The 72,089-nt window shown below is 35.3% G+C and overlaps 7 protein-coding genes across 9 annotated transcripts in view; 4 read left to right on the top strand and 3 right to left on the bottom strand.

The window, feature by feature from the left end:
• The window catches only part of LOC138306717 (F-box/LRR-repeat protein 12-like), a 9,230-nt gene extending 6,192 nt beyond the window's left edge, over positions 1 to 3,038 (bottom strand). The window contains exon 1 of the mRNA XM_069247178.1: positions 2,936 to 3,038. Coding sequence (XP_069103279.1) covers positions 2,936 to 3,036 — 101 coding nt within the window. The 5' untranslated portion in view covers positions 3,037 to 3,038. The remainder of the gene's footprint in view (positions 1 to 2,935) is intronic.
• Positions 3,039 to 3,157: 119 nt separating this feature from the next.
• LOC138306704 (serine beta-lactamase-like protein LACTB, mitochondrial) lies at positions 3,158 to 14,436 on the top strand. The gene is made up of 7 exons (XM_069247164.1): positions 3,158 to 3,757; positions 4,166 to 4,232; positions 5,427 to 5,617; positions 10,232 to 10,318; positions 11,117 to 11,300; positions 11,762 to 11,927; positions 12,577 to 14,436. The coding sequence occupies exons 1-7, from the start codon at positions 3,257 to 3,259 to the stop codon at positions 13,151 to 13,153; spliced, it is 1,773 nt and encodes a 590-aa protein (XP_069103265.1). The 5' UTR covers positions 3,158 to 3,256; the 3' UTR covers positions 13,154 to 14,436.
• An 8,976-nt stretch (positions 14,437 to 23,412) lies between these two features.
• LOC138306734 (serine beta-lactamase-like protein LACTB, mitochondrial) lies at positions 23,413 to 31,028 on the top strand. Its single transcript, XM_069247200.1, has 7 exons — positions 23,413 to 23,600; positions 25,127 to 25,193; positions 26,055 to 26,245; positions 27,747 to 27,827; positions 29,260 to 29,443; positions 29,684 to 29,849; positions 30,028 to 31,028. The coding sequence occupies exons 1-7, from the start codon at positions 23,427 to 23,429 to the stop codon at positions 30,605 to 30,607; spliced, it is 1,443 nt and encodes a 480-aa protein (XP_069103301.1). The 5' UTR covers positions 23,413 to 23,426; the 3' UTR covers positions 30,608 to 31,028.
• A 4,315-nt stretch (positions 31,029 to 35,343) lies between these two features.
• LOC138306697 (uncharacterized) lies at positions 35,344 to 45,582 on the top strand. 2 transcript variants are annotated; one of them, XM_069247158.1, is made up of 15 exons: positions 35,344 to 35,826; positions 36,232 to 36,399; positions 36,875 to 37,045; positions 37,973 to 38,125; positions 38,475 to 38,630; positions 39,072 to 39,227; positions 39,412 to 39,552; positions 39,950 to 40,063; positions 40,827 to 40,934; positions 41,417 to 41,704; positions 42,466 to 42,609; positions 43,239 to 43,388; positions 43,792 to 43,950; positions 44,593 to 44,736; positions 45,183 to 45,582. In XM_069247158.1, the coding sequence occupies exons 1-15, from the start codon at positions 35,781 to 35,783 to the stop codon at positions 45,524 to 45,526; spliced, it is 2,442 nt and encodes an 813-aa protein (XP_069103259.1). In that variant the 5' UTR covers positions 35,344 to 35,780; the 3' UTR covers positions 45,527 to 45,582. The 2 variants fall into 2 exon arrangements, with proteins under 2 accessions (XP_069103259.1, XP_069103258.1); XM_069247157.1 differs by having other exon boundaries at positions 38,472 to 38,630.
• A 2,654-nt stretch (positions 45,583 to 48,236) lies between these two features.
• LOC138306718 (uncharacterized) lies at positions 48,237 to 67,144 on the top strand. The gene is made up of 6 exons (XM_069247179.1): positions 48,237 to 48,345; positions 52,005 to 52,274; positions 52,666 to 52,800; positions 53,977 to 54,234; positions 63,941 to 64,021; positions 66,946 to 67,144. Exons 1-6 carry the CDS (start codon positions 48,297 to 48,299, stop codon positions 67,065 to 67,067), a joined length of 915 nt encoding a protein of 304 aa, XP_069103280.1. The 5' UTR covers positions 48,237 to 48,296; the 3' UTR covers positions 67,068 to 67,144.
• Positions 56,826 to 62,615, bottom strand: LOC138306712 (uncharacterized). 2 transcript variants are annotated; one of them, XM_069247174.1, is made up of 4 exons: positions 61,867 to 62,615; positions 58,501 to 58,822; positions 57,478 to 58,007; positions 56,826 to 57,021 (listed from the first exon to the last, which is right to left on the bottom strand). In XM_069247174.1, exons 1-4 carry the CDS (start codon positions 61,954 to 61,956, stop codon positions 56,974 to 56,976), a joined length of 990 nt encoding a protein of 329 aa, XP_069103275.1. In that variant the 5' UTR covers positions 61,957 to 62,615; the 3' UTR covers positions 56,826 to 56,973. The 2 variants fall into 2 exon arrangements, with proteins under 2 accessions (XP_069103275.1, XP_069103274.1); XM_069247173.1 differs by having other exon boundaries at positions 57,478 to 58,010; positions 61,867 to 62,611.
• Positions 67,062 to 71,749, bottom strand: LOC138306715 (uncharacterized). Its single transcript, XM_069247177.1, has 4 exons — positions 71,537 to 71,749; positions 70,773 to 71,094; positions 68,709 to 69,241; positions 67,062 to 68,506 (listed from the first exon to the last, which is right to left on the bottom strand). Exons 1-4 carry the CDS (start codon positions 71,600 to 71,602, stop codon positions 68,465 to 68,467), a joined length of 963 nt encoding a protein of 320 aa, XP_069103278.1. The 5' UTR covers positions 71,603 to 71,749; the 3' UTR covers positions 67,062 to 68,464.
• Positions 71,750 to 72,089: the final 340 nt, after the last annotated feature.

Raw genomic sequence — 72,089 nt, 5'->3', positions numbered from 1 at the left:
AATGGAGAGCTAAATCAATTAATGCATTAATTTTATATGCTTGTAAGAGTATAGGGAAAGTATTTTAAAACCCAACTGCAATTGAAGAATATATACAAAACATATTTATGGTTTTTTTTAACAAAGTGAAACCAACTTTGAAAACATTTGCTTCTTTGAAAAATACCAGAATTAATCTTAGCTTTAACAAAGTTCAGCAGCTAACAGTGCGATTTTTTATTTGTTTTAAACAGCGACGAGTTACATAGGAATTAAGTGAATGTTCATAGTAATTGAGTTTGATATATCTGAGTTTTACTGCATGCATATCAAATAACAAGAGATCCCAGAGGGATCTTGGCGCCCACCAAAGAAAGATCTATGTCTGACAATGGAAAGAGGGATCTTTTCCCTGCTTTTCAAACTTTTTCAAACACATGACATATAAAATTTGAGACAGATCGCTATAGTACTTTCTAAGAAATAGTGGTAACAAACTTCAACAATGAAATCTAAGATAGCGGCCGGTTGGCCATCTTGTTTACCGATCAGTCCCGAAAGGCATTATTCATCAGTCCTAAAAGGTACAATGCACAACTAGGATACAAGGGGAACCTACATATAAAATTTGAGAAAGATCCCTTCAGTACTTTCTGAGAAATAGCGGTAACAAACTTTAACTATCAAAATCCAATATGGCTGTCGGTCGGCCATCTTGTAGACCGATCGGTCCCAAAATGCAATATGCACAACAAGGGTCCTAGGGGAACCTGTATATGAAATTTGAGAAAGATCCCTTCAGTACTTTCTGAGAAATAGCGGTAACAAACTTTAACTATCAAAATCCAAGATGGCTGCCTGTCGGCCATCTTGTTTACTGATCGGTCTCAAAATGCAATATGCACAACTAGGGCCCTAGGGGAACCTATATATGAAATTTAAGAAAGATCCCTTCAGCACTTTTTGAGAAATAGCGGTAACAAACTTTAACTATCAAAATCCAAGATGGCCGCCTGTCGGCCATCTTGTTGACCGATCGTCCCAAAATGCAACATGCACAACAAGGGTCCTAGGGGAACCTAATTATGAAATTTGAGAAGGATCCCTTCAGTACTTTCTGAGAAATAGTGGTAACAAACTTTAACTACCAAAATCCAAGATGGCCGCCTGTCGGCCATCTTGTTTACTGATCGGTCTCAAAATGCAATATGCACAACTAGGGCCCTAGGGGAACCTATATATGAAATTTAAGAAAGATCCCTTCAGCACTTTTTGAGAAATAGCGGTAACAAACTTTAACTATCAAAATCCAAGATGGCCGCCTGTCGGCCATCTTGTTGACCGATCGTCCCAAAATGCAACATTCACAACAAGGGTCCTAGGGGAACCTAACTATGAAATTTGAGAAGGATCCCTTCAGTACTTTCTGAGAAATAGTGGTAACAAATTTTAACTATCAAAATCCAAGATGGCCGCCTGTCGGCCATCTTGTTGACCGATCGGTCCCAAAATGCAATATGCACAACTAGGTTCCTTGGGAAACCTACATATGAAATTGGAGAAAGATCCCTTCAGTACTTTCTGAGAAATAGCGGTAACAAGAATTGTTAACGGACGGACGGACGGACGGACGGACGGACGGACGGACGGACGGACGGACGGAAGGAAGGACGGACGGACGACGGACCACGGACAAAAGGCGATTTGAATAGCCCACCATCTGATGATGGTGGGCTAAAAAGTAAAGCATAATACAAAATTAGAAGTCCTACATAGAATGTGTCTATGAAGTTTCATGGAAATATCTCTGCTGGTTTTAGAGTTGTGCTCCGGAAACGATTCTTACACAAAAATCTGCCATTTTCAGCAATGTTTCCATGGTTACAGAAAAAAAGTACAAAAAGTGAAAACCTTAAAATAGCAAAAGGCACTACTAGACCATAAGACTAATGTGCCTATGGAGTTCCGTGCATATATCTCAACCGGTTTTCCATTTATGCTGCGGAAAGGAACCTGGTACAAAAATATGATATTTTCAGCAATGTTTCCATGGATACGGAAAAAATGTAAAAAATGAAAACCTAAAAATAGCAAAAGGCACTACTAGACCATAAGATCAATGTGTGTATGAAGTTTCGTGGAAATATCTCTGCTGGTTTTAGAATTATGCTCCGGAAACCATTAAAATGGACGGACGGACGGAACCCATTTGTATATCCCTCGCCAACTTCGTTGGGCAGGGGATAATTATAATTTGCACATATACAAGAACAACGCAATTAATGTACTGGTCCAATATATACTGTCCCTCAAAGACACACGAGACCCTTCCAAACACCACCACCGTGGGTTATTTAGTTGGGCGCCAATTTTGTAACAGGAGAGGAGAAAATGTAGCGGCCAGACCGGGATTCGAACCCGGGACCCTCCGAACACTAGCTGAGTGCTCTACCGACTGAGCTACCTGGTCACCGATGATCGAACCACAGGAGTTTGGCGTTCTGTCAATATATATAGTAAAGTATACATATATAAAAAATACCCCCTATACTACATAAAAACACTAAGGGTATGTATTTTTATATATGTATACTATACTATATATATTGAAAGAACGTCAAACTCCTGTGGTAAGTGCATGTCAGTGAAATATTTTATTGTTAATCTCGTAGAAAAATATAGACAATATAAAGTTATGATGTTATAATCTTTTGCAAGTAGCTGCGCTTTTCTGAGGCTTTGCCTTAAATTCATATTACAATGTAGGCTACAATGTACTGGCTCCAGAGTCCAGTACAGATCACATGGCCATGTATAGTTTCTATATGAAAAAATAGCCAGAAGTACATATAAAATGTATAGTTTCTATATGAAAAAAAATAGCCAGAAAATGAGAAAATCAAACAGCGACAGACGTCATCAGTTTATCAGTAGTCTGAATTAGGTACATAGTTACCTTCCTGCCCGACACAAATCCTTGACAGAGAGGTAGGACAGTATTTCCAGGAGAATATTTTCAGGCAGGTGTCTGATGTTTACATCCGTCATGTCAGCCATTTTGTCCGGAAATCGACGTCGTAGGAACGCTTGGATATATTTTAAGACTTTTTTAATTATTTATTTCGAGCTCCAGCTGAAAATCATTTTGACGAAATTTGATTTAAAAGAAAAGGAAAATAACAGATAAGGATTCATGACTCTGAAAGTTCGAGTTAATGTGTAAGTACATACTAGAGTTATCGCCCTTGTGTAAACAAAAAAATATTCTATCACGAAGATGTTTGCAACGAATATCTGTCGCCCAACTTTTCAAGCAAGAAGACAATCCGTGGCGGTTTTATGGCAAAGATTGTTGCCACCCAGTTATAAAATACTGAACTATCAAAGATGCATCAATGTTTTAACAAATATTCCACCAAAACATAGGAAATGTTCTACTTTCGTTTTCCGAGTACAATACACAGGTCATAGTTCAATTTCAAGAACGTATGCACAGCCGCTAGAAAATCATATAATAACTCCATTGAATTGTGTTCCAAGAAGATTTTATCAACAAAATAGCTCCGGCGTGTTGAACTCGAAAAATAAAACAAGACAATGGATATTCGCAGTAGGCCTAGGCAGTGTAGTTTGTCTATATATTGGATGGTACAAGATGAAAACAGAAATTTGCAGTTGTGATGAGCAGTGTCACGATGTCGGAGAGCAAAGCAAGGGAAAGTCCTTGACACTTCAAGAAGCCATCAATAAATCAAGAGATTTGGCTACAAGAATCAAGGTAACGATTAATATTGATATGTATACTTACATGCATGATGTCCGAAAAATGCTCTATATTATTTGTGCTGGTGCTGGGACTAGAACCAACATACAGTGGTCACCCATCCAAGCGCAGGCTGCATTCGATGTTACTTCCCTTCGTTTCATTATCACAGGACTAATAGAAGCACAATAACTCATTAACAATTAAGAGTATAATCCATGAAAAGAGGACCGGGCATTATATAGTGTTAATTGCTTGCACCATCCTATTGTTGTTTTGTTCCTTTCAGATTTGATAAATAAATATACATATATAATTATAAATTGCAGACATTTCTAGTTTGAGTTATTTGAGTAAGGTGACCTGTTTTATAACAATCAACAAACATGACATTGTAGAACATTGATTGTTTCTTGTGTTTAGGATGAAACTGGAAGCCCTGGCCTCGCCATCTCTGTCAGTGTCGATGGGAAAGAAATCTGGAGTGAAGGTTTGTATTATCATCTCATCCCTGGGGACACAATTAAATTCTTCTGATTCAAAGACTAGAACAGTTCATTATGATTTTTCAGGGGTTAATAAGTAAACATTTTTTCAATAAAAAAAAATTCTGAAAAGAACCTCTTGTAGCCACATTAATGCAAACCCCTTTACTTATTTGAAAAGCTTGATATGCTTTGAAATTGATTTGACCTTTTGAATTTGTTTAACATATTTCAAGAGTTTGCATCAATGCATCCTCGATACCTCAGGGGTTCAGATCACTTACGATCTACACTTCTGGAATATCTCTTAGTAAAACTGAAGGCAGCTCAGCAGAAAACATTTGACCAATCACAGGCCAGCAAAGATTTCCTTTGAAAATTAAAGAGAAAGCGCCTACCATCAAAGCCCTTCAGTGTACCTTTATAAGGCTCTTTTGATGTACTTCAAAGGACTAAATTACCTGTTCTGTTCTGTTGCCTCTAGTTCTACCATGATATAGTCCAGGGGTGTAGAGATCATAAGTGATTGGAACCCCTGGTATATCGAGGATGGCATCAATGATGCTACATATAACATTTAGTTTTAAAAAATTAGTTTGTGGGCAAATTTCCATTGTTGGTGAAAGAGGTGCTTTGATCATTTTTTTACGAAAGTTTAACAAAAATTGAGGTGTGTGACTAACAATCTAATAATTCAATTGTAGTTCATTTAATAATAAAGTGAACACTTGACATATTCACACGCATACAGGTATAATTATGACGTTGATTTTTTGATGGTGATATAAAAGAATTGATGATTATGTAATACAGTGTTTGTTTTTCTCAATTGTATATAAATTCAATTATAAATTGCATTTCAGTTATGGCAATAGCTACATGTATTTTTGGTAGATGATTTGAACTCATAAAAAAATCAAATGTTGTTAACAAAAAGTAAATGGTGGGACATCTGAGCAACTAAATGAAGTTTACTGAAATTTTATATTAAAAAATTGGTCATGAACAACAAAGAAATTGAAATAAGATATAATGGTGTTTTTTGGGTTCTATGAGTTTGAGATAATGAGGTTCAACTCATTCACCCCAAAGACAAATTTAGACTCTCCTAAATCAAGGACTGGAACAGTTCATTAAGGAATTTAAGGTGTGAATGAGTTAAAAATCTTCAGATGAGAAATTGTTATTCATTATTTCAGGCCTTGGTTATGCTGACGTTGAAAATCGTGTCCCTTGCTCCGCCGATACCGTCCTGAGAATAGCCAGCATCAGTAAATCTATCTCAATGGTAGCAGTTGCTAAGCAACTAGAGGCTGGCACACTGGATTTAGACAAACCAGTCCAACATTATGTACCGAACTTTCCGGAGAAAAAAGTTGATGGAAAGAAGGTAATCAACAAACAACAGCATTGTTCTTTCTTTTGGCTAATGTTTTCAGAACTTCATCCTCTCTTTAAAGGTGATAAAAACAGAACGGACATGAAAAATGAGATAATACGCTAGAAACATTTGTAATGCCTATCTAAACATATACCGGTTTGATATTTGCTTATATTTTGTCTCTAAATAGTAAAATTAATGAAAGCAATCTTCACATCTTTTCGACGACAGATTTTTTTCCATGACTTACCTCCCTTGAGTTCCGATGTGTTGTGACGTCATCTGAGACAATCAACTACCGGAAGCCGGTGTGCCGATCGCGGAACTATCAACATGCATGTGTATTTTAGCCACATGTCTTAGTACTTACGGAAATACACACGGAGAAAAATATGTTATATTTCGACTTATTGGGTAGCGTGATTTATCCCCTACATAATGACACATTATTGACGTCATAACCTATGAAATGACGTCACAACATGTAAATAATGATGTCATTAATGTCGCGGGTACATATGTCATGTGGCTTATGGTGTGTCAGGGGTTAAACCACGAATGAATAAGTAGTTCTTTCCTATTCAGTCCACCCTGGAGTAATACGACTGTGCATGTATGTAATTTATAGTTTACACATAAAATTAACCGAGGAGTTTTGATATACATAGAATCTACTGGTAATTTTATGTGCGAAATAAGATCGTAGCGAAAATGGACAATTATTGGAGCCCACCTCTTTAGACCTACGTTTTAATAGAAAAATTATCTGTTACAAACATACGGAGACATGAAAAATACATGCAGATCAAAAGAAAAAAATCAATAATTTATAAGTTGTGTCTTTTTGCCGCCCATTTTCGTCGACTGAAATGTTCTCAAAATGCGTATTAAAAATAAAAGAGGTCCTTCTGCACATTTTCCATACTTCATTTTAGGGATTTTCATATTTATTTTGGGTTACACAACAATGTACCGGCGGTGTGAAACGGTATGTTCAGATCTAGTCCGCTAAACCTGCCTATATTATCAGGTTTTTTTAATTAATTTTTTTTTGCCTAATATATAGGGGAGAAAAAAGCCTAATAATATAGGCAGGTTCAGATCGAGCAGGGTTGCATACTGATATGACGACATTCACAGTTATCATTATTTAATTGCAGGAATTTAAATTCGAAAAATTACCATGTTAAGAACGCTCTAAAGTCATCAAAATACATCGTAAAACTCATCTCAGCAATCGTAAATACATTTAGTAATATTTTTCCTTCTCGGGGGAGACCTTAGGATCCCCAAAAAACAAAAACCTCTCGCCTTAAGCCCTCGCAAAATCATCAAAATACATCGTGAAACTCATATCTCAGTCATTCTAAATTGTAATATCTTTATCAGGGTCTCCCCCGAACCCCCAAAACACCACAATGCTCGCAAATTTGGCCAATTTTAGTACTCATTAATTTCCTGTTATATTCTACATAGTACACTTGCGTATATATATGTAGAATGTGAGTTTTACCGATTTTTTTTATTTAGACCCCTAGATCGTCTCATAATGGTCAATAGGCTATCTAGTGTGCTGTGCGTATACTTCTAGTAAAATTTACTAAGGTCGACAGGTTTCTTATTTCCAAAACTCCGCACGGTTAGAAAATATAATGAAGCGGTCTTGTAAATGATTTGTGTTTTATAAGAAATATATGTTGTTTCATGGTCCTGTGTTAGTTGAACTATTACATGTGTATCTTGTCCACGAGTACATGTCATCCATATTAGGTCATTGTATCTAGTTTCTGTGTTTTGTGCCCCGTCTTTTTTATCGGCCGTGCGTGTATTGTTACTACTGTACATGTTATTTTATTTCGTACACATCCGTAAAACTCATTATAGAACTTTAAGAAAATACATAAGTCTAGCCCTTTCTGTGCGGTGTTCTGAAGGATTAAGCTTCAAATAGGAAATATAGAGGTGTACAGTACGTACATAAGGCGGGATAGGGGCACGTTTATCGCGGTATGATAGGGTTTTGGATAGGGTATGAAGGATGGCGTTTTTTTTTTTTATAAATATGCATTATATGTACATGTATGTGCATGTAGCATGTAGTTTCATTGTAATTTGGGTCCATTTTCTTGTAAAGTTATATTTCTTTTTGTTGGTTTAACTTTAAAGTCTATGTTTTGAGTTTTAAGTTACAGACAAAAGTCAAGCGCAACCCCCTTGAACCTGAGTCAGTGACACACACGTACACGGTGTCAAATGGCTTTTAAAGATGCTCCACCGCCGACAGAGCAATAATGATATTCACCATTCGTACAATAATTGGTGTTAAATCGTGTATATATATGTCTAATTAACACAAACAATAATATAGAATAATTTATTTCGCCTTTGGTGCATGCGCAATCACTACTTCATTCCATATAGGATATAGTATATTTTTTTCGGGATGCAATTAATTATATTTCATGTTTTTAACTTGAAATAAAATTAGAAGCTCACAAACTGTTCAATGGTGGTAATGGTGTAAAGTAAGTAACTTTTGTAACTGAAGAAAAATACTAAATCGTCTGCTCCTGTTTTTGATAGTTAAAATTTACCATTTGTCAGCGGTGGAGCATCTTTAACATACTGAACATAACAATTTTGTAGCCCAGAATATGACGATAAGAATGAGTAAGCTATGGTTTTTATTATATCATTGTATGTTATAGATTATATTATTATATACGGATTCATTTCCACTATTCAATATAGCAACTACACGTAGCGCGACTGTTTTAAATATCTATAATCGCCAATACCGCAACACTGCCCCATTGAGTTTCCCGGCTCTTGTCACAGCTGTTGGTCTCAGATGACGTCACGAATCTACGGCCACCTGGTGATATCAGGGGCGATAAGCGATGCGATCGTTTTAGACAAGGGTCGTTGTGGACTTCGTTTCAAGCACATTTTATGGAAATTACGTCAAATACAACCTGTATTTTTTGTTGGAAATCATAAAGTGCATCACAATAAACAAATATCAACACAAAAATAGCATATTTAAAAATCTGTTTTTATCACCTTTAATGTCAAAGCCTCGATCAGTAAAAGGCTGCATGTGCTTCTCGGACTCTTTGCCCTGTGACTCTCTGGTTAATCGAATCAACAATTTCATTATTTGTGCAAAATTACACAGGATCTCTATAAATTGAAAGTTTTTAGTAATTATTTATTGTGATGTCAAGACAGTAACAATAAAATGAGGCCAGAAAAAACAACTTGATGTCAGGATTTCGAGAACAGCGGGGTAAAATGGCAGTCCCCACTGTTTTTTTGCAATACATTTTTACGTGAGATTCTCCTTAATAGGTTTTTGTAGTTTTTTGATAAAAATTTAGGATCCTATATAATTATATGATCATTGTGTATAACAAGTTGGAGCAATGAATCCTCATTTTCAGATGCCCTAACTCCTGAAATATTGGTAAGAACCCTGTCATAGCACATAACTGATTCTGTGTAGTAGGTGTAGAAACCATATACATGTACATTATATATTATCTAGTGATGGATTAGTGTACTTTATAAAACTCTTTCATAAGTGGATATAACAGTTAGGGTTTTTCTACATGAGGGTTACAAAATGTGAAAACTGGACTTACAAAACTGGACTTATAAAACCAAATACTTATGAGAGTTTTAAAACATTTTGTGATCAAGATGGTAGCCTACATATCCACACATGATAGAGTATTATTCTCTCATTCCTCGATGTTTGATCACAATTTTACAAATATAATAGTCCACCATTTTGAGAAATAAGTCAGAAGAAAGCTGCAACTGCAAATCAAGTATCCATGCATGGAAATTGCGTGATAATTTCTAAGCAAATCACTTGTTTGCATTTTTTATAGTAAAAACAGCATAAATTCTGAATATACATCGTTAAGATTCATCGCAAAAATTGTAATTTTGTTGACACTATGACATCATGATGCTGTATTGCATACCAGATTACTGTAATACAGCCTTAGCCTGAGTGCATTATTACACACATAGGTATGAGAGAAACAATTGTAATTATAGCATAATGGGTTGGTGAAGGAAAATCTATAGACAAGATTAATATTTATATCATCTCGAGCAATTAAAATGATACACCCTACCTTAGAGGCCTAGTGAGAATAATCTGGTGGTGTTGTGGTTAAATCGTAGATCTACTATAAACAGACCTATTTTATCACATTTAATCAAATTTTAACACAAAATCGACCTTAAACAGCTAGGTGAGCACAATTTTCATGATATCTAAATGATATCTAAATGATATTGAGCCAAAAACCAGTACAAGTAATTCGTTTCTTGAAGTATACCACTTCGTTCCTAAATGACAAACAAATGTATTTCATTTGTCAGTAAATTATCCTTTTTGTTGACAACAAGACATAGTAACTAGATTTATATTCGCTGAAATTTGACTTTAATGTATTTTGTGTAATTTGAATAGCATACATGTAGTCAGTTTCATACATGTTGTAGCTGGTGGCTTCCTTACAGAAGAAGAGAAGCTGTAACCAAGGTGATTGCAATCAATCAATAAGTCTTACAGACCTAAATCTTTAACCTTAAATGTTTTTACAGGTAACCATAACAACGCGCCATCTTGTCTCCCATCTGGGAGGAATCCGACACTACCACACCAGTATAGCGTCACAAGAGGATACAAAGGTAAGCTTCTGTTAATACATTCTTTATAAAAGTAGAATTTCTGTAATATAAGGATTCATCTGAGAAATTCAAACTAAAAACATCAATTTGGTCCTTGTGATTAGATTGAAACTAGGGGAGATAATCCAGTGAAAGAATTAAATAGACAAAATGGAGGGATAGGTGGCCATCAAAATATGTGAAACATTGCATGTTCAACAAAAAAAAAGACATGTCATTTCCAATAATAATACTTAAGGATACTGAACACGATTAACGTGCATCAGTTGTGCGCAGCCAGTCAAGTAAAGCCAGCCCACAAACATTGTTACGTATTTAATAGGGTATTTATTGAACAGCATCATTAAAATTCTTTAACAAATTGATGATTATAGCAAGTTATTACTATTTGTCAAGTCACTTTTTTACTGCTAGCTGTCAATGTTACATTTTGCATTGTGTATGTTCAGACATTTGATCTGACATGGAATGGATCCATATTCGTGTGCAAATTTGGGGTATGGTTAGATATACTGCTTAGCAATCGGTCAATATATTAACTAAAGGTATATATAAAGAGAAAAAGAAAAAAAAGACATAAACAGCAGGTATTTTAATTGAATATTCATAAATATATGAGTCTTAAATTTTTCTCTGAAACAAACAACTTTTCCAATGAATAAGAACCTAACATTATGAAACTGACTTATTCACCCCTGCAGACACCTTTGAATTCTTCTACTTCAAAGGCTAGAATAGTTCATTATGAATTTTTAGGTCAGATTGATCTAAAAGTTTATAAAATTTAATTTGTTCTAGCCTACAAAGACAAACACCTCTGATAAGAAAACCAATAAGGAGACTGAAAAGAAATCCAATACAGAGTCCGTGACTGCCAGAGAACCAGAGTTAACCAAGAAGGAATACTACATATCTGATCATTACGACAGTGTCACTAAGAGCATGAACTTGTTCAAGGATGATCCTCTAGTACATGAACCAGGTGTGTTAACCTTACTTATATAATTAACTCAGTTAGCCCTGGATATGTATTTGAACTCTTCTAGTTCAAACACTGGAATAGTTCATTATAAATTTTCAGGGGTGAATAAGTTAAAAACATGCCTTCAAAATTCATGATTTATCATGTTATGTTAAAAAGGTACTTGTTGGTGTCAATGTAACAGATCACATGATTTGATAGAAACAGAATATGCACTGCCTCTTTCAGTGATCAAACTTGGAACCTCTGGATTATAAGTCTGATGCTCAATCAATCAAGCTTAAGAGGCGTTCTCCCTACCTGAGATGTATATTGCAATTAGTATTGACCAGAATTATATTAATTAATAATTGATAAATAGATGTAAATATATTATTGATAAGGCACATAACAAAAATAGCAATGTGTCATTTCCAATCTTGGAAGTTTTTGTTCTGTAAAAGATTTTGTTTTCTATTTAGGAACCAAGTATCTCTATACAAGTCACGGCTTCACATTGTTGAGTGCAGTGATTGAGGCGGTTGCCAAGACACCTTTTGACAAACTAATGAAGGAGTACTTTGTACAGATGGGAATGGAGAGTACCTTCCTGGATGAGAACACCCCACTCATCTACAATAGAGGACGGTGAGTTTAGTAAACACAACTTATTCTTCCAGCAGTAAGCCTTAACCATCAATAAGCTAACTATATATCATTTTATGAAGACGAAGGTGGCTGGTCAAACATGCAACAGCCCCCTTGCCTTTTATGAAGCATATTTGAACGAGGGTCAAACAGACATCAAGCCCCTATGCTTTTTATAAAGTGTATTTTACGTTCTGTTTGCCTGTGACTTTATTCTGAAAATACATGGAAATCACTCAGGTTTTGGATAAAATATCTTTAAACAATCACTTAACGATCATAGATTTTTTTTTATTAATTATGCAAAACATATTGCAAGAAGATACCTTTGGGGCAACCTCATATTGTATGCTATTCAAAACACGCTCTTTTTTCTTGGCTCATAGTAATTTCAGAGGTCAAAGGGTGAATAATTGAGTTTTGCATTGTTAAAGTCTTAAATTATATATTAAAGAAAGAATGATTGTAATTATGATATATTTACTTGTGTCTGCCTTCTACGTATGTGTTTGTGAATTTCAGTTCAGAAAACAGCTGCAAAATTTGAGAAGTAGGTCAAAGTGACCTAGTTAATCATTTGTTCTATTTTTGCAATATAGAAACTTTTATAATTTTCAAGTCTTCCATCTGGATCCATCTCTGGTTTCAGACATTACATGAAGGATAAGAATGGACGACTTATCAACACTCCTTATGTGGATTTGTCCTACAAATGGGCTGGTGGAGGATTCCTCTCCTCCACCCGTGACCTCATCAAGTTTGGTCATGTGATGTTATACAGCTATCAACATGATACCATAGATCAAAGTGGTCAAAGTTCAAAGGTCACAACAAAGAATTCAAAGGTCATCAAGAGGTCTAACCAAGGGGATGAAAAGGCAAATATCCCAGGGTTTCTGAAAAAAGACTCGGTACAGTTGCTATGGGAACCAGTGGACAAAACAAAATGTGACTGGGATAAATTTGGATATTATGGGATGGGATGGGCTGTCGTTCCTCAAGGTGAAAACTTTGGACAGTGTCACCATAGCGACCATATTGTTTCTCACACAGGTGGCGCTGTAGGAGGCAGTAGTGCTCTACTTATCAAGCCAAAGAAATGTGATTCAGAAAAAGGGGGACAACCCAAAGGTATTGTGGTCGCCATGATTGTCAATATGACAGGGGTCGGCTTATACAAAACAGCTGTCAAGATAGCAAAGTTATTTGAAGAAGTATCAACTTAAACACCAAAAAGTACTACAGATGTATACTGATTCAAACTAACCAGTCATGCCCTTTTAACTCCTTTTTTTGGAGGACTCGAGGTCACCTACCTCTGAAATTAGATTCAAACACAGACTGACGTTATAAGAGCCATACAGTTCCTTTAAATTATGAATTTTTCAAATTGGTTTGTGGCTTAATTGAGCAATATTTTTGTAAAATTCTGAATATAGTCCCATGAAGCACCACCCTATTTTTTAAGAACCCTGGTTTTTGATTTTGAATTTGATTGAGTACAGTATTTATTATATCAGTAACAGGCAGCAAATATAATCAGTATATCAATCTGATATAAATATAACAATGATAAATTCACAATGAAGTGTGTTTAAGTATGTTATAATATACAAAAAGACAATTAAATTCACCGAACCATAGGACCCATTCAGATACAGAGGCTGGTTATTATGAAGAAAGTCGACTCACCTGAATATTTTTAACACCCACTAACATATTGAGAGGCATTATGATGCAGTAATAGGTACAGTCATGTAGGTGATAAACCGGAACCTTATTAAAGTCATAGTGCAAAAATGTTTTGAAAATTATAAACAATTCAAATCATTTTTTACAACCATATAGTTATATTGAGTCCAATCTGTATTGTTATATTCAGCTTACACATACTAAAAGTAAGTTTTAGTCTAAACACAAATCTAAAATCAACAGCTTCATTTACACAGGTTTTGTAGATTCGAACAAAAATCAAGGATTAGAATCAAAACCGAGGTTACAGGCTGATGAACTCACCAAAATTGTTTTTATACAATAGTTACCCACCTAGAGAAATTCAGAATTTGGTCGCACCTTTCAAAATGTGATTTATTTTTATTTGCTTTTCCTGTCCAATACGTGGGGGTTTTTTTTTCAGAAAAAGCCATTAGTGGTAGGATTATGATTATTTGACCATATGACCAAACGTTTTTTATATGGACACTTATGAAATTGAGCCTCGATAGCCAAAAAATCTGGCAACACCTGGTTTAAACCATTAAAAACAAATATTTAAATTCAAATACAGATCCTTATTCTCACTTCATTTGATAAAGGCTTCTATGAAACGGAGTGATGACGAGGATTTGTAGTATTTTAATCATACTGTGTTTAAAAGTACTTGTATAAATATTCACAACATTATAATGTATATTCAAGGTCACCCCAATCCAAATTTCTGGAGGTCCCAATACTTGGGACAATGTAATTTTACTTAAGATGAATAAAAAGAAAATATGTACAAATTAGATTTAACAGTATTATAGTTACCTGATAGGTATCTGACCTATTCACTGAAGGTAGAGGGGCCGCGGTGCCGAGTGGTTAAGATGTCCCGACATATTACCACAAGCCTTCCACCTCTGGGATGCGGGTTCGAATCCAATGTGGGGCTGTTGCCAGGTACTGACCGTTGGCCGGTGGTTTTTCTCCGGGTACTCCGGCTTTCCTCCACCAACAAACCTGGCACGTCCTTACATGACCCTGGCTGTTAATAGGACGTAAAACTAAACAAAACCAAATAAACTGAAGGTAGAAAATTGCACTTGACTGTAAATTAATCAACAGCAAATCAACTTAACATTTATATATACAATAATATATTTAATATGAACTAGTCACTATACATATACAATTATAGTGTATTATAGTTCAATGAAGAGCAATTATACACAAAGGAGAAAATCAGTTCAGCATAGTATTTTAGTAAATATGAACAAGTCACTAAGATATTTTTCCTATTAGTTTAATAAAGAGGAAATACACATTATGTATACTAAGGAAACAATCAACCGAACAGTGTTATTTTCAATCTAACTATTCCATTTAAATTACTTTCTATAGTAATTGTTATTTAATCCACTATAGATAATCTAATCCCTTCGAAATCAAAATTTAATGACAGACTTGTTTTCCCTATGTATTACAGTAGCACACTTTTTCTGTGATTCGCCATTCTACTAAATTATTCTGCAATGGTTGACAAGTAGGATTTTTAACATAATATTCTTTGACTCGGACACAAGGCACATTTTTCTCATTACAAAAATCATTTACTCAACTTATTCACCCCTGACATTTCACAATGGACTGCTCTAGACTTTGATTTAGAAGTGCTTAAGTGTGTCTTTAGGGGTGAATGAATTAAAAGTAAAAGAATGCCTAGTATCCGAATTATCAGACATTCTGATCTTTGTAATTAATTATATAATTGATATATGTTATCATTCTTTTCTGATTCATGAGCTCGATTTTGTTAAACACGTCTTAAACCGTAATAAATATCAAAATATTTGTGCAATAAACATATTCAGACAGTTATCATGTTCAAGTGTTAAATATACATGTTTTAAACATGCCTTGATAGCATTTCATTGCTTTGCCATGTTCTTGTGCTAAGTTTAGGGAGTGGAACGACTGGTTCGTCCGTTGTCAGGATAATGTGACCGGGTGGAGTGTGTTGCTTGGTGCCTTCGGCGGCATGCTTCAGTGATATAGCACTATAAAAAGGGCAACAGTACCACTATACAAGAAGACGCAACATGAATATACCGCAGTCTCCTAAAACACGCACCTCGCACAACATACACGCAACACACCCACCGCATACATTGGTGGCTGTCCTTAAATGACTATGGCTGTTAATAGGACGTTAACTAATCAAACAAACAAACTGATTAACTAAACGCACCGAATGCCTAATTTGGCGGCAATGTAACGGCTTAGTAGCGAGCAGATACCACAGCAGATGTTTGGCGATGTAACGAAGCATCAGTAGTAGCGACATGTGTGTACTTCGGTAAACACATGCATTAGTAAGTTTGGGGATTGTTTGACGTTATAAACAAGCAGTTAACCATGTTAAAGAGGTAGAACGTCAGCAAAGATGACGAAAAGAGAAAAAAAATTCATGGCTAAGGGATTGGGACATCGAAAAGAATATATATTAGCAGTGGGTTGGGAAGCCATTGAGGTGATTCCAGATAGATATCGATGGTGTTAACTTGTTTATAGATTTATTAAGATAATTTATTGAACATCTTGTATTGAAGGAAGTGTCCATGGTTGAAAAAACAAAAACAAATGGACTGTGTTGCTGACATGAAGACGCACTGGAGAAAGAAGCTGGTTTACACCGAATTTTGTCAACGATTTATAATGCACCTCACTAAACACAGCAACACGGGACATAACTGAGATTGCCCTAGAGGATGTCGAGTCTGCATGTTCCTATAAATAGTGGGTAGGTGGTTTTACCTGTAATTATGCAAACATCATGGAGAGCATCAGAAAGGATCCCAAGACAGACAAAGAGACTATAAAGTTGATAACATTAGTCACTGCCATCCAAACATGCTTTGATGGTAAGATGTGTTTGTGCCTTATGAGGTGTAGTTTCGACTAAGTTCGTCATTCGTATTGGTACGGCAAGCATTGGTATGGTATCTTCAGTAACGTGTTCCTATACAGTAGAGATGGATTACCGAGGCATTGTCGAAAAGACTATGTGGAGAGTCCATTTCTACATAGAAACAAAAGATGATAAAAAGCATTTCAGGAAATGTTATTGACACATATTTTATATAGAGTCAGAAGGATTAAACAGCAGGTAAAAGTATCGTTGGATACTGTAGAGGATATATAGAATCTTATATGGGTCTGTGAAGTGGACAGGGATATCTCAAGCCTCGAGTTGACGGCCAAATCTTTCACGAGGGTTGAGATATCACTGTACACTTCACAGCCCCACGTTTGATTCTTTTTCTTCCATACTTTGTAGAAAAAAGGATGAAATTCCATTTGGTTTCCAGCTTTTTCATCGCGCCATTTTCGCAAGACGTCGTTATGCGTCAAAATTGATAAGTCCTCTACACTATACAGTGCGCGCCGCAGTTACGCCGCATGTATTGATGACGTCACGTTTTGTCTAGCTCATGTGAGCTGTCTAACACCCCATGTGTAAGATAGAGATATATTTTCCCTAGCAACCACGGGATATCCCTGTGAAAAATGGGAGAATAATAGAATGTTACATGGGTCTGTCAAGTGGACAGGGATATCTCAACCCGAGTGAAAGATTTTGGCTGGTCAACCCGAGGCTTGCCGATGGTTGCATTGGCGGCTAATATCTTTCACGAGGGTTGATATATCCCTGTCTACCTGACAGGCCCATGTTTAATTCTTTTTCTCTCATACTTTCAAGAAACATTATGAAAATGCAGTTTTTAGAAACATTTGCAAATCGCCGCAATCAAAGGAACGTCAGAGTGCGTCAAAATCAATGACGTCGCCGACAATAGGCACCGCATGCATTGATGACGTCATGTCATTGTCTAGCGCGTGTGAGCTGTCTAACACCCCCTTGTGTAAGATAGAGATATGTTTTCCCTAGCAACCGCGGGGTATCCCTGTGACGTATGGGAGAAAACGTCTACCTAATCGAATTGATAGGTAAGAGATGACTGTAATCTAACTAATGAATACCATTCCAGGGAATCGTATGTAACGCTTATTGAGTCATACATTTAGCATTGCAATGTTATCACGATAGTTGCATTTTCTGTACTGGAAACATATTTATTACGAATTTGTTACTACGCTTATTTGCGTTAATATTTGATAACGTCAATTTATTTGTCACATTATCCGCCTGATATCCAGTGATTTCGCCTGTGTAATATTTTTGCGTATGTCACTTGTGTAATATGACCTAGAACTATTTTCATTGGCTGGAAATGCAATGACGTCAGACAGAAACAACAAAATGACGTCAGGAAAAGTGACGTGACGTCAGGATTACGAAGACGGCGAGACGAAATGGCGGCCTCTGCTGGCTTCGGAATACATTTTGACGTAATTTCTTTGTTATGTAGGTATTTGTAGTTGTGTGATAAAAAGGCTCGCAAAAAACAAAAACGTCTTTGACTCGTTTCATAAAATCTCATATGAAATGATTAATCATGTAAGATCCTATATATATGTATAGATCAACGACATTTGAACAGATGTATGTTTACTTATTAAGAATTCGACTTTGGAATTACGCAGACTGTTGGATACTGGCAGTGACCCGAATCGTGCGGCCGTAGGCAATGTAGGGTATATTCGATCTTCCTGTTTGGAAACAGATCGACATATATTTAATGATGCGTTCCAACAATATTTGCTCTCAATTATGAATTTCCGATAAATACATGTTATATATATATATACTATTGGAGGGCCGCGGTGGACGACTAGTATACGATGTCCCGACGTATTACCACAACCTGTGGGTCGTGAGTTCAAATCCCATGTGGGACAGTTGTCAGGTACTGAACACCGGTCTGTGGCTTTACTCCATATTCTCCGACTTTCCTCTTGATCTTATTCTAACACATCCTTCAATTATCATGACTGTTTAATTATTTGGACTCTAATCGTATCAAACCTAACTCATTCACTAAATGCCTGATCCGTCTAACTAAATGTCTGAATTCTCTCATTAAATGTCTGAACTCTCTCACTAAATGTCTGATCTGACTAAATGTCTGATCTGTCACTAAATGTCTGATCTGTCTCACTAAATGTCTGATCTGTCTCACTAAATGTCTGATCTCCTGCCCTGCAGGTAGGGCGTAAGAATTGTACCTGCTGCCCCTATTGCATGATCGTAAAAGGCGACTAAATTTAGGATTTTACCTTTTCTTTCTCCCTAAATTACTTTGTTCTTCTTAGAGTCTCCCTTGACACCACCTCACTTTTGGCCTTTGGTTGAGCGCTCGCCCCTGTGAGGAAGGCTCTTGGTTCTGTCCCCTGGCCGAGACACACCAAAGTCTATAAAAGTGGTAGTTTCTGCTCCTGCTTAGCGCTCAGCATAACGGGAGTGGGACGACTGGTTTATCCGTTGTCAGTATAATGTGACATGGTGGGGTGTGTTGCCTGGTGTCTTCGGCGGCATGCTTCAGTGATATAGCACTATAAAAAGGGCAACAGTTCCACTATACAAGAAGACACAACACGAATATACCGCAGTCTCCCAAAACACGCACCTCGCACAACATACACGCAACAAACCGCATTCACGGGAGGCCGTCCTTACATGACCAGGACGTTGATTAATCAAACAAACAAAAGTCTGATCTCTCTCACTAAATATCTGATCTCTTTCATTAAATGTCTGATGTCTGTCACTAAATGTCTTCTCTCTCACTCTGTCTCTGTCACTAAATGTCTGTCTCTCTCACTTATTTCTATGTCTCTCAATAAATGTCTGATGTCTCTCACTTAATATCTGATCTCATTCATTTTTGTCTGATGTCTCACTAAATGTCTGATGTCTCACTAAATGCCTGATATCTAGCACTAAATGTCTGATCTGTATCACTAAATGTCTGATCTGTCTCACTAAATGTCTGATCAATCCCACTTAATGTCTGATCTCTCTCACTAAATGTCTTATCTCTCTCTCTAAATATATGATGTCTCTCACTAAATGTCTGATGTCTCTCACTAAATGTCTGATCTGTCTCACTAAATGTCTGATCTGTCTCACTAAATGTCTGATCTCTCACTAAATATCTGATCTCTTTCATTAAATGTCTGATGTCTCTCACTAAATGTCTGATGTCTCCCAAATGTCTGATGTCTCTCACTAAATGTCTGATGTCTCTCAATAAATGTCTGATGTCTCCCTAAATGTCTGATGTCTCTCACTAAATGTCTGATGTCTCCCTAAATGTCTGATCTCTTTCATTAAATGTCTGATGTCTCTCACTAAATGTCTGATCTGTCTCCCTAAATGTCTGATGTCTCTCAATAAATGTCTGATGTCTCCCTAAATGTCTGATGTCTCTCACTAAATGTCTGATGTCTCCCTAAATGTCTGATGTCTCTCTCACTAAATGAATGATGTCTCTCACTAAATGTCTGATGTCTCCCTAAATGTCTGATCTCTTTCATTAAATGTCTGATGTCTCTCACTAAATGTCTGATGTCTCTCACTAAATGTCTGATGTCTCTCAATAAATGTCTGATGTCTCCCTAAATGTCTGATGTCTCTCAATAAATGTCTGATGTCTCCCTAAATGTCTGATGTCTCTCACTAAATGTCTGATGTCTCTCACTAAATGAATGATGTCTCTCACTAAATGATGATGTCTCTCACTAAATGTCTGATCTCTTTCATTAAATGTCTGATGTCTCTCACTAAATGTCTGATGTCTCCCTAAATGTCTGATGTCTCCCTAAATGTCTGATGTCTCTCACTAAATGTGTGATGTCTCTCACTAAATGTCTGATGTCTCTCACTAAATGTCTGATGTCTCTCCCTAAATGTCTGATGTCTCTCACTAAATGTCTGATGTCTCTCACTAAATGTCTGATGTCTCCCTAAATGTCTGATGTCTCTCACTAAATGTCTGATGTCTCTCACTAAATGTCTGATGTCTCCCTAAATGTCTGATGTCTCTCACTAAATGTCTGATGTCTCTCACTAAATGTCTGATGTCTCTCACTAAATGTCTGATGTCTCTCACTAAATGTCTGATGTCTCCCTAAATGTCTGATGTCTCTCACTAAATGTCTGATGTCTCCCTAAATGTCTGATGTCTCTCACTAAATGTCTGATGTCTCTCACTAAATGAATGATGTCTCTCACTAAATGTCTGATGTCTCTCACTAAATGTCTGATCTCTCTCACTAAATGTCTGATCTCTCTCACTAAATGTCTGATCTCTCTCACTAAATGTCTGATGTCTCTCACTAAATGTCTGATGTCTCTCACTAAATGTCTGATGTCTCTCACTAAATGTCTGATGTCTCTCACTAAATGTCTGATGTCTCTCACTAAATGTCTGATGTCTCTCACTAAATGAATGATGTCTCTCACTAAATGTCTGATGTCTCTCACTAAATGATGATGTCTCTCACTAAATGTGTGAACTCTCTCACTAAATGTCTGATGTCTCTCACTAAATGTCTGATGTCTCTCACTAAATGTCTGATGTCTCTCACTAAATGTCTGATGTCTCTCACTAAATGTCTGATGTCTCTCACTAAATGTCTGATGTCTCTCACTAAATGTCTGATGTCTCTCACTAAATGTCTGATGTCTCTCACTAAATGTCTGATGTCTCTCACTAAATGAATGATGTCTCTCACTAAATGTCTGATGTCTCTCACTAAATGTCTGATGTCTCTCACTAAATGAATGATCTCTCTCACTAAATGTCTGATGTCTCACTAAATGTCTGATGTCTCTCACTAAATGTCTGATGTCTCTCACTAAATGTCTGATGTCTCTCACTAAATGTCTGATGTCTCTCACTAAATGTCTGATGTCTCTCACTAAATGTCTGATGTCTCCACTAAATGTCTGATGTCTCTCACTAAATGTCTGATGTCTCTCACTAAATGTCTGATGTCTCTCACTAAATGTCTGATCTCTCTCACTAAATGTCTGATGTCTCTCACTAAATGTCTGATGTCTCTCACTAAATGTCTGATCTCTCTCACTAAATGTCTGATGTCTCTCACTAAATGTCTGATGTCTCTCACTAAATGTCTGATCTCTCTCACTAAATGTCTGATCTCTCTCACTAAATATCTGATCTCATTCATTTTTGTCTGATGTCTCCCTAAATGTCTGATGTCTCTCACTAAATGAATGATGTCTCTCACTTAATGTCTGATCTCTCCCCCTGATTTTCTGACCTCTCTCACTAAATGTGTGAACTCTCTCTCTCTTTCACACCAGTTTAACATTTCCTCCTAGAGTTCAAGGTCTTTATAACTTTGACCTTGGGCTACTTTGCCGAGTGGTTAAGATGTCTCGACATATTGCCGCAAGCCCTCCACTTCTGGGTCGTGAGTTCGAATCCAGGTACCGACTGCTGTTCGGTTGTTTTGCTACGGGTACTCCAGCCTTTCTCCATTAACAAACCTGGCACGTCCTTAAATGACCCAAAAAAATTATATTTCTCCTGTGTTGTAAGTTAGTTGTACGTTATAAGGTTGTACTCAATTAACCAAATAAAAGTATTAAATTTCAAATATCTATCTCAGAATGATTGAAACCCATAATAAATAACGAGTAAATACTGCAAGTTACTTTATACATTTGATACTGACGCTCGTAACATCAACATCAACACCGATGAAGAATACAAAAATGATTGTTCGGGGTGCCAGTAAACATTTAATATAGGCAACAAATGTTTGTTTAGGGTTACCCGACCGACCCAAATATTTTTCCTCCGTTTCTACGAAAACAAAAACAAAACATTTAAACACATGATTTCGATCTCAGACTCCGGTTCTGGTCAATACTATAGAGTGAAAGACACTACGACCAAAATGGGAAAAAAATAATCCCGACCTACTAACCCTATTTTTTTGCCAAAGTAACCCTTACCAGACAGTTGGATTGCAAAACAATATATATCAATATGCACGTTTTATAAATGTAAATATTGTAGTAATCTTTCTGAGCATACAGATGTCGATCAGCCATAGACTGGGGGTATTAAGGTACTTGCAAATAAATTAGTCTAAGATGCATGTAAACAGCTTGCTATCGTGCGTAAACAACAAAAATGATGCATGAGTCAAAGCTATTTTTAAGGTTAAATATTAATCAAACAACGACAGGCATCATAAGTGTATCGGTTGTCTGCGTTAGGTGTATAGTTACCTTCCTTCTCGACATGAATCCTTGACAGAGCGGTTGGACAGTATTCCCAGGAGAATATTTTCAGGCAGATGCACATCCAACACGTCCGCCATCTTGTCCGGAAATCAACGTCATATGACTGATTTAGAAATATTTTTCTCTTCATTTATTTAAACACAAAACCAACATAATTTCAGTAGTAGACTCTTGTTAATGCGTAATACTTGTTTGATTTGAATAATTTTTCGAGTCTTCACCTTTCACAAACAAGTCTAGCAGTCGCAAGATTCTTGCAATGAATTTCCACCGCGCAACTGTTCAAACACAGTTGGCGTTTTCAAGGCACAAACAGGGACCATTAAGTGTAACAAGACATCGGGATCATAGATGTATCAACGGAATGACGGATATTCCGGCAAGTCAGAGGAGATGGTCTACCTTGGCTTTCCGACTACAATACACAGACCGAGGAAATCAAATAATAATTCCATTTAATTATGTTGCAAAAAGGCATTATCAACAAAATGGCTCGCAGACTGGATTTTTAAACTCGTTTAACAAAACAACAAGGGGAAAGGTTTGCAGCTCGCATGTTAGGCAGTTTACTTTGTCTATGTATCGGTTTGTACAAGTTGAAAACAGAAGTTTGCAGTTGTGATGAGCAGCACCATGGGTCCCAAGATGTCGGAGAGAAAAGGAAGAGGAAGTCCTTGACACTTCAGGAAGCCATCAATAGATCACGAGATCTAGCCACAAGAATCAAGGTAAACGATATCACTGTACAGTGGGATTTAGTTTCAAAAAATATATTGACAAATAAATCACCTGTTACACTAATTGCACATTTAAAAATCTTTTCGCCTCTTGAACATGCACAAACCCAGGTTCTATCTCCATGTAAGTCTCGAATCATTTGCACTAGCGTGCAATTGGAATGTTCTGGAAGAACCTGCAACAATTACACATACCTATCGAGTGTCAGGACCAGGACTTGAAGTATGGCATCTGGCAGTATAAATCAAACGTTACAGCGACTGAGTCAAACAAGCATACTCCGGCAACTGAGAGCAAATATTTGACACATATCCACCTGTTCCTTTTTAAAAGTGATACTATATAAGACTGGGGTTCAAGATCTGAACACGTAATGTGGACTTAATATGTTCGATTACGATCCAAGAACCTAGATACCTTTCCTTGGTTTTGCCTTGACGACTCAACACACATTTAGGTACTACATATTTGCTAACATCCTAGATACTCCAGGGGTTCCGATCACTTACGATCTCTACAAGCCTGGAATGATTTCCTTTGAAGACTACAGAGAGAGTGACGCCCAACATCAAACTACACAGAGAGTGACGCCCAACATCAAAGCCCACGCAGTCAACCACAGTGTACCGTTATACGGCTCTTTTGTGATGTACATCAAAGGACTAAATTACATGTTCTGTTCTGTTGCCTCCACTTTTACTATGAGATAGTCCAGGGGTGTAGAGATCGTAAGTGATCGAAACCTCTGGAATATGGAGGATGAGTTGCTAATTATATCCGCGGATGTTTTAGTTTTGCTGAATTCGGGGGTTGTGCGAAGGTTAATACGTTTCGTATGTATGACGCTTTCAAATGCTCAAAGATAATTCGCGAGAATAAGTCCCGCAAATAAGTTCTAAACAGTAAATCGTGACAACGTTACACCCGCAACTGGCATATAAATCTTCTAAGAAATACACAAGTTAACTGCCAGTCATGAAACAATGTCCTCCGAACACTAGGCAGAACTGCTCCAAGCAACTTAGCATAATGTGATCTAGAATCGTTACAGTGATATCATGATGTTGGAATAATAGTGCAGCAATAGCAACGCTGTAACATGTTCCGGGTGTTTTAAGAGCAACCGAACTAGACTGTTTGATTGAACCCTGACAACCTAGAAGTTAGGGAGCTATAATGGTCAGCGCATTCTTCATGTTATTGGGTATTCTGTTCTTTGATATCGACAAAAAGCCGGCACAAACGGGATAAGAGGTCATGGGCATTGGAAACCAGTGTTCCCGCCATTTTATGATGGTGGCAGGAATGGAACAGAATTTTGTGACGTAAAATCAAGACGGACTGTGTGACGATGTACTTATATTGCCACTCGTGTCTGGTTTATCCTGTACTGTTGTAACTTGCTGCTTTGGGGTGTTGCATTTCTAATTTCAATCTGAGTGATGTGTTAATAATTTTCTGTTTTATAACAATCGACAATCGTGACTTTGTAACATTGAGTTTTTTTGTGATCCAGGATGAAATTGGAAGTCCTGGCCTCGCAGTCTCTGTCAGTGTAGACGGGAGAGAAGTCTGGAGTGAAGGTTCGACTTATTGTTGGTTTTCAAATAATTTTTTCTGTTCAATTGAATTGTTTAACGAAATTATATTGAACGTGCATGGCTATCAATCTTACATTATTATACAAATATCGATCTGTTTTCAGGTGGATACTTTTAGTTACACAGTTTGTTAGTGACCTAATACGGAAAAATATTGGGTCTAAAATAAACTTATATCGGGCGAGGCGAACATTGACGGAGAATGAAAATTAATAAGTTATAAACGTGTTCGTTGTAAATATGTTTTACTGTTAACATAACTAAGGATGTACAAGCTATTTAAAATTCAACAATTCAGCCACAGTAAAAATGGATTGCGAATGTGATGCGGTAAGAGTTCAAATAATATCATGACAAGATTTCACTGTAAAGAATACCAATAAACTTTTTTATCACATAATTCGCCTGATATCCAGTGATTTTGCCCGTGTGATATTTTTGCGTATGTCACTAGTGTTATATGACCTGGAGCGATTTTCATTGAATATAAAATACATTGTGACTTCACACAGAAACAATAAAATGACGTCAGGAAAAATGAGGTGACGTCAGGATTACGACGACGGCAGAACAAAACGGCGGCCTCTGCTATATTTTGGAAATACATTTTGACGTGAAATTATTTCATATGTAGGTATTTGTAGTTATGTGATAAAACATATATTGAATTTATGTTCATTTCATATGAGATTTTATGAAACTCGTCTCGAAGTTTTATATTTTGCTCGCCAAGGTTCGCAAAAATGAAAACTTTTAAGACTCGTTTCATAAAACCTCATACGAAAGGAACACTCATGTAAGATCCTATATATATAGATCCTGACTAATGCCCCATTATTTCAGGTCTTGGTTATGCCGATGTGGAAAATCGTGTCCCTTGCTCCACCGACACCATCATGAGAATTGGCAGCATTAGTAAAGCTATCTCCATGGTAGCAGTTGCTAAGCAACTAGAGGCTGGGACACTGGATTTAGACAAGCCAGTTCAACATTACGTACCGAACTTTCCGGAGAAAATCGTTGATGGAAAGAAGGTAATTAAAGATTTCCCCTGGTATCCCACTTGTCGAAGACTTGTTTCAATCTTGATCGATGACATATTTTTTTGTGATTTTCAAAAACAAATTTATTTCTATTTGTAGCAAGTTTTCACATAACAAATATGTAGCATTGTTTGTAGATTTGCCTTTTTTTATCTATGTTATTTTTTTTCTAAAGGTTCAGTATAATAAAATATTAAGCATTTAAGTGGGATATTATGATCTATTAATTTTATATTCTCCATTTAAGAGTAGTCAAAGTATTTTGAATTTATAACATTTGTGGTTTTACTAGTATAAAATCCTATTAACAGCCAGGATCATTTAAGCGCATAGAAAGCCGGAGTACTCGGACAAAATCAACCAACTACAATTTAGCACCTGGCAACATCAAGAAAGCTCACGCCCAGATGTTATTCTGGTTTTAGGAAAATAACCCTTATTTATTTAAAGATGCAAGGTTGTTTGTATGAAGCTTTAAATATGTCACAAAATGTGATTAATTGAAGAAAACGTAGTTTGAAAAATACAGAAATTTAAAATATAAGACATACAGGATGTTAAATGAGTGTTCATTTCATATAAGATTTTGTGAAACGAACCTACGAAGGTTTTGTTAATGGCGAACACACATTTTAGATAGTTTAATCACATGAATAAAATGAACAAACTACATTTCGAAGAAACCCAACGGAAGCCGCGATTTTGTCCCGTCGTCCATGAAATCCTGAAGCTACGTCATTTTTATCGACATCATTGTATTGTTTCTGTCATGATGTCATGGATCTCCAGCCAATAAAAACGCTCCAGGTTATATTACACTAATGGCATATGCAAAAATATCACAGGAGCGACATCACTGGATATCAGGCGAATTAAGGTTATTCTGAGCAAGAACAGGCTGACTGTTAGCAATACTTTGGGTTTTTAAACAATGCTCTGAAAATAATGCAAACCCATCCGAGAAAACAATATGGAAGAAATCAATTATATGTATAGATTAAACAGTGGAATGCCAGTAAAGTCACAAATAACTATCTTTGATTCACAATAGCTCACAATTAACCACACCACTTTATATTTTCAACATTGTTAATAACTTTTATTTCCAAAACATCAATAATTGGAATAAGTTACTCATAAACATAACTTAGCAGAGAAGATCCTTACCATACATCAACTTGTCATTTAAATTCCATGGGATTCCTAGAAGTATTAGGAATGATGTTCTGTTTTAAATTTGTGTTGCTTGGAATCAGAAGAGAACCATGCGGTCGTTACGTCATCAATACATGAGTATATTTACATACAGAGAATAGCCTGAAGCGTTATAGTCCGTTTCATAATAATGCCTCACATTACATGAAGTAGTCACCAGACACTGCATGCGCAGGAAGTCTGTGTGTCTCATATTTGTACATTTTGCATGTAAATTATGGGTCTTATCAACAAGAATTTGATGGATTAAAATCTTTAATATCAACCGTTTTGTCAGGTAATCATAACAACGCGCCATCTAGTCTCCCATCTGGGAGGAATCCGACATTACCACTCCTGTATCGCCCAGGACACAAAGGTAAGCTTACTTATGTTATATACATATATATATTACGGATATGTTTGTCATTGTAGTTCAATATCTTTCAATAATACTGCTCAAGGTGAATAATGATAAAAAGACAGACTATGCTAATGGTGTATTTGCATATTTAATTATTTTTGTCATTTGGGAATACATAATGTATTGGGTTTAGAAATTTGAATATTATTTTCTGAAAAATGAAACTATGAAATTAAAACGTCAAGTTAGATTCTAACTCGATATTGTTAGTATTTGTAGATGTAGTTGAACGTTATATTAAAGAATATTTAAAATGATTTCTTCATAACTTTGGTACAGCAGTTGTTGAAAGTTGATACTTCATGCCTTCATTTCAAACTGGTCGCCCTAGAAGTTACGATTATTGCCGAACGGAAGTCGGAAAGTTCATGACCCGTTCTCGGATGAGTTCGGACACACGTTACGTAGTTACGGTAGTCACATGACGTTCTCGGCAACGACGTTACAATGTCGGCTTACTTCGGCTTGTTTGACTAAGTGGGACCCACCATGCGATGTTAAATATTTATTTGATTTTTATCAAAAGTTTCCGAATCATTATCACTCATCTTGACTTTGATTTAGTCCTATCTCTGCATGATTTATAACCGAATTTGTTGTTCACCTTTCTTCTAAATCATGAAAAAAAAATAAGACAGATACGGATAGTGGGGCTTTAACGAGTAGCTTCACAATGAAAGATCACTTGTCAGTGTGGCATTATAAAGTAAATCGGTGAAACAAGACTATTAGTCTCCGTCTGTCTGTCTGTCCGTCCCTTTATCTGCCCATCTCTCCGTCAGTTGATTTCTAATTTAAAAAAAACCGGGTTGATAGATTATGTTATACAATACCTTACACAATGAAAGCTAACATGGGTAACACAGCTTGGAGTGAATTTAGGGTCAACTACAAATGTAACTGTTATTCAGATATATCATTTCCCGTCAATTTTGGTTTCTAGACATTTTCAAAGAAAAATGAATTCATCAAAAATAGCGATTTTACCACAAATGCAAAACAAATAATATGTATATATATATAATATATTCGTGAGATTTAGGGACATTTCGTCAAGGTTTCTTAAAACGTTACTGTTGCTTTTCACAGAAAATCATTTTTAGCATTCTGGCGGCTTCATTTCTTCATATTTTCACAAAATGATTTATGCTGCATTTGAGTTTTTTCATCATCGGGTGAAGGTCATGATCACTTCTACTTTTTTTTAAAAACATCATTGACTTGAATTAAGTGGCGTTCCGTCTTCATTGATTTCCACTGCTCAGTTTGTAGCCACTATAAACGGATCTAGAGTTTTATTATTTTTAAGTAAACGTCAAGGTCAGTTTAATACATGTTACTTTGGAGATCGTCAGGGGACATGCACGGCTCAAAATGTTGGTTATAGCCTACAGACACAGACAACTCTAGCAAGAACACTCATAATGAGGCTGTGAAGAAACCCAATACAGGGACCGCGGTTGCCAGACAACCAGAGAAGGCCAAGAAGGAATACTTCATATCTGACCATTACAACAGTGTGACTGACAGTATGAACTTGTTCAAGGACGATCCTCTGGTACACGAACCAGGTGTGTTGAGATAAGGATTGAATTGAACTCGAATTTAACACTTTCTTGTATACAGTTTCTTTACGTATCAAATTTCTGCAATTTCTGTTTCCATTTAAGTGACTAATAAGGTTATTCAACATGATTTGGAAACCTTGAATAAATGACAAGTTTATTATTAGACTTTACTGTTTTATTTTTTTATATACTGGTTTGGTTAAACAAGCTTTTGATCTTTAGGAGAATTTTATTTTTATATAGGAACCAAATATCTGTATTCAAGTCACGGTTTCACTTTGTTGAGTGCGGTTATTGAGGCGGTTGCCAAGACACCTTTTGACAAACTGATGAAGGAGTATTTCGTACAAATGGGAATGGATAGTACCTTCCTTGATGAGAACACTCCGCTCATCTACAATAGAGGAAGGTTTGTTAAGGAAATAAATTTGTGTTTAATTAAGTATTTTATAATACTTAGTGTTATATTTATATACCGTTTTAAGGGATTATGTTCAAGATAGTTTCTGCCCTAAAATTAAAGTAAAATCTTCATAGTAAATAACAAATAATTCATCATGGTTTTCATTAATAAAATCTGGTTTCAGACATTACACGAGGGACAAGAAAGGCCGCCTCATCAACACTCCCTATGTGGATTTGTCCTATAAATGGGCTAGCGGGGGATTCCTCTCGTCCACCCGTGACCTCAATAAATTTGGTGGTATGATGTTATACAGCTATCAAAATAATGCTTATGATAAAAAAGGCCAAAGTTCAAAGCTCAATTTAACGAATCAGGAATCAAAGGATGCCAAGACATCTCACCTCGATGATGAAAAGAGGAATGCCATAGGTTTCCTAAAACGGGAATCAGTAGAGTTACTATGGAAACCTGTTGACAAAGCGAAATGTACTTGGAATAAATCTATTTATTATGGAATGGGGTGGGCTGTTGTTCCACCAGGTGAAAACTTTGGACAGTGTCACCATAGTGACCACCTAGTTTCACATATAGGTAACGCCATTGGCAGCAGCAGTGTTCTACTTATTAAGCCAAGGAAATGTTTAGAAAAAGGGGGACAACCACAGGGAGTCGTGGTTGCAATGGTTGTCAATATGAGAGGGGCCAATTTATACAAAACAGCTGCCAGGATAGCAAAATTGTTTGAGGAGGCAGATACTTAAACCATCAGAAATACAATGTATCCATCCAATTAGTGTCCTGTCTTTTAATCGCCGTTTTGAGTTGACAAGCCTTTTCAAATGCAGTACTTTAATGTTTAAACTTCATTTTTTCATCACCTTTGCAAATTGATTTGTGGCTTATATTGTGCAACAGTTTTGTGAGAGCTGGTCATGAAACGGCCCCATAACCTATAGACTGCTTTAATGTTCATGAACACTAATTTTCAATAATTTTACCCCACAATTACACCTGAGAATTACAACTAGCCGATCGACTAATCTACTGTTTAGGATACATTTTTAAATAAATATGAACACCACTTAATAATACAATGCTTACAATACCATGGATTTCGTCATAATATGTAATAAAACTACATGCATAGCTATCGTCCGAAGGATATCGGGAACTTTGTATTGACCGCGACGTTTCTAAAAAGGACTAGATAAATTAGTGTCAAATTTAGGATTTACATAATAAAGAAGTTGTAAAACTAGTTATTCATAAAATTTTTAAATGGTAGTCATATAATAAAATATGACAACACAAATAGATTATATTGTGTAACTTCTATATTTGGTTTGGTTTGATTAGTTTAACGTCGTATTAACAGCCAGGGTCATTTAAGGACATGCCAGGTTTGTTGGTGGTGGAAAGCCGGAGTACCCGGAGAAAAACCACCGGCCAGCGGGAAGTACCTGGCAACTGCCCCACATGGGATTCGAACTCGCGACCCAGAGGTGGAGGGCATGTGGTTGGTTATATGTCGGTACATCTTAACCACTCGGCCACCGCGGCCCCTAAAACTTCTATATGTTTAGTGGTAAAAGATTGTTCCTTAACCGTATCATTTTACACAGTTCAGTTGTAGAACACCAGGTAAGTATGATCACTGAAAGCCAAACAGTGAGACAATGGTAAGTTAACAGATACCTAAAGAAATAGATGTCTGGTGGTGGCACTCCGTTTTAACAACATAGAGCTGTATGATTTAATTTTGAGAATTCGTTTTGATGTTTTTAATAAAGATATTCAATGTGACTATATTTCAATTTCAATTTCCAAATATTTAATTGACAAAAAGATATTGGTGTCAATTGGATTAGACATCAGGCATAGCCTATCTTATTCTTCTCCTGATATTGGTGGTACAAACAAGCAATTATATAAAACATATATACATGGTGAGGTTTATGAAAATAAGGGGAGGTAACCCCTAGATGAGAAACAACATAATTTTTGATCATATTTATTGTAACTCTATAGATTAACAGTTAATTTTCACTTTTTTTTATATAATAACCAAATATTATCACAAGATTCTAACTATGCTTGATAGTATGTATATTTTGTGCTATTGGTCTTATTCGCCATAACAGATACAGGCCTAAAATGTGACTATATTATTACGTAGCCAATCATACATTAGCGAATACTCGGAGTAAATGAGAACATTGGCACAGGAGAAGGAATATTCTCTTTATATCAACAATATAAGGCTTAATGAAAAGCTAAATCATGATTTGTACATTGGAACATAAAAGTAATTGTAGTACATGTGTTGGAATGATTACATTAAATTAAATGTTTATTAAATTAAATTAAATTTATGCCTACTACTCTGTTTTTCGACAGTACACCATTATTATATGCCTAGAAGTCATGCACAGAGGTATTTTCTTATTGTGCACTTCATATCCACTTTAGGCTATCGAGTGCACTGACTTTATACACCTTTCACAGATCAGATAGAATATAACTCTGGCGGCATGGCAACCAGGTATATCATAATATTTTCCCATGGCAGAGCAAATGCATCAAAATACATCGTTAAACTCATCTCAGCCATTCTAAATCGTAATATTTTTACCAGGGGAGACCCCATGACACCCATAATTCCGAAATGCTGAGACTTCTGCGCTCGCAAGCTAATTTGCGTATTCATTAATTTCCTGCCACTGCCTATAGATGTGTACCAGAAACCAGGATTATATGTAATGATATGCGTGATGCCGTCGCCTCTGGATTGGACAGTCTATTTTTTTGCTATATAGATCGAATGTGGAAGCAGAGAAACAAATAAGGTTGATAGATTTTTTTTTTTTTTTTTGCAGAAACTGAAACTAAATGAAACTACTTAAAATGGGCAAGAGTTTCCAGAATTACCACGAAACACACTAATGTTTTAGTCTCCCAATAAAACACACACACTTCACATTCATAATTACCTTTTCATAATATACTGGGTACTATCATCAAATCACCCCAGCTGTTTATACCATGTTGGGAATAATTATCTTATTAAATGTTTGGTGACTGATACAGCTTTGAATTAATATAAGTTTCAAAGAAAACTAATTTGTAGTGAGAAATTTAAATGATTAAATTGAAATACAAAGTTAACGTATTTTTTCATCACTTAAATTATTTTGATTTTATCACCGTTATGTAAATCTCTGTCGCTATTCCAGTAAAACAGCGATTTAAGTATGTTTGATAATATCGCCAATTATGTCATAATGCTTTATCACTATTCATGTACTTATCTATCATATTTATTTTTAGTACATTTTTCGTTCACATTATTGCGCAAATTCAAGTACAGCGCACAAATTGGTCGGAAATATTATTCTGTATACATGCAAATAGTGCGATGTATTTAAGATTGCGCTAAGAAGTCAATGCGCCCTCATAACGTTTGACAATTTGACTCTGACTCTTAAGTTTTGAGTGCGCTAAAGTACAAGACAGTATTATACAGTTGTTGACTGGGGTTGAGGGCAACAGATGATTTGTACCCGACGACAAACTGTTGCCCGAGGCTAAAGGCGATAGACATCTGTTGCCCAAAAACCAAGTCGATAACTGTTTTATACCTCATTGTGACGTCACTCCGGTACAACAACAGTCGATTTTAACAGGTTTTGTTTTGACTGCTCGTCGGAACAGTTCATTCATTGGCATATTTGTCGATATAGTTTACGTAGAAACAATTTTACAGGGATATAACAAAATTAGATATTATTAGTTGTCCTATCTTGACAAATGGTTATTAAAAGCGATTTCTGCAATTTCTTTTTTTTTAAACGACGTTGTACACATCTAAAGTCGAGTTTTTTTCAAAACGGCGTAATTACATTTTTCAGACAACAGCCATCTCTGAATGACAATTAATGTTCAATATACCGGTATCCAACCTGACGCTAGCTTATCTATATTCGTGCACAATAATCAAGAATGTAAGTCTGGCGCATGGGCACTTTGAGAGTCGGTGATAGAACTATCGAGTCATGAGTGCAGGTATCGCGTTATCAGACCATCTGGGGTCTCTAAATTCCATTACACACAATGTGGGATACGTTACGCTTATAACTAGAGCTAAATGGAAGTTCAATTCAATAGAAATCTAACTTAAACAAAACCTCGTGCCTGGAACCCACTGTAGGAGCTGCAGTGATTACTTTGCACTGTTTACTGTTTTTAACCACCACACTTCTATAAAAAATGAGATCTTTCGCTTTTTTCTCTTTAAAGTTTTCATAATTGCGTAATGTTAATACCTGACCACTAATAAAGTTTGTTAATACAACTTACCTATATCCACAGGTTGTGAAATCGCGAAAATGAATCACCGTGGAAGTGTTTCAAGCATAAGTAAACCATTCTGAGTCTAGATCGCGAAATACAGTCGAATTTGTCTTAAGCGACCACTCAAGGGAAATTGAATTGTAGTCTCTTGCAATAGTGATTGGTCTATAATAGACTAGCTCAGGTTAAAGAGGATTATACATGTGGTTTTATGATTTAAAACATGAGTTGTCATTCACTGTTTATGTATTAAGTATAATTCAATGTATCATAAACATTTATAAGATATTGTTAAATAAAATGGTTTTATAGCAAACAATATATTTTTGTGGTAATAAGATCAAATGTATCGCATTATTTGATCTAAAGTAAATATCTATTTTCCACATTGTAATGAAATCGCATAAGAAAACGTTGTTGGACATTAACAATAGTTGAAATAAACCGCTGCAAAAATAGATGAATTAATCCACGACATTACTAACTTTTGATATAGGGTCCTTTATATTTACTTTGAAAATACCTTTGATGCAAGATGAAATGGTCTGATGCTGAAAACAATAATCGCAAAATGTGTATGAGAAATTATTTTATCAAATTACATGAAAAATATGAAAACTGTAAATTAAATGTCTTTCGTACATGTTTTATTTTCACGAATTTCTAGATCGAAGTAAGTCCATCCCCGCGAACTCATTCCTTACATAATTAAATTCAAAGGTATTTCAATTCAATGTTGAACCCGCGGAACATAATCTTCGCGAAAATGCTTATAAACAGAAGTAGTAGCGGCAAAGAAATGATTTACAGTACAAATCTGGTTGCGGTGCATTAAAGCACTTTGTTCTGAATAACAGTTTAATGTAGGGAACTCCTTTCCAACACTGTCTCTTATCCTACACTGGCGAAATTTCAATTCATATTTGTATCATCTCCCATTGTTTATCATATCTCTATTGTCGCTAATATTTCTCCTCCTATTTCCTACTCGACAATTAAAGATTATTTTGTATATTATGTGTTCATAAGTATAAACTGTTAAAGTTTAAATGGCCAGTACAATTATTAAATAAATTGAATTACCAGAATTATGGCGCAACATATCCTACTGAGTGAATGATACAATATCAAAGATATCTTTGACGTTCGGCCCGCCCACACCGCGACCATTCAATACACCACAAAACGCCGGGAATATGCATATAATTGTTTAGTACATTTGCAGAGTGAAAAAGAATCCAAATATTCCCCCAGGTGCATATACGGAACAACGATAAAGGACATGTAAAATTTTTCAACAAAAACGGATATTGGAGATTTTTTGTTGATTGGGTGCATCATTCCTCCGAAGTATAATTCATTAATATACATTTTCAGTATAGGGAAAACACGTGAATGCAGCATCGTTTTCGTGTTTAATTGGTTGTGCTCACGCCACTGAATAGCTGTTCCGATAAGAAAATCACAGAGTCCTATAGCCTTGGCACCACTTAACCTTCGTCTAAGACAATTGGAGATAAGAACAGTGATACCGACATTATAGGGTTATATATATAAACATATAAACAATCCGTGAACGGAACCATGTTTCGATTCCTGTTGTTGGTGACTTTGGCGACTTATACGCAAGGTAAGTCTATACTGGGGAACAAAGTTAACTTGAAATCGGTAAAATTGAAACACTGCATAATATTAAATATATTTTAGCCTCTGCTCACACGTGTCCATGATTGCTCTTCTTGGTTAAATTGGAATATGGATTATTTGAAAAGATTTTTCATTCCCTAAGTACTGTAACACAACTAGGAGACTCCATTGAATATTCTTCTTTAAAAGTCACATGACAGACGTTGTTCTTATTCCTGTTACGATAGCGTGCTCATATGTTTTAAAACTTAATGTCTTTTGTATGGTCTTGTGTTAACTTTCTAACACTTTCTGGATTTTATAGAAATTGACCAAAATCTTTTTCTCATTCCGTGAGTTGTCATCTAATTGTAACAGATATCCGGGTGACGTTTATTTGTATCCACAGGTAAATCCGTGGTGTCTAACGCTGTAGATGATGGACTAAAACTGAACTTTAAATCCGCACTGTCCTCCAACCTGAACGGTTGTCCTACACTGTCCTCACAATGTCCTTCGGCCTGTTTGGATGTGGATGTCCAGGGTTGTCTTATATGTTCCTGTCCAGACCAAACAGGTAATATATATAGGCTTTAATCCCACTTCAGGGACTTTGTAGAACTCTATATTAAAAATTTAGAGTATGTATTTTTTTTATTGCAGATCAATATTTAAGTATATTATCTTCTTTGTTGCAAGTCAGTTCAGGCTTGAGACGAAATATCTTTATTGTATTCTAATTCTCGTTTTGATTATACTATGATACATAAATTAAATTAACCTAAAGACATCCATCGTTGCGACTAGCCATCCATCATATATCCGGTTGTCATATCCCATGTAACATTATCCATTTCGAAAGCAAACAGGTTTTAGAAAACGACCAAATTAAAAACAAAATACAAAAAAGTCATTTTCACTTGATATACCGGAGGCAACATCCTGATATTACCCTTATTTACTGTATAAGCAATTAGCTTCAACTACGAGATATTTAAGTTTAAAAATATATCATTAAAGCGCTTTAAATAGTCCGCTTGCATATCTAACAGGTTCGAGCGCAACATTGTCGTCTGGAGGTAACGCGACAAGCACGGCGTCGCAGTCAGGAGCTGGGAGCGGAGTATCTGGGAATAATAATGGATGTCCACCCTTCCCAAAGGCGTGTGCCTCAGACTGTACAGATATAGACCAATTGGGCTGTATAGTGTGTCGATGTACTGGTAAGTTGTTGAAGTATCTTTTTACGATATTGTTACTTAATATTGAAAGAATCGTGTTAAAGTTACATATCAATGTAAAAAGTCTTTTTTCAATGCATAGTTGCAATAGTTACAAGAACCGTTACCAGACGCTCATAAAATGAAACCATGATCGGTTAACATTGTTTTAAACCCTTTGCGAGCTTTATACATAATGTGTTAATGCATAGTACAAATAACAGAGTACGGGAAATAAATTTCGGAGATTCATAAAATTCCAAAGGAGAAGAAATAAAACGGTAGAAAAACATGCTATTTTGGCTTTGAATATCCTTTTCTTTCATACCTTTCTTTCATGGGTGTAATACTGAGTAGTCTAGGGCAATACACTCATGCCGACTGAGGCTGTATTGCATGGCTACCCATGCAATAAAGCCTCGTGACGTAACGGCGTCAACAAAATTTTTATTTTCTCAGTAAAATTTTAACATTTTATCACAAACTTAACTGATTTTACTATAAAAGATGCAAACAACGGAATTTTTGTTAAAAATATCACGTAATTTTTCATATATGAAAAAGTGACTTTCAGCCGTGGATTTCTTCGAATTTATTTCAAAATGGCGAGATATTAGTTGTACAGTTGCAATAAAACGTCGAGGCATGAAAGAAAATTACTCTTTCATAAGTTGATATGAAGGATAGAGATATTTTACCTCGGCAAACCTCGGGTTTTACTACATTTTGTGACCCTCGGGTAGAATATCCCTATCCTTCATATCCACATATGAAAGGGTCTTATATTATTTACCGACATATACGATACGCTATAACGGATATAAATGAAATGCAGAATTCCTTACTTACATGTATTTCGAAAATTTGGAATACAAAATAAGTCACCTGATTATGTTCTGACAATTTTAATGACCGATATCTCAATTCTAGCATCAGCAAGTCAGACTGGTTCAGGAACTCAAACAGCAGGGACGGGAAGCAGTAGTTCTGGAAACATCAATGGATGCCAACCATTTCCTAAATCTTGTCAAACTGAATGTACAAAAATTAACGACATGGGATGCATCGTATGTGACTGTTCAGGTAGTAATGCATTCATTCGTTTTTTTGTTTTTGTTATAATTATTTTCTTTATTCCTTTTTTGCAAGTAAAGTATCAATAATGCAATAAAACACAAAATGTAGCAATATTTATTTCTTACCACACTTCATAACTACACTTCTGTAATACACATTATAACTAGATTTACATCCAAATGCACTACACAAAATACCTCATGAATGATCATCTCACAAGCCATAGATTGGTTTGCAATATTCTCTGCTGTTGAGTAATCTTGTGGTCTTCTATATCCTCGATATTTCAGGGGTTATTATAAATATCGTTATATCCACCTTTCGAATTTGTCATAGTGATAACTTTTTTTAGAAGCCCAGACAAACACCCTTTCATCAGGAACCGGAACCGGAAGTGGAATCAATAATAGTTCCTCTGGCAACAATAATGGGTGTCCTGCATTTCCAAAGTCGTGTAAAAGCGAGTGCATGCAAATCGACGACTACGGATGTATTGTATGTGTTTGTCCAGGTAGGAAACGTTTGGATATTTGAAATTTAGAATAAAGGGACAAATCAATACCGATAATCAAAATTATGACTGTGATAAAGAATTTTAGAAGTCAAAATTCAAATGTACATTATATTTCTTTCCTAATTTCTTTTGGGTTACGAATAAAACATCCTCGTTTTGAAATAAAATATCTAATAATGCATAATTTCATTATTTTGTTTTATTCATATCTTTGTAAAATTATGATTTCTAGGTAATTTACAAATGTTACTCATTTATTTTCAAGACATTATACCATCTAACGACAAGGACTAAGCACAATCTACATTATCATTTTCCATATCATTGTAGTGATGTTAAATGTCATAATATTGTACACCTCACCTTAAATATAGTACAAATAAAACAGTTTCATTTGATAAAGATATCTTTAGATGCAAAGTTTGTTTTCTCGTACAGCAAATGTAGCGTCAAATTCCATGAGTTCTAGTCAAACCGGAAGCAGTCCAGGAGGAAGTTTCGCGTTAGGTGTAGCTTGTCCACCTTTTGATAAAAACTGTGACACAGCTTGTGTTGAGGTGGATAGTGTGGGGTGTATCGTCTGCTCATGTTCAGGTAATATAGCTTATAACACCCGTTTTCATTAGCCAACATTGGCTAAATTGCTTTAATTAATTCATAGGAATCATCGGAGAAAAATGTATTTTTACATTTTATTATTGGAGGAATTCACATGAAATTTACCTTGAAATAACACGTCTCAATCCTTTATTTAATCTTATTACAAATATTGTGCCAGACAGCACTACAAATGTGACTTCCGGACATGCGCAGACAGCTGGCGGAGGAAGTGGATGCCCAGCGTTAGATACCGGATGTGACCCGGATTGTGTAACTGTAGACAGTGTAGGGTGTATCCGGTGTTCCTGTCAAACATCAGGTAAGGAAGTAAATCAACAATTTTAAGGGAATCAGAAAAAAACGACTCCAGCGATAATTTGTCTGGATAAATATAATCGTCTTGTACAGTTATATTTGGCTTTTGACTAAGTGCGACGGTAAACTTGTCAAGATGGCTAATTTGTTAAGTGTCATAAGTTTGTGCAGCCTATCAATAGGAAGTAACTATTTTGTGTATTATTAACTAAACTTACATTATGTTGTTATTGTGATGATTATAAACATTTATCTACTACGAACGTAGTGATTCAGAGTTTATTCATCCATTTTATTTTCCTATTTTTACACATTTTGTGATTTATTCCACAATTTAACAGCAATTGAGAGTTTATGGTTGGTTAACAAAAGTTTAAAGTTTAGGTTGTTTTTTTTCTAAGGACCCTCATCTGGCAATGGATGCCCTACCATCCCGAAGGATTGTCCAATGTCCTGTTTGACCATAGACGCTGGGACGGGATGTGTACTATGTTCATGTACTGCAGCCTCCAAAGGTTTGTAATATACAAGTTTTATATCATGTTCATTGTTATCGGTTAATTACTAGAATAATAATAATAATCATTAAAGTAATGTTTTTTTGTTTATTTTACAAAACGTTTGCCGTCTCGAACTTCGTTATGGAACTTTCAGAAATATACGGCCTGGATACGATTTCTTGAAGTAACAATGCAGACTTTACTCAAAAAATACGTTTTTTCTCCTTATGTAACTTACAAGTACTTGAGATTGTCAAGTTATTTTACGAGAAATCGAGGGTCTGATCCTGGCTCTGGATACAAATTGAAGTAGCATCTGACTCAAGTACTCATGTTTGTTTCAAGAAATTGGCACCAGATGTCTTGTAGAGAGACTGTGTTGAACTTTTTGTTTGATCAATTAACGTCTAACATCATCTAGGTTTATGCGGCGTAAAGCGTGTGTGTAGTACGTGAAGCAATCGAATCAATTATCTACTACTTACAATAGCAAGCGAGAATAGAGTGTAGTGGCAATGAAACTATGCAATAGAATATGAAGAAATTAGTACAATAAAGATAATTAGAATAGATAATGATGAGATCATATCGTCAATTATGATATACGTTTATTTGGTTTACGTTTATTTGGTTTAAGTGGTAATTCAGAAAATTTGCGAGGATGTAAATATAAAGAAAATCCAAATTTAAACGACTGAACATTGAACGTGTCATGCTTTTCAAACAACTTGCATTGATCACATTACTAATCAAAGTCATTGTTTTGTTTATATTCTAGCCTCAACTACTGAAGCACCTGTCATCTGCAAAGAGATTTACATTGATTCTTGCGACAAGGAATGTCTTGGACTCGATTCAAACGGATGTGTCACGTGCTCGTGTTCAGGTCAGAGTTCATGGACATTGTATCCCTTTGTTAAGTTATATATCATTTGTGAGTAGGCGGTAGTGTGATTATATCTTTACGGAATGACAGGAAATAACCTTGAAATCAAATGCGATACAACCAAAGTTTCTTTTGATGTAATATAGAACTAAGATTTTTTGCGACCAATTAACAATTTTACGTTATTGGGAAACAATTCCATCAAACGAAACAAAAAAATATCAGACGATTCAAGGTTAAAACTCAAAACTTATACAAAGAATGGAAATGGAACAAACATGTACATATATCTAAAAAAGTAAAAGATGAAGAGCATTATTTTTGTTTATAAATGATAAAGAATATTCGTCTTTCTTCTTATAAATAATAAAGAATATTCGTATTTCTTCCTTAACTGTACGACGGCACAAAAGGTCAATTACGTCAAAAGTGACATACTTCATATTTTGACGTTTTGTCTGCTCCCATTTCATCATCACCAGCAACAACAGCGACCCCTATTAACACTTCCGGTTCTACATTTGCACACGTCACTACTACGGTACCGACGGAGACAACAATCACCATGGTAACCGAATTAAGTACACAAAAAGCAACATCACAACCAACCGTTACCTCCACAGCAGATCCTAATCCAGCAGTAACAGCAACGCCGTATATTTCCGGTCATGGAAACAGCGGAGGTTGTCCAGCGTTTAGTTTAGACAATTGTGATGCTGCATGTGTGGAAATCGATAGGTTGGGTTGTCTCTCTTGCAAGTGTACTACAGGTAAGGTATAAATTTCTAGATTTCCAACAAAGAGCATGTAGTATATAATGGATGTAATTTTGTATATATATCTTATAAGGTATTATAAAATAATCTTGTCACATTTCCATTTTATATGTTACACTTATTTCTATTGGTTAGATCTTTGAGATTATTTTTACTAGACCGAAAGAATTGTACGTCACGTAATATGACGTCATAAATACAAAATTTTAAAAGCGGCACAGTTATTGGCCAATCTGAATTATTGGATAAGATATCAATGCGCCACAACTCAATTTGTTCTATTGTAAAAAGTAAAATTACGGAAATTTATGCCTAATTAGCGCCTGATTGAGATATCTAAATGAAATCATGAACATTTTTCTCAATATTTTTTGGGATTATTAAGTCATAGACAAAAAACGTGCGGACATTCTTTTTCATAGACGCTTCGCGACTATTAAGAATGTCCTTCCGTTTTTTGTCAATGACTCCATAACGCAAAATAAATTGAGAATAACCCTTAAATATGCAAATAAATTCAAAAAGATGTGATTATAGAAAATTAATTCAGTCGGGTCTTTGTTTTTGCAAATAGGTTTTCACTTCCATAAATATTTCCGTCTCATCTTACCACTTATTACGCGATTTATTACAAAAACGAACATAATTTTTAGTGTTCCCTCAGCATAATTCCACATATGTCATTATCATTTCATTCAAATAGCTTAATATATATTCATGGTCTAGATTACTGTCCACCCTTAATTTTATTACAGCCTCGCCGGAAATTACGACACAGTCGCCCTCTGGTGGAGGACAAACTATCCCAGGGATCTGTGCACCGTTTGACGCAGACACGTGTGATCCTGCATGTGTGACCGTCCACGACACGGGCTGTTTTTCATGTGAATGTACTTCCGGTAAGACGTCTAATTAAGAATTATCAGCAACATAATCATAACCCATGCTGCAATGTTTGAACTATTTACTAGGCAAATCGCAATCATTTTTAGTGTATTTGTCGATTCTCTTTTGATGTACCATCAATATTAACAACAAAAAGGAACTAACAGAAAGGTGTTTGACCGCGACAGAGTTAAGGTGATAATAACACATGTCGAATAACGTTTGTCTGGAGAAAAAGACATTTTAATTTACATAATTTAATGGTTGGATCGTTTGCCAACTTACCAAAATTTGCTATCGTCGTCTTGAAAAGACAAAAGTTTCCTTTTAACAAGGGGACACAACACAAATATACGTCCTTGATAAAAATTGCATCGACACGTCCGCACGCCGGAATACATTGCGCGCATGAGTGACCGCGTCTTTCAGTTATATCCTGGTTGTTGTTTACAGGACGTTATTCTAATAAAAAAAACTACACAGTTTTAATGATTTAAGGTGCTGAAATAAATATATGTAGATCATCTAAAAGCAAAACCGACTGAGTACTTATTTTTTATTATAAAGTTTTAGATACATTTATTTTATTCCATTATTTAATTACACTTATAACGAATTAACATTATATGCAATGGTAATATAGGTAACGGAACCGTCCACGTATCAACAACGCCATCTAGTGGCGGTGGCAATGTACATCCAGGTGGCTGTCCATCATTTGACCCTATGACCTGCCCAATCGACTGTGCACAAATGGACGATCGTGGCTGCATATCTTGTAGCTGTACATCAGGTATAATTAATTTATATTTTCAATTTACATCCAGTACGAAAACAGATCAATAACGGAAATATACAATTGTAGGCAAAAGACAATTTCCTAAAGGTAGAGCATGATTATATCGTATAAGTGTACCCCCGCACAACACACACCAAACTGGGTACACTGTTTGATACTATTTCACAGGTATAATTAATTTATATTTTCAATTTACATCCAGTACGAAAACAGATCAATAACGGAAATATACAATTGTAGGCAAAAGACAATTTCCTAAAGGTAGAGCATGATTATATCGTATAAGTGTACCCCCGCACAACACACACCAAACTGGGTACACTGTTTGATACTATTTCACCATTTTAATAACTGTTATAATATTATGTATATTTTTTTTCTTTGATGCCAATTTCAGATATTCCAATCGGATCCACCACTCCAGCAACGTCAGTTACTCCCTCTAGTGGTGGAAATGTACATCCGGGCGGTTGTCCATCATTTGACCCCATGACCTGTCCTACCGATTGCGTGCAGATGGACGATCGTGGCTGCATATCGTGTAGCTGTACATCAGGTGGATATCTTATAACTTATAACGAAGAAGTTAGCTTTAAGATTTTACTTCATAAACCTTTTGTTTTACAATTTCACTGACGTTTAAATAAAGCAAAATGTATGTCGGTGTGACTATGATTCTTTAATTTATAGTGTTGGAGTAAATATATCTTTCTTAACTTAAATGTGGTCATTTATCAACTCATAAACTTGATAGTCAAATGCTGCATAGAGAAATTCTTAATTTGTGATATGAAATATCATATTGCTGAACTATAAACCATTCATGTATGATCCTCTATGACACAAGATATATTCACCGCATCCTCCGAAAATATACAGAAATTCACACACGCATCCCTTTACATACATATGTGATCGTCCGTAGATGGCCAAAGCTCTTACTAAGAGTTGAGGCCTAGACAATCACCCAACCATTTAGTTGTTAAAAGACAAAACAAGCAAAAATAAAACAAAAGTATCAACGCGAAACAAACAAACAATGCAAGAGATACAGGCATTGTGTTCATTAATGACGTCTACTACTGGACAACATGATGGGACAGCAGCTATGTCATTCAGAGTGATTCATGATGCTTTAATAATGTTTTGTAAGACACGTATTCGAGACCTTACTTCTTTAAATCACGTATCGTTGTAGATGTTTCCTCTCGGTCAACAACAGTGTCACCTGGTGGCGGAAACGTACATCCGGGCGGTTGTCCATCGTTTGACCCCATGACCTGTCGTGCTGACTGTGTACATATGGATGATCGTGGATGTCTGTCATGTACATGTCCATCAGGTGTGGAACCACTCACCCTAATTGTTTATTTATATATTGAGTTATATGTGATCAAAACTTTCAAACTGAAACATCAAGAACTTTTGGAGACGACTTCTACGTCTGGTTTTTAACGATATATGTTCGTCCGAAGGAAAAAGCACAAGTTTTTTTTACGCGTTAGGGCACATATAAATTCAATGTGTTTAATTATTTCTGGAAAGTCTTGCATGCTACATGCTATCTCAAATATGTTTACTTGTAATAAAATAAGTCAATGTTCATACAACATTAACCGTCATAGAACCAATAAAATGAAAGATTTAATAATACCACATATGAAGATATTATCGTCCAAAAATGATTACACTCTACATGATAACCAAGCATGATACTATTAAATGTTTGTTCGTTATGATTAATTACTTTTGTTTGAGATAAAGAACAACACTTGTTGAACGTTTTAGGTACACCGACGGCCAAACCAACAACACAAACTTCCACACAAGTACCTACAGTATTGACCAACGAACCAAGTACATCAACATATGCACCCGGAACTACAAAATCCTCGACACAACCTCATACTGAGACTACAGTCGTGACTCAGGCGCCAGTTGGCACTCAGGCGCCCGGTGTTACTCAGGCGCCAGTTGTTACGCTGGTGCCCGTCATTACTCAGCCGCCAATTTTGACCCAGTCATCTACCGATTCTACAGTTCTTTGTCCGCCCGTCCGTTGCTCGGCGCCATGTAACCTTGGCATTCTGATGGATACAAATGGCTGCCCTAAATGTAGATGCGGGGCGTAACTTTGTTTTGCCGTTAATATAGGATTATATTTATGTAATAAATGCTTTAAATACTGCTATCGACTTATTGCCTGCTTTCAAACTTGTCAATATATTCGTACTATTTTGATAAAAACAAAGAATACTTAATTAATTATAGAACTTTAAACCAAACTTAGAATTAACAAAGATGATGTCAAATATGTAAGAGACACACTACAGTCTGTAAAAGTGTTAGTTTCTACTCTTGCTTAGTGCCCAGCATTAAGAGAGTGGGACGTCTGGTTCGCCCGTTGTAAGTTTAATGTTATTACGCTAAGCCTATATTATTAGGCTTTAAAAAAATTTTTGCCTTATATATAGTCAGCTCGCGGTACCTCTTAAAAATGTGAAATCGTAAGACATATTTGGCCTACGCTACGTCAGTGGCATATTTAAATATAATAATATATCGTTCTTGAATCCTGGGAAAACGTACGCATACCTATCCATTGGGATCTTATGTACTCCAATGCCTCCATGTTACATCCCATTTATGAAATTAAACAACTATGCGCAATGAAATACTTTCGATACCCTTCTATTTCACACATTTGTAATGGCCGCCGTATACACATTTTGTAGAGCAAACAGCAGCCAATCACCGTTGCTTCCGGTTTTATTTTTAAAAATCTGTCTTACGATTTTACATTTTAAGAGCTAACGCGAGCTGACTATAAATTAGGCAAAAAATCAAATATTAAAAAGCCTAATTATATAGGCAGGTTTAGCGGACTAGCATAATGTAACCAGGTCTGGTGTTCTATTCGTTATCTCTGGCGTTCAAGAAAACTCTTTAAAGTGTATGCAGGTACATATAACAAATTATGCTATTGAAAAGAAACATAACACAGATAAGAATTATACCGTAGTCTCCCAAAACATCCACACATGCAACACAGGGGGATAATGCCCTTAAATGACCAGAGCTGTTTATACACCATTAAGCCATAACGTTCAACCAACAAAGGTAAGAATTTTCTACTTCATCAACGACAATTATCGTAACAGTATACATCAATATAGACAGTACTGCATAGACGACTATTTACAAAAGGCACGATTTTCGCAATTTGATCTAAAAACGAGAAAAAATTTGATTAGCTGTTTTGCTTTTTCGCTATCTGTCTTTAAGGGTATATATGTGTCAATCATTTCTAAATATGTCACGGATGAAATTTCGCTGTCATAGCAATGTTCCATGAAATCGCGCAAAATAAGCGACTATACGGTATTAATATAACATCACTTGTAACATTGAACTTTTGTAGCATTAAATGGTGACGCTAGAACGATACGACTTGTCCAATGGAGTGACAGTTAACTGGTGGTTTTCGATGATGTAGTTAACATGGTACAGTGGTGACGGTGCAACATTTAGGACTAATCTGGGTGAAGTTTTATAAACATTACATAACAAAAAGGAATTACTTCACTTTGGATTTTTGTTCAGAAACATCACAGAGGTTAAGGAAATTCCCTTAGGGTGTGTTTATTAAAATCTTTAAAGCTTTTTAAGGAGACTTTTAGTAAAGGAAAGATCAAGAATCTGGGGTCTGGTTCATTGTAACATGATCTACTCTGTATAATCAAAATAGATAAAAAATCACCAAAAGTTAAAAATGCTCCATCGCTGACAAATTATATTTTTTCACTATTAAAAACAGGAGCATGCGATTTAATATTTTTCTTCAGTTACAAAAGTTACTTATTTTACACCATTATCACCATTGAAAAGTTTGAGCTTCTTATTTTACTACAAGTTAAAGATATAAAAAAATAATTAATTGCATCCCGAAAAAGTACTGTGGAACTATATCCTATATGGAATGAAGTGCTGATTGTACATGCACCAAAGACAAAACAAATTGTTTTATATTATTTTTTGTGTTAATTAGACATATATATACACGATTAAACACCAATCATAGTTCAAATGATGAGTATCATTTATGCTCTGTCAGCTGTCGGGCATCTTTAAACAGTGAGAAAACAGCATCAAGCACAACATTAGTTTACCATTTCAAATTGAAGAAACATTTATTAATCGTAAAAAGAAATCTAATTAAAGTGCAAAGCATTTAATGACACCGTGTCATACACATTTTCACAATAAATAGCTTAATATATTGGCCTTAACAAAGATATTAACAGTTCCTGAACCACAGTGACCAGTGTGGTTCAAACATGATGTTTACCCTTTTACCGCTGCTATATTGTAATTTTTCTCTTTCAAAAAACAGGAGCAGACGAATTATTAATTTATTCTGTTACATAATTTACTTAGATTAACAATTATCACCTTTGAAAAGATAAAAATAATTAATTACATCCCGAAAAAAGTCCGTGGCACTATGTCCTATATGGAATGAAGTACTTATTGCGCATGAACCAATAGTAAAATAAATAATATCTTTTGTGTTAATTGCACATATATATATATACATGATTAAATATAAATTAAAGTTTAAATGAAGAGTATCTTTTATGATGTGTCAACGGTTAAACATCTTTAACATACTATATCAAAATATGACCACATCCAAAATATCCCAACTTATATACGGTATACCATGCTAAGTCCATTACCTTATCGATAAAGCGAAATGATAATTTTACCCCACGTTTCTGTCGAAATGCCCAGTAGGTCCACTAAGAAGATAAGGTGTTATAAGCCAAATAGATAAAGTCAACTTATAATAACAGTGTTTCCTGACGAATATTATTATTGGTGTGTGTTATAAATTGAGCGATGTTCCGCTTGTTACTACCGCTGACAGTCTTATTATTTACGACTGGAGGTAAGTCTTTTCTGTATATAACATTGCAGTAATTGTGACTTATTCTATTGATAGGTTTATAGGATATTGGAAAAACTGTCGAAAAGTTATGAAGAGTTTTTGTTTGTGATATCTTTATATATTTATTTTTAATTTATTTCTTTTCAAAATTACGCCAAGCTGACAAGACACCTCCCCCATTACCATTTTTATATAAACAATGTCGTTATAAAAATTCATCCAACAAAAAAACTGCAAAAACAAAACATTGAAATATGTTTGCTGGTTGATGGTCAAGAGTAAGGTAAGCGAATAAATACAAGGTTGATTGGATGAACATATACCGCGATAATCGACACGACTGAACTTCAATCGAATTTAAATACGGATCCTTGTTCTTACTTCCTTCGTTTCAGAGAAGGATCTGACAACATCCCATCAGGGTTCACATTCTAGTGGCCCCAATACTCCCTCTACTTCAATTCAAATGCAATCTGATTAAAATACAGATCCATATAACTCCTACGTTTAATAGAGGATCTGCCAACATCCCATAAGGGGTCATGTTCGGATGACCTTTTTGCCACGTGTACTTCAGATCAAATGCATTTTCTACACATTGTTATGTCAATTGATAACTCCGTTTCGTCCCAGTATATATTTATACATATAAATTTGGTGTGTTCTTTAGGCGAGATGATTATATACAAAACAATAATTCTGACACTTTTTTCAAACTATTTCGTCCCCAGTCAAGATTCTGGCAGCAGCAATTAGATTTCATCAAGGCCATTTCAGAAGGTCACCAGAACGTGACCCTAATGGGATGTTGTCAGATCCTCTTATCAACGTAGTGATAATAAGGATCTGTATTTTAATCAGATTAATTCAAATGCATTTTCTCCAACTGGTTATCACATATGAAACTCTATGAAATGAAGTAATAATAAAGATTTGTATTTTAATCAAACTGGTAACAATTTGAACGAAAATCTCGTTTCACGTTCGAATGTAAATGAAACCCTTGCATAAAAGGTTAGTCTTTTCCAATTTCCAATGACACCCGACCACTCCCTCCATTAGATTTTTTTAATTGGTTAAGTAAGGTATTTAAACTGTGGTTAAGAGGAATAGCTTTGTTAATTAAAGTGTTCAAACAATGGTTTAGAAGAAAAGTGTTGTCATAAAAAAGTTGAAAGAAAGGTTAAGAAGAATAGTGTTGTAAAATTACGTGTTCAAAGCTTTTGTTAACATGTAGTAGATCTGCTACAACGACAAAGAATAATCGACGTTTATTATTCAATTCAAAATTTGGAATTTTAAAAGTATAAAAAGCCGTCAGTTGTTGTTTCACTCGAGAACAATCCCCAGCAGTGTACCATCTTTATCTCATCCTTCTCGAGCTCCATAACCATGAGACAATACAAGTTGTGTCAAATCAACAAGGTCACATAAGCTCCATTTAGGCATGTCAATCTAGATAGGCTCCTTATCGTTATAGAATGTCTTTGTATCTACTACAGTTATCGCAGATCTATTTAAAGGTATGCGGATATGATAAATAGGTCATCTGCGAGAAGTTCCTGATATGATACCGGAAGTTGTACCTACACGCACTTCTTAAAATATCCATGAAATATATTATTATTCCCAGAACAATAAACTTGTGCCCTTTTAAATATTTTAAATCATCAAACGGGAATAGTCATATTAATTTATTCTTGAATTTTTTTTTAACATGGCTGTAGTAGACTACATTAAATTAGTTTTAAGTGCGACACAACGGATAAGACCTATATGAGCAATGCCTGCTGTCAAATACCTTTGACATTTATCAATAAAATTGTTTGAAATCGAAACGAAAAACGTTGTTTGTACCAGGCATATTTTGAGCTTTAATGCGGACACAAAACTCATCAAACGGGTATATAATAGTATAGTATTTCGGCATTTAAAAGAGACGGCTATATATAATTCCAATAGTATGAAATCGACATATGTGGTACACCTAAGTATCAATCTAGAATTTAACGCTCAGCTTCAAAGCAATAATCCATGTTTTCACACACCTGATATCATTCTTATTTTTTTAAACATGGCTGTTGGTGTCACTGCGATTGTTAAAGCGTTGAGGTATAGTCAGAGCAAAGTTTGCTATTATCACCTACTACTGTGGAATAATTACCTTTTGCTGTGAAATAGTTTGTTAACTATCCCAGAGGAAAAGGTAACTATTCCACAGTTGAAGTTAAATGTAGAGACCGGTGAACATAGCTTAGCATGTAGTCAGAAATACATCCTCATTCACTAAATCTACGGAGAGATGGATTAAAGATTAACCCATGTACTTGTCAACGTTGTCTTGATGTATTTGTAAACCTATTTTCATAATACCGATATATACAATTTTCATCACTTCATTCAAAAATAAATTTCATCATTTCTTTCACATCCTATGTATTCACAATCCAGAAAAGAATTCACTTTAACAAATCCAAAGGAGAGAAAATTAAGATTAAATTCCATGAGACATTTGCTGAATTCTCTGTCAAAATGAAATGATAATGCAATGTTTGATATGATTTTTTCCATATTTCGTTATCCAAATCATTTCATATTACATAAAAATGGCATTTATCAAACAAATTTACATAACAACACCTTTCATGAAGATAATAATCCCAAAGGAATATTTAAAAAAACACAATCTTCTGCCACACGATGTCACTTCTTTTCTTCTTTATGTACCGGTAGTATTATGATCCAAAATATGGGAATATTTTGTTGGCTTCTTGTTGTTGTAAATTTTGATTAGCTCTATCTCAGGGCTGTGCGTTATGGAAAAAGAATTTTGCTCAAATCATTTTAAATTTATATCCAGAATTCATCACTTCTGTGTTCAAAATCTGCATACAGAGCTACATATGTATGACCCTCCATGTTGAACTGTGGGAACTAAACTGAGTAAATGTTTCAGTGTCAGTACCATATAGTACCTGTGAAAGGTTCTTTAAAAAAAGCCTGTAAATCATAATTCTTGTTTTTCGAGTGAGGTAATGATATTAATCATGATTAGGTCTCAAGGTTTAAATAGGTAGTAAGGGTTTACCTGGAGCTGTGGGATAGTTAAACAATACCCAGTGTAATAGTGGAGAGTACCAGTGACTTTCGATACTATGTTTTAAGTATGAGAAACACCTGAAACTGTGGAATAGTCAAGATAATGAATAGTTCTCGGTCCATACGGGATTCGAACAATTAATTATCTTGACTATTCCACAGTTTTCGGTGTTTCTTCTATACACAATTGTTATTTGCCTAAAGTCACTAATCAATTGCGCTGGACCATTTGGTGCTCCGCCGCCGCAAGAGAATAAACGATATACACCATTTGAACAATAATTGGTGTTTATTCATGTAAATGTATGTTTGACAGATAACAATAATAATATAAAAACATATTTTGTTTTGGGTGTATTCACAATCAGATCTTCTTTCCATATACAGCATATATTGTCCTATTTTACTTTTTTGTCTTTAATTTGTGTATCTTGAAGAAAAACAAGAAACTCAAATTTTATAATAGTGGTAATGGTGTAAACGTTGAATTCTGAAGAAAATTATAAATTCAAATACCATTGGTCAGCGTTACCTTTAAATACTTAATTTGATAACTGCAGCCTTTGCGCGGGATAAACGTCTACTGATGCTGTTCGGTCATCAATTCAATAATCCTGGAGATATGTCGAACGAGTTCGCCGGAAGTACAGGCGGAAGCAGTGGAAGCAATGCCGGAAGTACTGGTGGAAATATCGCTTCATCTGGATCACAAACCGTAAACGGTGTACCCGGGGATGCGACTCACTATCTTGATAATACTCATAACTATTACCACGTCATATCCGGCGGAAACGCAGGCTATGTTCAGCATGCCGGAAACAGCGGACCAGGTAAGGGTTTCAAATTAATTAACTGTATATTCCTCAGTGTTATATACTAAATCTCACATAATGAAGCTATCATAGTTTGAACTAACAATTTTTTGTCGTTTTGTATGGGTTTACAACGCAAATCCGTCGTTACAACGAAGAAATATCCTTAACATAAAAACGTTTTTGCATTCCACATAAATATAATGTGAGCATATCTTTCTTATTAATAAGCATTCTAAACAATTTTAAACATTCGACATAGATTTGATTGGAGTTCATTACTTTGATATTAACGTTACATATTAACACTCTTTATAAATAACTATTTGACTTAAAAGTGAGGTACATAACGTCAGCATTCCATATCGCACTCTGTATCTTTTCTTTTGACGTCTCTTCCATTTTTCAGCATTTTCGTCCCAGAGTGCCTCAACAGGGCACGGTTCTGACCATCTACCTGGGAAATGCCCGTGGGTCGGCTGTTCACCAGCTTGTCAGGACATAGACAGTGTGACGGGCTGTGTTGTCTGTATAAAAGGATGTAGTAAGTATCACCATTTATATATTAATTGGATTTATTTGTTTGTTTGATCATTTTAACGTCCTATTAACAGCCAGAGTCATGTAAGGATGGCCTCCCATATATGGAGTGTATCGCATGTTTGTAGTGCGAGGTGCGTGTTTTTGGAGACTGTAGTATGTTCGTGTTGTGTCTTTTTGTATAGTGGAACTGTTGCCCTTTTAATAGAGCTATATCACATGCCGCCGAAGACACCAAGCAACACACCCAACCTGGTCACATTATACTGTTAGTAGGAGTTGGATTGGTAGGTGGTAGCGTGAGAGGAAGAGAAGGGAAGAGGAAGAAGGGAATTAGAGAACGCACTGGTTACACAGTTGTCGATTTCATGAACAATGAGACCCTTAGGGAAGGGGGCTAAAGAACACAGCGGTTACACAGGTATCGACACCGTATCAGATAGTGTAACGGTGACCATTTGTTTCAATTATCAACAAAGAAATTTAAATAATACATGTATTATTCCTTCTTAAATAAATTAGGGTTTTTGGGTTTATTTATATCCAGTTACAACGCCAAAATCGTTTACAACATTCACGCAACCGTCCAACCAGTGATGTCAAGGCACCAAATTGATGAGATGTAGGAGTTAAAACTACCATCAACATGTCGCGATGCTTTAACTAAATACAGTATATATTGTAAACCAACTTAATTGCCCGTTTTAATACCTAGGGTCGTTTCCGCGGTGATTTAATTTCGCGATCTAGTCTTCTGTAGTTCCACTTTAAATGTATTTTTATGTAATTTTATTTTTGCGATTTCATATCGCTCGCAAATCTGCGAAATTAAATCGTAGAAATAAGTTGGTTAGTAGTAAGCTGAGGTAGTAAAATATGTGTATTGTAAAACAATGTCGTTTTCATAGAATTTGGTGTGTCTCGACCATGGCACAGAACCCAGAGCCTTCCTCTAATAATTGAGGATAAAATAAACATCAAACCATTGACACAAATGAGGGATAACATGGGAGACAATTAAGGAATTCCCGAATTTACTTGCCTTGTTTTCAAATATTGAATATTTACAAACGGGAATCTCTAGGAATAATAACGAACACAGACTGAAAATATGACTTTCAAATTATCATAATGCGACGTTCACTAATTTAATAAAATATTGCTCATTCTATTCTCGTAGCCTCATCTCCATCTGGTGCTATCACAAATGGGGGAGCAGGATCAACCGCGAATTCCGGACAGCTTAGTGGGAGTGGCAGTACAAATACAGGGACAGGTGCAATCACGGGGACAGCTAATAACCCCAACACCGGAAGTGGTAATCTGAATGGGGTCGGAAATGCAGCTAACACCGGAACTGCAAATCAGAATGGGGGAGGAAATAATGCCAACACGGGAGCTGCAAATCAAAATGCAGTAACAACGAAGCCTAGCACAGGTATTTTTTGTGAAGTAAGCGTAGCTTTGAGTTCAATATTATGTTATTCATGTAAGTATTCATTTTGTTCAAGAATATATGTTCATTGGTAAGATTTTTACAATTTAATCTTGAGCCTGTAATCTGTCAATAGCGGTATCATCTAAACCTTCGTTTCACTTAATAAGGATCTTTTAATTTGATATCACATGTTTTCATATTTAGGTTAATGATAAAATAATTAAAATATAAAAGAAAACTACTGTAACCATATCCATGAAGTAAAGATAATACCTCCATACGAGTATATTAAAGTAGTTAATATTCCGTCTTTGCGTTTTACAGAGTTAGCTCCCTTGCGCGTGGGTATCCATCGTGACGTCATTATTTTGTGACCGCAATTCACATTTTTCTACCAAAATTATGACGTTACGCTCACAAACACAATCAATACCTACCGCAAGTGCAGACAAATCTGTATAGTGCAAATACAGATTATCGGGGACTTAGTTTACTAAACATAGCTTCTCACTCAGTGTTAATAACCAAGTATGTATAAAACGACAACATTATAAATAGACACTTATCGGCACCAAAAGTAGGTTGGCAAAGTGTTATCTCAAGCATTGTCAGTTTTAAACTGTTTCATATTAGTGTATAAATACCACCAAAGGAAAATGTGTCTCTAAGTAGTCTTTTTTATATATATCTAACTGTGCTGAAATAGGTCATTAGGGAAATCAAGTCAAGTAGATGGTCTTTATATAGAGGTGGTTGTTACGACAGGTTTTACTGTAAAGACCATAAAAAATTCAAGATGATTTAAATATTTCAGTTATCCACAAGTATCATTTGCACTGTGGCCGTTGTTTCATTTTATATTAATAGAATCTCAGCTCTAAGTGTATTTTTATTGTTAAGTTCGGCTATCTTTCAGTCTTTATTCGTCGTTTTGAGACTTTAACATCTTTATTAACTTCTATAATCTCTTATATCCCCGGATTTACGGTATTGACGTCATTTAGCAACAGTGACGTCACTTGTATTAGGAATAGCTACTCCACCTAACAATTGGCAGTGATTGAAGCGACCTACAAACACCTTGGCATACCTCTGAGCTTAGACTGACCGTCTGGTCCAATGATCCACTTTAATGATGTAGTAACCAGGAATACATAGAAGGTTAAAATATATTATTAAATGAATGCTCGACAATACTTTTGAATATTTTAACCAAAATCATGTGTAAATGGTATTATTTTTATTGATGCAAAAATAATCAATATACTTAAAGTTTAATGTTCATACCTGAAACATTTATATATATATTGTTTATAGATGTAAACCTAAGCTACCATAATATTCCAAATTCCCAAATTTGATTAATGACGTCACGAATCTACAGTGACGTCAGCTGCATTAAGTATCGTCTACCCTCCCCAGTCCATAAAAAGACATAACACATTAACAAAATCCACTATCATTAAGGCAACCCTATTAATTTACGCTGATGTCTACCAGGTTTTAGGCCGATCCTGTTTCCAGCTATGGAATTCAATGACAAGTCCATAATTTCCCCGTTATTCACGGCCAAGTCATCAAAAAACATAGCTGAAAATTAATCATCAAAAATTATAGCTGCTAATTAGTTCATCAAAAACCATAGCTGTTAATTTGTCATCAAAACCCATAGCTGCAAATTAGTCATTAAAGTCATAGTTTATATAAGTAATTAAAATCCTAGCTAAAATAAGTCATTACAAATCATAGCTCTCTTTAACTAGTTTCATTGTTTCCATATTTGTTGAGTGGGGGAGGGTCCGTAAATTATGGATAGGTCATTAAAACTTTAACTAAAAGTAGTCGTTAAAACTAAACATTAGTCATGGAATACCGTATCTGGTATTCGCCTTGTTCTATAGTTTGTATTTTTTGTAGTGTCTACGTTAATAGGGTTTTATCTGCAACTGTCCCACATACTGACCGATAACTACTGCCGGATAAAGTTGTGCTTTATCCGTCAATACGATCACGTGAATTTGTTCCATATCTGACGGAACCTTTTCTTGAAGATTTGAGGATTTGATAACAACCCATAAATGATCATATTCGGATGATATTTTTACCGCATGTACTTCAGATCAAATGCATTTTCAACACCTTCTGTCAATTGATAACGCCAAGTATACATATACATAAAGCTTGGTTGTGCCCTTTGAGCGAGATGACTATATACTCGAAAATAATTCTGACAGCTTTTTCAAACTATTTCGTCCCCATTCAAGATTCTGGCAGCAGCAATTTGATTTTGTCCAAAGGTCACCAGAACGTGACCCCTAATGGGATGTTGTCTGATCCTCTGTTGAACGGAGTGGTTATACGGATCTGTGTTTTAATCAGATAGTTTCTTCATAGTAGTATGAATAAAAATAATCTGCCAATCAGAAAGTATGAAAACAAATAAAATTAAATATATGTTTTAGTTTTCAAAATTAAAAAAAAAGTCAATATCAGCATCAGAAGCGACCAAATCTGTGTTAGTTGAGCTTTCGCTGAAATCGCCCTCACAGAAATGGGGTCATTTTCCTAGATAAATAAATGTAACAACATCAGATAAACCACTTGATTTAATATCAATCATATAACAACTTGTCCAGGTATGTCCGTCAATGTGCACGTTTTCCGTCAAACATTTAAGTTGTAATACAGCTGTTAAGAGACCATCACCACGTCTGTATATTCGTTTAACCCCGGATGGAGTCAAATATACTGAGCTTCCCATGTGTCCACCATATCACCTTCGTCCATCTGAAAACAGAATAAGTATATGACCTACTCTGTAACAGTTAGGTACTATTTAATTTTGTGTTAGGAGCTCATCACTTTTAGAGAGTATCATAAATCACTCCATTTTCGTGAGACACCGCCAAATTTATATTTTGCGTGACAAGGCGAATGATTTAGGGGCGTATTTAAATAATTGTATACTTGTATAAAAATGTTGAAAATGAATGCACGAATGTGAGAAGACCTTGAATGCGAATTTATGTATTCGCAAATATGTTTGAAATATTGAGACGCGAATTATTTTCTACTAGGAAAAATTACGTGCTTTACATTACTTGATATACATCTTTACTGAACGAAATAATAAATTGATATTAAATGCTATTTGGATCAATCGCCGTAACTTGCATATTTCAAAACAATCAGTTTTTTGGTTATGTGATATACGTTGCATCTCTAAATTAATTGACTACTCACATATTTGAAGACTTTGACATGTCCGTTTGTGAATCCAATCCAAAGCGTCAGATCGAAGTTTACACAGATTGATCTGGGTGCGACAGAATCTTGTATTACTATTTTCATTAACTGTCCATAGCAGTCAAGTAGTTCGACAGACTTAGAGAGGTTGTCAACGACAACAATGTTATTTAAAATATCAAAATCTGCATCGACAGCGAAAAAGTCTGTGTTTATAAAGTTTTCGGTGAAATCGTCATCCGATAAAAGCGTCCTTCCGTTTCCAAGGTAACGAAAAAGTAGACGCAAATCGGAATCAAATACAACAAGATGAGCTGAGGTTTCCCCTGTTCTATTGCCAACTATAATTTGTCCGTTTTGTTTGTTATATTTCAATCTCCCAGGCCTACAAAACAGTCGTTGACCTTGATTGTCCCTTTCCACTGTGATCATGCGCAGTCCAGTGGTCGTGTATTTCGTTAAGACTCGGGTGTTTCCGTCGTTTATTGCGTATTCCGAATTATCCGTCAGCGTCACCAGTAAACAGCCTTCTGTAAATAAAACAATACAACAATAAGACAAGTTTGATGACGTCATTGTAAACTCACTTTAAACAATGAAATTATACAGGTTGATATTAAGTGAATAATGCAAATTGTGTTAATATGTGAATATTAGCTAATTAACTTCATTTCGGAGAAAAAACACAGGCGAAACATTTAGAGTTTCACTTAATCAAAGCAACACCATTTCAATACATAAAATGGAAATAATTTAAGTTTGCTTGGACATATTTCTTATGAATGTTTTTTATTCACTTGGGAGTTTTAAGACGCTAATTGTCAAGTGAACAATTGCACATTACAACAAGCGTGCAAGCGGTTCATGTTAATTTTGCAACAGCTGACAATAAAAGTTGTCTAGCATCTTTGGTTACGTACATGCTAAAAACAATGTGTTTTGCCTTCCGCCTTCAACACTGTTCCTCAATAAAATCACATTTATATATGACATCTATTATAAGCGACCAATTCTTATTACCTTCCGTTTCACATATCTGTATTGGGATCAGTGGCGCTGTGCTGAATGCTATTTCTGCCTCCCCGGAATCTGTCAAACTCATGATACACTTGTCGTGTACGTTTGTCAGTAGTTTCCCTCCTGTTGTTAGACATGTGAAGCCAAGCGTCGTGAATCCTATATGTTCCTTCTTCCTGACCTTCCCCGCCTTGTCCACAAGGTTCAGTTCCTTGTGACGGAATCCATTGATGATGGCGGTTCCGTAATTCCCCGTTTGTATCGCAAACACCGTCCCAACCGTGGTGTGTTGGAAGGTCGATACGACTAAAGGTTGTGGCAAATACTAAAACAGAGTTATCAAAGTTTTTTATATTTTATAAAATGTATAAGTTATATGTGCCATAACTGGGCGACATGTTATTATTTCTTTCACAGTGACACCACAATAGTGTGCACCGTACTATTTGGCTGGACACATACTTACAAACACCACTTTGCGATTACTAGTAACACGTATAAATGTGAAACAAAATTGTAGACTGTTCACTATACTATTGATCTAATTATGATAGCGCTAGCGTTTGGCAGTTACCGCCAAAAATAATTTTCAGCTCATATTTATCGTTGAAAAAATAGAAACCTATGCATTGAAAGTATTGTTATTTTCAAAATTTTGAAACTTTTGGTAGTGAAAAACATATTTAAAGATCTTCTTGGTTCACGAGCATGACAGATACGGTACGTGTATAAATTGTTTATAATATTTTACAATTGACTGGTTGAGTGTTGTAAATAAGCGAGATATGAAATTGTCGCGTGAGAGCTCGAAAGTGAATTCCAACGTTTCGCTATTAATTATGTAAAATGTATATAAGGATGTCAGTAAGATCCATTGAATGTATGCTGAGGATTTTATACGCTAAAATAATTTGGTTTACATTAGGCTACAAACTATTAATAGCTAAGGTCATTTAAGGACGATATTCCTTGCTTGTTCGGAGTTGCTAGGTGAGTGGGGTATGGTCGCGGTATTGTGAAATCCTTATGTTACATTGTTCAATATTGAATAGATCACATATATTTGTTGATTTGTATAGGCCTTGTAACGTGTCCAGTGAATCAAAGAGCGAAACCTGGTTGAATACCACGGATATCAATCATATATCTGAAATAATATCTTTCTCAACTATTAAAGACGACAACAAAACCAAATAAAACTATGCGAAAAAATCCACCAGGTTTAAAAATCATCAGTACACAAGTTTTCAAATTCGGAATCCTAATATCTATTTCAAAAAAGTGAACTTTATATGGGTTGGGCCCTTTTTGGCCCTAATCCGTCTCAAAACTATTTCGAATCTCAATTGTTGGATTTTACATATTTAGTACATCCTTATTGAATTGTTAATGTGGTTCTTTACTTTTGCAGTTTCAATTCCCACGGCAATTACTCGAAATATGCATAAATAATGAAATATTGACAATTTTGGTTTAGTTTTGATTTAGAAAGCATAGAACGCACCCTTGAACAAACTCCATTTTTCTCCTAAAGATGTATTGGAGGTGTATACAAATATATTCAGTAAATATTAAGTTTGTTCAATGATGGACTCTATAGTTTCATTGGCTAAAAATGGCCAAAATTGTCCATTTACACATCTTCATACTGTATGCATATTTTGGATTGGTAACCAAGGCAACTAGAGCCGCAAAATAAGAAAAACAGTCATTATAGTTGAAAAATAGATATCTACATATTTCAAATACAACAATTTAATCACCAAATAACAGTTTTGAAAATTCCATGGATTTGAGAGCCAAAAAGGACCCTAACCATACATAGTCCTTTACACTCATGTATATTCATAACGCATTTTTCCTCAAGACGTTTTTGTGGGGAAAAAAGAAAAATCAAAATAACATTTCATAAAAGGCTTGATAAGGTCCGGAGCCGTGATATGATTATCAGTAAAATCAACGGAAAAAGAAAACACATCAATTAGTATGCAGTTTACTCACATACTGGAAACGTATCATGTTTTAGTAATAACATTATGTTTACACTTTGCGGTTCACAAAATTTGCGCTCACCTAGGATTATGTTAATTACATCTATTGTAAAATACATATATATATATATAACATTTCGCGAGTCTGTTGTAAAAACTTTCTTACGTCTAAATATGTACGGTAACAGTAATGTTTTAAAGTCGGCCTTGATAATTTTTTTCATATATCAGCTTTCAGAGGACCTATTGAGATAGTCATTGACTGTTGTAATGTATACTCATTAAAATTGTCACTAAGAATACCAAGTAACAAAAGATATTTTAGCAATTTTTATAATCAATAAAAGTGTACCCAACTTCTATTATGTGAAATAATAAAGGAATCTCTTTGATGACTTATGCTTTCATCAAATTAGAGCCTCACAACTACAAAACGTAATGAATAACCAATTAAGATACACATTATCACAGAACGTGAATCTGAAGATAAATATGAGCTGTATTCTATTCGTAAAAAGTCCAGAATAATGGATTTTTCGCGTCTGTCACAATAATACTTTTTACAAGTAAAATTTTAACAATTAAATTGAGAGTATTGTTAACCTTGTACTTTCTTCTGTGTTAAATTTGACATTTAATTGATATGATTATTTTGGTAAAAGAAGAACAAATATTTACATAATGTCAACGATAAATTGTTGCACGTGCTAATTACAGACACTCCCGTTTCTTGAGGTTCTCCTTCACAACTCTCACAGTATTTAATCAATAAAAATATAAACACAATGTGTCCTCCTACCACCAGGACAGCCTGGCATTTTCTCGTCACCTTACAATTTATTACCTTTAGAAAACTCCATATGAAAAATTATGTTGATTCTAAATGTTTGAATGCTAGTACTCTAACAATGTTCCCGGCATCTTTCAGTGTAAAGCATGGCCTGGGAAATGTATGATGAAATATCTACATACTATGGACAAATCCTCTTCGTCTCAGGGTGTAATTTAGGCTTCATACAACTAAAATACCATCCACTCACAGTTAACAAATATAAAACTTTATTGAACAATTAGATGAACGTCAGGAGTATTTAGGATTGTAAATCAATTTTCTTTCGCACGATTAAACAACGCGAAAATTATTCATTACGAAAAATAATATCTACTTTCAAGTACAATAGCATTCACTATAATTAGCGGGAATATTTCACCTAAAATGTGTAAAATGTCTCGCTTTATGGTATCTTTTTCGATTTTCCCCCTTTTTTCTTTGTCATTATGTAAAAATGAATAATAAAATAAACTCTTAAGTGGAGTTATATTCAAGGAATTCAAAGCGTGTGGTCCAGATACCAGTGTAAATTAACGTTGGACATACCTTGTATTCGGGGTACGTAGTGTCCTGAACATCCTCATCCTCTAGGAAGTCTCTGAATACGTCACAATGATCTGGTTCTAGTGTATCCATAGGGGTTTCTCAGTATTAAATCAAAACCTTTCCAATGATAAATTATTTTTAATGATAAAAGTTGATAATGGCTGAATTACAAGTATACCACTATCGTGGACAAGTGTGTGCCAGTGTAAGCTGTTATGCTGCTGAAGAGCAAGGTAAACAGTTATTGGTTATGTTTTTTCACAATTGGTACAATGCAATGTCGTTTTCAGGATACTACGATCGTAAAAGTCATCGATATCTAAGTATTCGAAAATATTTTTTTATTCTGATATACCGTCCATTGGATTAAAGAACACATGACTATAACGGTTAATTCTTCTTCACTTATGTCATTCACATTTCACACCACTTATATCAAGGACGCTGGAATACAAATCACATGGCTGTGGTCTCGTGTCCTATCAGCTGGATATGTGACAGGTTTACACTGACGGCTATCGTTATAGCGCCTCCTACCACTGTAATTGGAATGTACACTTTAAAACCAGTTAGCTTTCTAATGTAGACTCGATATGTCTGCCACCGCTTTCAACAATAATGTTGTATTTCGATGAAATACAAATACAAGGACAAGGGCGTAAAGTCAGCCTACTTGTCTATTTGACATGTACATAGCTAACACCTGCTAGGTCACGAACTTTAGATAATACTACAGACTTTTGATTAGTTTATATGTTTTCCCACTGTGTATGTCAATAATATGAGTACCGGAAGTGACAAGGTCACGGAAATTCCTTCATCGTTATCGGGTTAGAGCTATCACAGGTAGAAACTAAAATGTCCTTCTTTGAACGGGGAATACCCATGAGGTTTTCGATTGATTGACAGACACATCGTGTTTGTTTGGGTGTCTTTGGTTATTAGTTAACACTTGTCACTGCTTCCCTGCCATAATGTTCAATATGCATAGTCAAAGATTTTTTTGCCTTATTCTCATCTGACAGAATGATACTATCACGTGAAAACGAAAATCGGGTATAATGTACTTGATAATCATACACTTTTCATCTGAATTAAATCATCTTGTCTAGGCAAATATCAGGTGCAAATCAGGCATTTATACGAAAAAAATATTCAAAATCAAGTGAACAAAATTAGGTGAAAAGAATCAAAGCATTTAGATAGAATCATATATATTGTTTAAGGACACCGTGTGCATGCAAAGACGGTAATGTTTTTGTATTGTATTCTTGTGTTAAGCCACTACATGTTATGATAAATATAACGTAGCAGAGTCATATTCAATATTTGTGTATGATATTTTCGAATAACATTTATCAGTTACCTTTAATTAAAATTGTTATTTTTATTAATGATATATAATTGTATTTCTAATGACCCCGGTGTTAATAGGACGTAAAACTAAAACGATCCAATTTGTAAGACAAAGGACAAAAATATCCTGCGAAGTGAAGAAAAAACGCTTGATCATTATTTTCCAAAGCAGGCAACGGCAGGCTATGCGATGGCATATAAATTTCATCAAAACTCAAATCCGTAATCTCACTCCTTTCATATACTATCTGAAAACACCCCCATTCGATCACATTCTGGTGACCGTTATGAACCCTGTACGTTTGTTCAAATACATTTTCTCTGAAAACGCTCTTTCGTCGCAACACGCATATAAATAACGCTATGGTGTGATCTATGGGCGAAATGAGTTCGTGCACGAAAATGCTTCTTATAGCCTTTGCAAATTATTTCGTCCTCGTCAAGGGACATGTAAGCAGAGATTTGATTTCTCAATTAGAAAGGTCACCAGAACGTGACCCCTAATGGGATGTTGTCAGATCTTCTATGAAACGGAGTGAGACTTAGAATTTGTATTTCAATAAAATTGTCCACAGATTTTCTCGAACATTCAATTTATCACTGAAAACAATTTTATATCTATACTTTTCGTTTATTCCTATTTTTTTTTTCTTTTTTTTCTCCGAGAACATGCTGTAACCATAATGAAATTATTATATCTCTATTCTCTTCCTTTCAGTTTCTCCAACCTGTCGTCCGTTTCCAGCCAACTGCCCCCGGGGAAATACTGTAATCATTAATGGATGTCCGGAGTGTATAGGTTAGTTCTTTTTTTGTTTTACATTTCTCAGTGAATATAAGGTTTTATGGTCAAAATGTATGTAGTAAGCGGGGAGTTGGTATAATGAGTGTAAACAGATATCGCAGCAAATTAAAATTGAAATGTAAGGTATGAGTTGAACTTGTCAAGACACAAGCACAAATAATTTAACATGTAGTAAATAGACTATTTCTTGTTTCTTGATGAATAACTAAACCTTTATTCATCACGAAACATGGAATGTTTTCTGTTTATGTTATAAATCAACATCGCGTAATGTAAATCTGGGTCATTCGAGTATCGTTTTAGTGTAGTTTTAGTTATTGCAAATTATATTGATGATGAGACGTGTAAATATCAGGGACCAGATGTAGATTGGTAGTTGATATGGCAAGCCAGTTTGTCGCTACCTGCGGGGAAAAATGTAAGCAAAAAGGGAAAGGAGAATTCATGTGTAGCAGGTTTTAATTGTACATATTGAAATGGTCGCCTTATAGGTTCGCGTTAATAGCACACTACTCATGTGTGTATCTGATTCCATATGACTCTATTTTTGCAAATGAGAGTATATTTTATGAAAGTCTAACGTCTATATTAATCAATAACTACAAGTAGATGACTAGATATGCAGTATATTAATGTGTACATATACATTATCCGGCGTTGTGTGTGAAAGGCAAAGGCGGAATCAAAATGAAAGAATATCAAGTGTCTTTTGATAAAAGCATTCGCGAGGGATTTGAAATCTAGAACGACTTTTCCCACGAATTATCGCGGAAATATATCCCTCGTGCTATATAACAAATTAATTTTAATTGAGACCGTTAACACATCATAAGTGTGAAAAATATTAATATGATAATTCGTTCATTTGAATTGAGGCAGGGATTCATGATTCAAGTGATGAAATACTCCAGTCGATAAATAGGAAGTTTATCGTATGTTTGGTTGCGAAGGAATCCTAGTGAATGTAGAATGTATGAAATTCATCATCTGTTGAACACTCCTCATTTTCATATGATATTGCCAACGGGTGACCAGTCGTCTTATCCTTAACATAAGACACAGAAGCTCATTGTTAGAGATTATGGTATGTCTTGTTATGAACTTAAATGGACAGACACTTACACACAAGGTGAGGCGGTATCTAAGTACAAACACATTACTTTTGCTAACATGCCACTGACATGAGTAAATATACCAAACTTCAGCTTAGATACACGTATGATAATATTTATCTTGAAGGTCATCTAAAGATCCACGTGAATTAATTTTTCAAAATGTAATGTTATTTAAAATATTATAGAACATCATAGTGGTTTAAGCAAATATGGCTTTGTCTAATGTTTTAGAAAATAACAAGGAGATTTTCTTGTTTGTTTGTTTTATTCAATTATCCTATTAACAGCGAGGGATAGATATAGTTCTCCAGGGTCTAGAGAGGCCTCACATAGGCGTAGCCTGATGTCCGATCCTTTTGATGCATATAATGTCAATAACACATTGTTGAAATTGAAAGTTGAACAGCCAGGGTCATGTAAGGACGGTCTCGCATGTATGCTGTGTATGAATTGTGTAATGCGTATTTGAAAGACTGCGGTGTGTTCAAAAGGAGAACATATTCAACTACAATATGACGTATCATACTGTGCACTTCATATATATAAAATGTTATGTATTGAAATATGATTTCGAAGAATAAAAAACCTTAAAGTTATAAATGCTATAATTAGGGCCCCGCATCGAGATGCGGGTGCCCTATAGTAATCAGGTTGTCCGTCCGTCCGTCCGTCCGTCTGTCCGTTTTTTTTCTTTTACATATTAATGATGGAAGGGAGTGGAGTATTTTCCCTATATGATACATGATGATTCCCCATCCATCCTAGATCTGCTTGGTAATTTTTCAGGCTGAAATTAAATTAAAAAATCGGCCATCTTGGATTTTAACATTTTAAAAAATCACAATGTTGTTGCTCTTAACTGAAAAACATTTTGTTATAACATTATGATGCAAAGTTGTTCAGAATTAAACAAGGAGTTGACTGTCCAAAGGTAAGGTCATGGGCCAAGGTTACTAAGTCAAAGGTCAAGGTCAAATTTATTTGAGTTAATTGTATGCTCTTAATGTAATGTTAGCTTGGAATCAGGATTCAAGTTAAATACTTGGAAGACTTTTTTCAAAGAATTATAATAATGTACCATCATCGGTTTCCCAATTAATGTTGACATTAATTATTTATTAGCAACATATAGCTAACACGGAAGAATTCGTTGTCAAAATACTACTTTTCCACTTAAGCACGTCAGACACATAGCGGGGCCCTTTCTGACGTGTCAGTGTTCTAGTTTTTTGTACTGACGAATAAAGAATAGCTTTCAATATGTTGTTCGCCATCAAACTTTACCACCATTTTAAGCATTACAATGTTTACCATCCATACGTCATTAATTTACAAATAAGAGCTCAAAATGAATCTTAGAAGAATTTTGTACTGTCCAAATCATTATTAACGTCTATGTAAATGTGACAAGAGGTTTTACGGTTACATATAGTTGCCAATCTCTCTAATACATATTTCTGATCTAACATACATGTTTTTATTTATTATTTTTCATTTTAATTCAACATTATTGGTATTTATCACAGGACCGACAAAATTTTATACTTTTAATTTATCAAAGCCATTACATCTTAAATTAACATTGGTTATTTATCACAGGACCGACTTATTTCATCTTAAATTTAATATACATTGGTTATTTATCATAAAACCAACTTATTTCATCTTAAATTTAACATACATTGGTTATTTATCATCAATAAAACCAACTTATTTCATCTTAAATCTAACATACATTGGTTATTTATCACAGGACCGACTTATTTCATCTTAAATCAAACATACATTGTTCCTCTGTTACAGTACCGACAACTCCTGTGCCCACGGTCCACAGCGCCACCTGTCCTCCAACCCGTTGTGTGGCCCCCTGTAACCATGGTGTCACATTGGACGCCAAGACGGGATGTCCTGTGTGTGTTTGTTAGGGAGAGCACGTTTATAGAAAACTGATTCACAAATACACATTTGGTCAGTTGTGTAAAAAAATGATGTTTCAGCCAAACCTGTCTTATGTCATATGTATTCTGTATTTGCGTATGACAGAGAATTGCGCCCACAAAATAATGACGTCACAGTGGACAAACTATACCTACCCGCAGGGGAACTACATGAAACTCATTATACAAAAGAGTTCACATTAGACAGGAAGTCTCTTAATCAAAGTTCATTTAAAACGCAATAGGAGCTATTTCTGTATGAACGCAGACACACAATACATAAAAAAATAATTAATAAACAACATTGAAATATTTATCCACACAACCTTAATTTTGAAGATAAAAACCCTACTTTTTTCCCTATTTTGATAAATTCAAATGCAATTCAAATACTTCGCATTTAAAATTTTCCGCATACTTTTTTATTTGACAAAAATTCATAAACACTAGAAAGGTTTTTTTTCTGAAATCCCATTAAGTCATAATTTTGCACTAAATTGTTTGATATTTTCATAAACTTCAACTAATTTGCCACAGCAAGGAAGTTGGTATCACTAAAACATCGTTGCAATTGTGATCTAAATTGAAGATAAAAAAGGTGAAATTACGGCTCTCTAGCCAGAGAGTTTAAGAGGTATACATTTTCAAAATGGCCTCCAAACGGGTCATTTCTTAAAAGTATATAAAAATGCTACAACAACTTGCATATGACATCTTGCAACAAATAGAGACGATTTTTTCTGGAATATCATACAAATATTTCTTCATGGGACTTAAGCGTGATTTACAAACGATTGCTTTCAAATGGAGACGGTAATAACTGTCTGTATAGAACTTTTCAATAGCGTTGTTAAAAACGGCACTTTGATGAACATAGGTTTCAAATCGGGATTTAGTTTATTTTTGGCAGGAAGGGCGAAACTCTTGATTCTGCCTAATGTTAAGGTTTTTTTTATAATCTTATGAGAAAGAATGACATTCTGTACTATATTCCAATTGTTTCATGATTTTCATCTAAAATAATAACAAAGTAACAAATTGAATATGTTTGCGAAGAAAACAAATGTCCGGAAATACTTGGAAGAAATGTAACCTATAACAGGTTTAATATTTTAATCATATGACGATGATTCAATTACTTTCTCCTTGTGTGAGTATCATTAGGGATGACCGATATGGCGCAATCGTTTGCAATTTCGTCATGGAATATTTAGAGATTACACACCGAATAATTGCTGAATATGGAATTTATTCCACACTCGTAAGTTATTTGTTATAAGTTACAAAAGACACGAACATTAGAGAGTGTTTTTGATAAGATGTTATCATTCAGATAGTAAAACACGAAGGATACTAAATGTTCTCAGTGGTCCTTTTGGAAACTATTATATTGAGCCTACAGGAATCTCCGTATCCTCTTGGTTCATCTGAAAACCGAACAGCAATGCTTAAATATTAACGTTCTTGACAATTGTTAAAATTTTCTGAGCAAATATGATTGAAAGTCAAGTTTATTTAAAACGTTTAAAGGACAATTAAGTAATTCCATTTTCATGCCAGGTGGCCGACTTATTTGGAAGATTATTGATTTCATAATGTTTTCAACCCTTATTATAAATACCAACTCACATATTTGAAGACTTTGACATGTCCGTTTGTGAATCCAACCCAAAGCGTCTGATCAAAGTTGACACAGATTGATCTTGGTACGTTAGAATCTTGTATGACGGTTTTCAGTAATTTTCCCTCGCAGTCAAGTAGTTCGACAGATTTTGAGTTGCTGTCCGCAACAACAATATTATTCCAAATATCAAAATCCGAATCAACAGTGAAAAATTCTTTGTTTCTCGAATGTTCGGTGTAATCGTCATCAGATGATAGCGTCCTTCCGTTCCCTAGGTAACGGAACAGTAGACGCAAATCGGCATCGAATACAACAAGATGAGCTGAGGTTTCCCCTGTTCTACTGCCAACTATAATTTGTCCGTTTTGTTTGTTATATTTCAATCGCCCGGGCCTGCAAAAGAGTCGTTGGCCTTTTCTGTCCCTTTCCACTGTGAGCATGCGCAGTCCCCTGTTCGTGTATTTCGTTAATACTCGGGTGTTGTCGTCGTTTATGTTATATTCTTCACTATCTGTGAGCGTTACAAGTAGACATCTCTCTGCAAACGGAAATCAAGGACATGGAATGTATACAGGTCAATTCTACGGATAAATGGATGGACGTCCGCCTCCTCTGGGCCATGCGAGCTACAAAACGGTATTAAATACATTTGTGACCGTAAGGGAAATGTTATTTTATTTTAAAAGTTTATTATTAATACCTGTTCATTAATTATGTTTACTGTCAGTCCCTTTGCTCTTTAAAGGCATACTTGAAATTGTAGATATGTTTATTTGTCTACTAAACTTGGCCATCGATGACCGATCAAATCCCATCTGGGACATTTGCCAAATACGGACCACTGGTTGGTGTTTTTCTCAGAGTACTCGGGCTTTCTTCTACCTATAAACTTGAATGTCCTTATAATGACCCTAACTGGTGATATAGAGGTTACACAACTAGTGGTTCAGGAATATATATTCCACACGAGCTAGTTATTGTTTTATGTTACAAGAGACACGATTTTTGTTTGTTTGTTTGATTAATTAACGTCCTATTAACAGCTATGGTCATGTAAGGACGGCCTCCCATATATGTGGTGTGCTGCGTGTATATTGTGCGAGGTGCGTGTTTTGGGAGACTGCGGTATATTCATGTTGTGTCTTCTTGTATAGTGGAACTGTTGCCCTTTTTATAGTGCTATATCACTGAAGCATGCCGCCGAAGACACCAAGCAACACACCCCACGCAGTCACATTATACTGACAACAGGCGAACCAGTCGTCCCACTCCCTGTATGCTGAGCGCTAAGCAGGAGCAGAAACTACCATTTTTATAGAGCTTTGGTGAAATTGTATCCACGCTTTGCCGAAAGAAATACGGTAACGAAATATGCAAATAAGGTGTTCCAATATATTTCATTAACAAAAGGGCACTAAATAACATTCTTAGTTTGATGATAATACGACTGACATTCCCCTTAGTGGGAATACCTTTAGGATAAAATTTAAATAACGTATTTTTGACGTAATATTTATGTAGTTGCTTCAAGATGCTTCACCGCCGACAGAGCATAAATGATATTCATCATTTGAACAATAATTAGTGTTTAATCGTGTATACATAAGTCTAATTAACATAAAAATAATATAAAATAATTCATTTTGCCTTTGGGTCATGCGCAATCAGCACTTCATTCCATATAAGATATAGTGCCAAGGATTTTTTTGGGAAGCAATTAATTATTTTTTTTATATTTTTAACTTGAAGTAAAATTAGAAGCTCAAACTTTTCAACGGCGGTAATGGTGTAAAGTAAGTAACTTTTGTAACTGAAGAAAAATACTAAATCGTCTGCTGCTGTTTTTGATAGTGAAAAAACACCATTTGTCAGCGGTGGAGCATCTTTCAACAATATAATTCTTCTTTTAGAATAAGCGTGAAAGGTAAAAACACAGGAGTTTGTCATAGAGGTATAAATATATCAATCCTCTGGAAAGATTTTCGCGTCAGCAATCTTTGAGCTTCGTGCTGACCACACAGAATCTTTAGCCCAAGTCTACAGACACATATAATGTAAAAAAGTATTACCTTGAGTTTCACATATCTGTACTGGAAACAGTGGGGATGTGCTGAAAGCGACTTGCGTCTCTCCCGAATCTGTCAAAGTCATAATACATTTTTCATGAAAATTTGTCAGTAATTTCCCGCCTGTTGATAGAGACGTGAAGCCGAGAGTCGTGAAATTTATTTTGTCCCTCCTTTGCACGCTTCCTGCTTTATCCACAAGGCTAAGTTCCTTGTAACGAAATCCATTGATAATGGCAGTCCCGTCAATCCTTGGGTGAATCGCAAACACGGATCCAACCGTAGTGTATTGGAAGGCCGATACTTCTAATGGTTGTTTCAGATACTGAAACAGATCCATACAAATAATATGGTAATAACATATTAGGTGGTTAAAATGACGTCACGTGATGTCCAAGATAAAGTCGTATCAGGTTAGTAGAGATCGTATCAGGTTTGGATGATAGAGTTATCGTTCTTTGCCCCTAACGTCATTAGCAACAAGATGGCGGGCAAGTAACGCTTCGCGACGACGGCACTCAACGAGATGGAGACAAAATGTTTGAATGAGAGCGCTGAAGACCACTTTCAAAGCAAACCGAAATTGGCAACACTTATTTAGGATTATTTAAAAGAAATGGACCATGACAACGCATTGTTGTACAACTTATGATCGGTATTAGTCAGTTAGTGTATGTGGGATACTGATGAAAGGTTAAAGCATGATGTAATCCGAAAGGAAATAACGGTTTTTTTTAAATAGTGGAAACCAATTTCACAATATTTACCTTGACTTTTGGGTACGTGGATTCGTCACTTTCACTAAGATCAGGTACTTCTTCTAGTGATTCCATACTGAAATTTTCGGAATGTTCACAGGAAAAACGAATTGGTCATTGAAAGAATAAATATGCGTATTTTAAATATCATATTTAGAAGGAGCCATAAATATGTGTGTGTTTAGAACTGGGTAGCTACTCGAATGTATCAAAGCGTGAAATGTCTTACATTTATGATGATCGACATTATATACAGTCACGTAATTCAATTTATATTCGGCAAGTTGTATGTGCATTGTTCTTGCAAAACGTCTGCTACTTGTTTATCTATTGTTCCAATCAGATTGATCAATTAATAAAGACAAGCCAAGGACAAACATTTATCATATGGACACAATTACCCATTGTTGATAATTTAAAGGGACAATTTGGTCAAGCATAGTTCAACATATATCCACGAAGCGCATTATTACAATGTACATGAAACTATTGTTATACATTTCTTATGAAAATTAAAACATATTCCACGTAATTGTTAAGAATCTTAACTGATACCATTGAA

This window comes from Argopecten irradians, chromosome 13 (assembly GCF_041381155.1).
Source record: "Argopecten irradians isolate NY chromosome 13, Ai_NY, whole genome shotgun sequence".
NCBI classification, from domain to species: Eukaryota; Metazoa; Mollusca; class Bivalvia; order Pectinida; family Pectinidae; genus Argopecten; species Argopecten irradians.
This window is presented reverse-complemented; position numbering and strand designations above follow the sequence as displayed.

Bases quoted from the DNA above. Each gene is read 5' to 3' on its own strand.
- LOC138306715 (XM_069247177.1), bottom strand. From the start codon at position 71,602: ATGGAATCACTAGAAGAAGTACCTGATCTTAGTGAAAGTGACGAATCC. The intron at 71,095-71,536 runs GTAAATATTGTG...GATCTGTTTCAG, and splicing joins CCACGTACCCAAAAGTCAAG to TATCTGAAACAACCATTAGA. The intron at 68,507-68,708 runs GTGAGTTGGTAT...TTCGGTTTTCAG, and splicing joins ATGTCAAAGTCTTCAAATAT to ATGAACCAAGAGGATACGGA.
- LOC138306734 (XM_069247200.1), top strand. From the start codon at position 23,427: ATGTTAGGCAGTTTACTTTGTCTATGTATCGGTTTGTACAAGTTGAAA. The intron at 27,828-29,259 runs GTAAGCTTACTT...TGTTGGTTATAG, and splicing joins GTATCGCCCAGGACACAAAG to CCTACAGACACAGACAACTC. The intron at 29,444-29,683 runs GTGTGTTGAGAT...ATTTTTATATAG, and splicing joins TCCTCTGGTACACGAACCAG to GAACCAAATATCTGTATTCA.
- LOC138306704 (XM_069247164.1), top strand. From the start codon at position 3,257: ATGTTTGCAACGAATATCTGTCGCCCAACTTTTCAAGCAAGAAGACAA. The intron at 4,233-5,426 runs GTTTGTATTATC...TCATTATTTCAG, and splicing joins GAAAGAAATCTGGAGTGAAG to GCCTTGGTTATGCTGACGTT. The intron at 11,928-12,576 runs GTGAGTTTAGTA...CTCTGGTTTCAG, and splicing joins CTCATCTACAATAGAGGACG to ACATTACATGAAGGATAAGA.
- LOC138306712 (XM_069247173.1), bottom strand. From the start codon at position 61,956: ATGGATACACTAGAACCAGATCATTGTGACGTATTCAGAGACTTCCTA. The intron at 58,823-61,866 runs GTATGTCCAACG...ACTCTGTTTTAG, and splicing joins CTACGTACCCCGAATACAAG to TATTTGCCACAACCTTTAGT. The intron at 57,022-57,477 runs GTGAGTAGTCAA...TTCTGTTTTCAG, and splicing joins ATGTCAAAGTCTTCAAATAT to ATGGACGAAGGTGATATGGT.
- LOC138306697 (XM_069247157.1), top strand. From the start codon at position 35,781: ATGTTTCGATTCCTGTTGTTGGTGACTTTGGCGACTTATACGCAAG. The intron at 37,046-37,972 runs GTAAGTTGTTGA...TCTCAATTCTAG, and splicing joins TATAGTGTGTCGATGTACTG to CATCAGCAAGTCAGACTGGT. The intron at 43,951-44,592 runs GTGGATATCTTA...GTATCGTTGTAG, and splicing joins ATCGTGTAGCTGTACATCAG to ATGTTTCCTCTCGGTCAACA.
- LOC138306718 (XM_069247179.1), top strand. From the start codon at position 48,297: ATGTTCCGCTTGTTACTACCGCTGACAGTCTTATTATTTACGACTGGA. The intron at 48,346-52,004 runs GTAAGTCTTTTC...TGATAACTGCAG, and splicing joins CTTATTATTTACGACTGGAG to CCTTTGCGCGGGATAAACGT. The intron at 52,275-52,665 runs GTAAGGGTTTCA...TCCATTTTTCAG, and splicing joins TGCCGGAAACAGCGGACCAG to CATTTTCGTCCCAGAGTGCC.